This window comes from Sminthopsis crassicaudata, chromosome 2, assembly GCF_048593235.1.
Source record: "Sminthopsis crassicaudata isolate SCR6 chromosome 2, ASM4859323v1, whole genome shotgun sequence".
NCBI classification, from domain to species: domain Eukaryota; kingdom Metazoa; phylum Chordata; class Mammalia; order Dasyuromorphia; family Dasyuridae; genus Sminthopsis; species Sminthopsis crassicaudata.
The window spans coordinates 629,889,009-629,961,097 of NC_133618.1; the positions used below are offsets into that span (position 1 = coordinate 629,889,009).

General features: G+C 35.4%; 1 protein-coding gene across 13 annotated transcripts; it reads right to left on the reverse strand.

Moving 5' to 3' along the window:
- Positions 1 to 2,626: 2,626 nt before the first annotated feature.
- Positions 2,627 to 41,152, reverse strand: MORF4L1 (mortality factor 4 like 1). 13 transcript variants are annotated; one of them, XM_074296433.1, is made up of 14 exons: positions 40,985 to 41,121; positions 35,989 to 36,035; positions 30,568 to 30,635; positions 25,582 to 25,698; positions 24,285 to 24,371; positions 23,134 to 23,214; positions 20,993 to 21,049; positions 14,973 to 14,998; positions 12,301 to 12,389; positions 11,102 to 11,203; positions 6,334 to 6,422; positions 4,598 to 4,770; positions 4,174 to 4,258; positions 2,627 to 3,349 (listed from the first exon to the last, which is right to left on the reverse strand). In XM_074296433.1, exons 1-14 carry the CDS (start codon positions 41,022 to 41,024, stop codon positions 3,265 to 3,267), a joined length of 1,146 nt encoding a protein of 381 aa, XP_074152534.1. In that variant the 5' UTR covers positions 41,025 to 41,121; the 3' UTR covers positions 2,627 to 3,264. The 13 variants fall into 13 exon arrangements, with proteins under 13 accessions (XP_074152534.1, XP_074152533.1, XP_074152539.1 ...); XM_074296432.1 differs by having other exon boundaries at positions 4,598 to 4,788; XM_074296438.1 differs by lacking the exon at positions 40,985 to 41,121 and adding an exon at positions 40,470 to 40,751.
- Positions 41,153 to 72,089: the final 30,937 nt, after the last annotated feature.

Here is a 72,089-nt window from a genome sequence, read left to right on the forward strand (position 1 = left end):
CAGAAGCAAATTACAGTCTATAACTGGCTATCTTAAAAGGTGGCTTGAGGCACAGGTTCATTAAATCCCTTAGCCCCAGGTCACATGGTTAGTGTAGAAGCACTGTATAAACCCAGATCTGGCCTAACTTCAGAGAGCAATTTATCAGGATGTTAGAAACAAAAATGAGCATCAGGTAAATTAATCCAAAAGGAGAAAGCTGACGGAAAATTGTGCTCCAAGGTAAGAAGGAATGATTGGAGTATAAAATGCTTACTATGCAGAAAGAAATGTGCTAAGCAAGCAGGGGGATATAAACAGAGAAGCACTGAACTCAAGGACTTTGCATTCTAGCACACAGAGGTTATGAGTTGCATGCCAGAAAGGATCTCCCAATGTGTAAGATGTGGAAATGCTTCTGCTGACTCTATGACAGGAAGACCGCGCCTTGGGGGGCCTTCTCCCTTGGCACCTCTCCCTCTGAGCAGCTCCCCATTTCCTAGTCTGCCTTGCCTGTGGCTAGCACGCCCCCTTCTCAGATTACATCCCATTCATACTGTATATATCATGTACACACAACTGTATGTATGTCATCTCCCCTCAAGGCAGGGACTATGTTTTTACCTTTCTCTGTATGCCCAGTGCCTGGAACATAGGCAATGTGTGTCAATGCTTGTCGACTGTTCTCCACCTTAATGGGTCCAGTTCCTCCACTTGATCCTCAGGAGGTCCCTTCCAGTTCTACCTCAATGACCTTAGGCCTACCCCCCCACCCCAACATATACACCCAAAGAACATAGATCAAGAGCTCTAAGGAACCCAAAGATTAAATGGGCCAACTTAATCATCTTACAGATGAGGAAACAGAGGTCCAGTGAAGCACCCATCCAAGTTTACACGAGCTCCGTTTGCCCTCTTCTGGGGCAAACGTTCCAAGGATCATATCCAATACACCAGCTATGACTTTACTGGCTAAGGGCATGGTAGGTTCACCACCTCACTATTTCTGGACACTCTTACCATGCAAGTCCCATCGATATTTTTGGCTATTGGCTTTATTTCAATGGGGGATTTACACTGGGCTTATAGCTAAAATCTCTAGATCTTCCACCAAAAAATTGCGTATGCTTCTTCCATCCTATACTTTTAGGAAGGCAATTTTTTTGAACCCAAAAAGATTTTTCATTTATGAACAGCTAGGATACATATAGCCCTTTTAAGATTTGCAGAATTCTTTAAAGAGATTATTTCATTTGCTCTTCACAACACCCCTAGGAGGCAGGTGTTATGAGACTAAGTCTGTACTCCATCCACTTTACTACTTAACCACCATCAGTCACTATGAAATGCTATTGTGTTAGAGAAGCATGCTAAGGAAGGAACAGCTAATAGGCTCTTCAAGAAGAGATATTCTGAAGGACCAAAAACCTCATGTCCTCCAAGCAACATGGGGCCACAGGAGCAGTTTACCGAGACACCATCCAATTATCTGAGAGGAAGAGATGACTCAGTTAAGTGTAGAACAAAGTGCTACAGGGAGGGCTTATTTCCAACTGGTAGAAATCAGGAAAAGCTCCATGGCATCTAAGACATTTGTTCAAGATCTTGAAGGATGGGGATGTTTTCTAGTGGGCAAAATTTGGGCCAGATTCTACTCACTTTTGAAAATATAAGGGTAGTTTTTATGCATCATTTAACTAATATGTACCTAACATTTTGTGAATAGTGTTTTGTTTGATCTTAAGACCGACTCTGTGAATTATGTACTACAGGAATTTGCACCAAGAAAATATTTTAACAAATGCTTTCTTGTTCTTGTGCACAACAGAACCTAACCCTCATACCTTTTAAATTAACCTCTAATTTACCAGTGCCAATCTGCGTATCATCAGACAGTAAATAGCTACTGATTTTTCTTCAAATTCAAATCCCTCTTCAGGTTTATCTATGTTTAACTTTGTAAAAAATTGTCTTTATTACTCATTTAAGGAGAGGGAATTTTTGATAGAGGAGCACCCAAGACTAACTCCTATGTTAATATCAACCTAATTACTGAAGATTAAAACAATGCAAGGTAAGCTTGACTTTAATAAATATTAACTGCTAGGAAAGCAATTCTCAAACCATGTAATCTCTCCCGTCTCCTGTAGTTTAAATATTATGATCCTATAAAAAGGACATCTGGAAAGTAGCTAACCTCATTAGAATTGGTCCAGCTTATTTTGGTGTTGTGTCACCAATAAACTTGGTTTCCTTCTAAGCCAGATGGACTCTCAAATCAAAGCTGCTTTCCAGAGCACTCAGTATGCATAGCAACCCAAAGAGACCCAATTTAGCTGTCTTGACCCTTGCAACAAAAATTTTAGTGGAGTGTTTGTTTCAAAAATGAACAATATGTGATTGTCAGAAATGTGCCACTGAACAAGTGAAAGTCAACAAATTTAAAATAAACAGATGAGTAGATCCTATAGAATATAAAGGTAATTGCTGTGATAGGACAGCTTTTGCAAGGATAACTAGGAAGGCAAATGTAGATTTTTGCTAGAATTTGAAGCAAAGCTTTTACAGACACTGAATCAGGAACTATTTATAACAGAGTACACAAAGTAAATTATTATATTTGAAACACTACACAAGCACAAAACTATTTTTAAATAAAAAAAGATTTATTTCCAAGACTTGTAAAACAGCTCCTGAAAGATCAACTTTTCCAGAAAATCATAGATACACAATAATGCTTTTTTCCTATTGTTAGAATGTGCATTAGAATCAAAATACGAAAGTGGTAACACAAATCACCAGTCTTCAACAATGTGAGCAAGGAGAAAAAAGGCTGAGGAACAGCATGTTTACTTCAAGCACTAAGAAGAAAGATGAGCACAAATGAATAAGTCATGAGCTATATGTGAATTAAACCTTTGGCACTAGGAATCAGGGTGTTTTATCACTTAGCATTCACGGGGGATCATCAAAGTGCTTAGTGTCAAAGGAATGAAACCACCAGAACTCAAGCAGCTTTGTCAAATATACACTGAAACATCCTATATACAGCATATCACTCTCAGTGTCCGTTCTTGCACACACTGGCAGCAACTCTGAAAGGGAAGGAAGAGCTGAAGCACCCCACCTTTACACTTTCTATTTCAAACAAAACAGACTATCTAAACATCAGTCCTGTTTTACATAAACACAATTTTAAAGTACGGTATTTGTGCAAGAGAGGGACTAATAGAACATATAGATAGGTTAACAGAGACCCAAAGAAAACAAAAAGCATCTGACTCCTTAGACAGCTTTCCGATGATATTCAGGAGGGGCAACCTCATAGTCACTGGCACTAAATAGTGCTGAAGAATTCTTCGCCAAATATCTAGACAAAGAGAAGAATTTATAGTTAAAGACTACTTATAATCTTAATCTACTCTCAGAAACAAGCAAAACCTACTACTCCCAACCCTGTTCCCACTAATGCCTAGCATAAATATTCTTATTATACATGATATATTCCCCTTTAAAGAGCTCCTTAAAAAGCCTTGTTCAAAGTATCTGAGTTTAACCATCAAAGATTAAATGCCTGAAAAGATACTCTTTGATCATTTTGTCTCTACCTGGTCTACTCAATAATTTTTTTCAAATTACTCTAACCTTCATTAACTTTAAAATTTGGAAGCACAATTCAGATAGACTACCAAAAATGGGTCTACAAAACTGAATAAAAAACAATCATCAGAAGATATGAGTGGATTTAGTTCCTATCAAGCCTGACCACATACAGACTTGTATAGCATGATAATACCTAAGGTGAAATCTCCCAGTGTTTTAAAAAACAAATTATGAAGTTATATACACTTTAGAAATTAAGATCTGAAATAAGGATAGATCCTGTAACTCATTTCACTAATGCAAAGGACTCCCCTCTAACAACATAGGTCAACTCTTTTGCAACAACTAGTCTTTCTATCTCCTAAAGTCCCTAAAATTGAGGCTTAGGGGTGGACATAATTTTGGAGGAAAATCTGATCTAAGCCCACCATTTTACAAATGAAGACAACTGGGTCAAGAAGGGCAGGCCCTGCCCAAGGTAAACCTGTCAGTGGCCCAGCCAACATTAGTGGCCAGGTATGCCTCCCGTCTTAGCAACCTCTGTATTCCAGACCCACCCTTACTTCCTTGAAGCGCACCCACCATACTTACTTTAAGAAATCATGCAAATAGTTCAGCAATAAAGCCAAACTCTTCTCATCAAGGGGTGTATAGGCCAGCATTGCTCCAATTCTCACTATTTGAAACAAAAGAACAGCATTAGCATCCACATCTCCACTGAAAGCAATAATATCCTATCATGTTTGAAAATAAATTCAAGCAGGCATAAGTACATCAAATTCTATTAAGTCTGGATTTAGAAAACCAGCATCTCTGACTTTTACAGGCTATGACTACTAATACTTTAGAGATCTAGATCAGAATGCTATCACCCATTTTAGATAATTGCTTCACATTTATCATTACGTCTCAATCAAACAAGCAAGCATTGCTTAAGTGTCTACGATGGGCCAGAGGGAGTGGGACTACAAATACAAGAGGTCGGGCTGAGAAGCAAAGGAAGGAGGCCACATACCGAATAACCGTAGCAGGTGTGGTGCCCCATAGACCTGCGACATTGGTGCATCAGGGTGATCGGCGAGGATTTCCGCGTACTGAGGCCTCTCAAATTTGTAGAGCAGCTGAGTGCCCAACATGACGTTGAAGTATTCTTTGATTCCCGCCACCACTTCATTCACAGCGTACTCCCTGCAAACAGAAGCCACCCTGAGCATGAGTGGATGCAGAGACCAGCGTCATAATGAAGAAAAAATGTGAGAAACGGAGCTTCCAATGTGGGTCAGCCCTAGGCAGCCCGTCAAATGCAGCTTCATTCAAATGGTCATTCACTTTCATTTTATTTCTCTGTGAACCATCTTTCTAATTAGACTACCAGAGCATTACCAGTGCATCCCCAGACTGCCCTAAAAAGAAGAGCTGCCAATCATGTTTTTTTGTTTTTGTTCCCCCCCCCCCCCATCAAACTGACAAAACTAGAAGGGAACTTCTCAAAATAATTCAGAAATTTCTCTCCAAAATCTAGATAGGTGAGAACTGTCTTCAGCTATTTAAGACTTAACTAGAATGTCTATTTTACAACATTAAAACCAACACTGATGAATTCATTTTTTAAAACCAACACTGATGAATTCATTTTTTAGTTCATTCATCAAGATAAGTAAGATGGTTTCAGACATAAGCATGAAAGACTAAACTGAAAATTGTTAGATAACTCTCCAGGAACTTTCTTCAGAATTTAAAGGCAGAATTTAAAAGCTAAAGAAATAAGAACATAAAGTTTCCAGTGAGCCCTTAGATCAAAGATCAGACAGCATGATAATCTTTCTTCTCTTACTAAGGAGCTCACAGATAGTTTTTCCAACACTAATACTTAATTGTCTATCCTGGGACTGACATTTCCTGGGGCTAGAAATCAAAGGAGATAACCTGTAAAGCACTTTGCAAACCTATAAACATGTTCACTCTTGCTGTTGTTCTTACATGGTCACTGCTACAACAAGTCAAAGCCACAAGTTGAATTATCCACAGCTTTTATTTGGCCATTTAGACCAATAACCTCTTTTCAGGACAACCTGAAGCCAAGGGTGAAGTCGGTGACTATGGAACAACAATACAGCCAAGCTGAAAAAAAGCCAGACTTTGTCTCTCTACTTCTTAAGCAGGTAGGTTCTGATAAAATTCAGTAGCAAGCAAATCAATCTCTACAAATTCAGATCAAAAGACAGAACAACGATTTGGAGATGTTTTTCTAGAGACACTTCATGAAAATCTGGTATTTAGATAATACTAGCTAGACATCCTAACATCTACGTCAGCCCCCAATTCCATTAATTTCCGATTTCAATACTTCACTGAGTGTTTCTAGTTTGGACAGTGACTATAGAACATATAAGCAAGTAATTTTATACAGCTGGTGGATTAGATATTTAAATGGAATGTTAGAGTACGGCCACAGGCTACTCCCTTTTAAAGGGAATTCTATTACTAGAACAGGCGTTAGGAAAGAATGTGAATAGAGGAGCATACTAAAAAAGGAAAGCCCAGCTCAATTTTAAATATAGGTCATACTAAATGGCTAGCCTCTGATGATAAATACTTTTAAGCTAAATAAAAACTCCAAGTGACCCATCTAAATGAGAAAAATAAGTCAAAGCTATATTTAGTCCATAAAAGCTTTACTTAGCACTTCTAAAAGGAGATTCTTTTTGTTTAAAGTTATTTTAATCTTTTAAGAAAATACAACATGCTTACTTGTTATCTGTGTTTCCACGAGATTTCTTGTAACTTGCATAATCTTCCAGAATTGAGTCCACATTCTTTTTGGCAGGAAGATAAAAAAGCTACGAAAACAAAAATGTAGTTTAATACTAACACTCTTAGTAACTAAAAAAAGAAAAAGCCAAAAAACCACTATGGTAGCTTTAAGGCATTAAACTCAAATAAATAAAGGTCATTACAAGGCAAAAATAGGAAAATTTTTTAAAAACATTCATATATTCCGCTGATTAAACCTCTGTATAGACTATAGTGGCAAAGATAACAATACACTGATGGCCTATTCTGTTCCCCAGTTTTAGAAGGTCCTAGTCGTAATATATGCAAAATTTCTATTCTGTACCAAGGAATAAGTAAATTAAATAAATCTAATAAAAAAATTTTCTCATAAAAACCTCCATATTAAGCTCCACTCAACGTATAATACCAAGACAATAATACTGTTCTCCTATACTCCAGAAAACACTGGATTGAGTGAGGTAAGAAAAGTTTTTTTTCAAAACACAAAAGCCCTTTATTTATACATAAAAAGCAGTAACTCCTAAAAGATTTAGGAAAAGTTTCCTAAAATACAATTATAAAAAAGTGAAACCAAAAGAATTACTGCCCTGCCATTAAAACAAAATTGTGTACAAAGTTATAATAATCAAATACATCATTTACCAGTTTTTCAGTATTCAAAACTTTATCTACTTAATCTTAAATTCACTACCTGCATTTCTTTCAGGTCTGCCATTTGAAAGTACTCTTCAATAATGCATTTTTAACACAAATATAAGAATTCCATTACAAATGATTTATGATATTCCTTTTATTAACATGCTGGACCATGCTGGCCAGGACTGAAATGAGGATTTCTGTCCTGCCTGACACAAACCTGCCATGAAATTCTTGGGGAGTCGCCAGTTTCTGAACTATACAGGTTCACTCATTTGGACTGGGAGTGTTCCACATTAGGAGCTCCATACACCAATGAAATCATAGGAAGAGCCACCTCTCATGTCTCCAAAACTATTCTCTGGGCTATATGAGTCAGTTCCCCTTCAACCATTAATCAAAAGAGCATGAATTTGAGTTTAACATATTATAAGCCTACTATTATGGCTGCTCCTATCCCAACATGAGTATGTAAAGGATTCAATATGTGAAATTGACAAATCAACTCTTTGGATCCAAAAAGTGCTCCAACAGACAGATCTGTGATTTTCTTGTACCCTGTTGTCCTCCCCTCAAAAGGTGCCCTATTTTCTGGCACTCTTTAATTCTTCCAAGTGCTTTACTCATTTCATTCACACCAACAATGTGCCTCTGGTTCCCTGAGACACTAATTCCTTGGAGACTTGCTGACTCCTATGATTCACTATCACACAATACCCTAAGAATTTCATTGTTAAAAAGATTTTTGTTTCTGGGGGAAGTCTGAGGCCCTAAATTTTAAAAAATTCTGGAATTTCCTGAATGCACTGATTCACTTGTGACCCATTACTACTGCCTATCCATGACATTTATACCGAGAGAGAGAGAGACAGAGACAGAGACAGAGAGAGGGGAAAGGGGAGAGGAAAGAGAGGAGAGGGGAAAGGGGAGAGAGAGAGAGCTCTTCAGGTTCTCTCCAGCTTTTGCTGTGTGACTGGTTAAGTGAAGGTTTTTTGGGGGTTTTTTAGGAGTTCCAGATCTCTTTCAGGAGGCAAAGTTCAGGGGTTTGATAGAACCATCATGTACCATTCACAAAGAGAAGTTCTCTTTATTTTGGGCTTATGCTAAATTTCCTCTTGGAAAGTTACACAAGCATCTGGTGAATAAGTGAGACTTCCTGTATTATTTCTAAACTGATCTTTATGATCAAAAGGCCATAACTAAGTTCACTGGGTTTTGCTTTTCAAGAAATCTTGAACAATTTTTATGTATAAATATCACAAGTAATCCTTTAAGGTAGTGTTTTGCTCTACACCAAATCAAAAGGTCATTTTTTTATGACCAATAACAAGCAGAAAAGAATTGTATACTCTCTACCTCTTTTTAATCAATTACATGATGCAAGCCATAGTCTACTGTGAATAAATATTTGTGAAGGCCTGACTCCTTCCCTACTAATGCTCTCACTGAGGAAGCCCCCAGAGGATGTGTGTAGATGACTCTCAGAAATTCTGGGGTGATGGCCAAGCAGGCATACACATCAGCAGGTGTTGGGGTTTTTATTAGCTTTCTACCAGGCCTTTCATTTCCATCTTCATCAGCCTGGTGGTGGCTGGCCTATCCTCCTGCATTTTTTTCACTGAAATCAAGTCCCTTCTGAAGGCCAGGAGAAAGCTAGCCGAGCACCGGTGAAGGAGACAATAAAGACTTTTGGACTTTTAATACCTGACTATTCTTGTGGTGATTACTGAAAAGAAGGCTGCCTCAGAGACCTCCAGAAAACCAAACTAAGAACATTACAGAAATTGACAAATCCCAGGAAAGTAAGACACTTGAAGAGTTTTTTGATTGAAGATAATTTTCTCTTGGAGAGCCAGCTGAACTAAGACCCTTTGTCCCCTTTTAGATAGCTAAAATGAGGATTCTGGCATATTTCTCCTCAAAAACGTGAAGAAAAAAAAAAAAAAAACAGCCAAGGAAAGATGGGTTGGCTACATGGAAGCGCCTTATGTGGGCTCCCTATAACTGCCTGACCCTAGTGCCAGCTCTTTCAGGAAAGCCTAAGGCAGGAGTCCTCAAACTTTTTAAATAGAGGGCCAGTTCACTGTTCCTCAGACTGTGGGAGGGCCAGATTATAGTAAAAACAAAAACTCACACTCTGTCTCCGCCCCTCAGCCCGGAGGGCAACATAAAAGTCCTCAGCGGGCCGCATGTGGCCCGCGGGCTGCAGTTTGATTAGCCCTGGCCTAAGATCTTGTCTTTTGGATAGAATCTCACTTTAATGAAATTGAGCTTTAGTCTGGGTCTTCTCTGCCAAATCAGCATAAAGTCTTGAACAAATCAAAAAGTGAAGTGTCAGATTAAGACTAGGCTTTTCAAATAAATATAGCCATCCACAAAAAAGAAGGGATGATGGAAAGATGTAGTGCTTATCATTCAGTAATTTTCAGTCATATTTGTCTCTTCATAATATCATTTGGGGTTTTCTTGGCATAGATTCCTTCTCCAGCTCTTTTTACAGATGAGAAAACTGAGACAAACAGGATTAAAGTGTGAGGCCATATTGGAACTCAGGAAGAGAAGTCTTTCTGACTTCAGGCCCAGTCCTCTACCCACAGCCATCTAGCCTTCCTAGGAGAAAAAGTACACTCACTATTTTAGTGACAACAGAAATGATGCTCTTTTCTGTAAGGAAAAAATATGGATGGACAAAATGACTGATAGCCTATTGGAAATGTCCCTCAGGATATCTAGGACTAGAACAATAAAGACTTGCCACATCTAATTTTAGGAGACTTCCTAAAAATTCTAGTAAATTTGACTTTTTTTTCCCCCCACAAGTTCCTTTAGAGCAAGAGGAATAAGATTTTCCAAGGATCAGGAAATTCTAAGTACAGGACCTCAGAATAACAAGTCATATGATGAGTCGCTGAAATAGAAGGGAATGGGCTTGCAGGAGGAGGCATAGCATCACAACAAATTTATAAGGGGCTGCCAGATATATGGTATGCTCATAGCTGGATAAATTTTATAGAATTGCTTTCTTTTGTTTACATTTCAGTATAAGGGATGGCTCTAATATGGAAAGAGGAAGGAATAAATTTAAAAATTAGTGTTATATAAAAACCAAAAAAAAAAAAAATAGTTAAAACAACAAATTATGTCATTAATGTAAACACTATTAAAGTTAAGGATGGATTATAAATTTCTCTGGTATATACTAATTGTATAACCTCAAGTGAGTCACTTAAATCTTTAGTGCTTTATACCAATGGCACGCACCACCAATGAAATCAGGTGTACATAATATATAAGAATGCTTGTTAGCCACATACCAACCTAGAAAAATCACATCATAATCTTCTGTTCTATTGTTTTTTCTTTATTTGGTTAATATTTCCCAATTACATGTTAATCTGCTTTAGTCTACACACAGGAAAGTGATCCCATAAGTGTCTTATACCTCTACTTAAGGCAATTCTCTATAAGACGACAAATTGCAAAGAAGCCCATACAGTAGTGGAGAATTTTGTTCATCCTGAAACTGTCCAGACTGGGGGGGAAAAAAAAAATCACAAGACCACTTCCTCTTCTCTATCCTTAATTACTTTTTACTATATCTAACATACAGATGGCTTAAATACCAATGGAATCTAAAAGAAAGTCAAGTTTTCTTAAGTCAGCTATATTAAATAATGAACTATAGTATAAAAGGAAAAATCAGAAGGCCCATATGCTACTTATTTGTCTATAAATGTTATATGTTAATTTTATTATTATTAACAAATAAATGGTACCAGTTCACCTATGAAAAGTTAATTCTAAAGGGCCAAGTCCTAACAAGATGCCAAAATGTACATTCTATAGCTAAATGGCTATTCTCACTGCCACCCTCTTAATTGATTAAGTAGTTAATATTGGACAAGAAAACCAAAACAAGCTACAACAATGTTTTCCCACTGAATGATAGAGTTGCTCCTACTATTTAAAAATACCCTCCTTATTTCTATGCATAATAACATTTGCCACTAACCCATTTTGAGATAAAAATAAGTTAATTTATATTACCTCTAAAAGATGAGCTTTCTTAACACAAAACAAAAATTACCTGTTTTTGTCTGGTAATCAAGTCCCAGTCATCAACAAGCCAAGGTTTTAGCTCTTCGGGAATCTTTACTTTAACTTCAACTCTGTTCATAAATGTTTCTTCCTGAGTAACAAATAAAAAAGGATTTTTTTTAATGATGAAAATAAAACCTCTAATAAATATGATTTTTCTAGGCCTTAAAAATGACTGAGTCATACAATACATTTAAATACTTGAATAGCACTATCACTCCAAAAATTTTAAGTGAAATCAAAGAATCCAGCTGTTTTGAGAAATATTTATTTCTGAATCAGAATGAGGGGAAAAAAATCACTTCAAATAAAACTAATTTGTGATATATTATTAAATCTAAAAGTTACTTTAAATATAAACCTGGGGTTTCACATTTGTTGGTGACATTTCAATCAATTAGAAATACCAAGACATTCTTATATACTAAATACAATTTGATTTCTAGATATGATTGGAGTAATTCCTACAAATAGCAATTTCTAGCCTATTTCATGATTTATTTACAATTTCAATTGAAACATGGAAATTATGTTCGTATCATCAAGTTCACAGTGTGTGTCAACCAAAAGCAGTGAAAAAGAGCAATAAAATATATGTATGTATATAAAATAATTTCAAAATATTAATTTAAAAATAACTATGCAAGCTAATGTTTATAACTATAAATAAGATGAACTATTTCACATTTTTTATTATGAATTATTAGCCACTTTAAATATGATCTATCTATTCAGCTTTGTTGTCTATAATCAACTATGAAATATCTTGAGAACAAAGGAAAAGAATACAGGTACAGTCACTTCACAAAAAAAAGTAAAAAAGTAGTGAGATTCAGAGAAATACCATAGCTGTAGAATTTCTGGCAAAGAAGAAGCTTATTAATTAAATTTTCATTTTAAATAGATGCAAAAGTAGTTTTAGGCTTTAAGAAATTCAACCTCGTAACAAATTAGTTATATTAGCCATTTTTGAATTAAAAAGTAACATGATGTTAAGTGTGTCAAATATGACTGCACATAGAAAGAAGCATGAGATACTTGATTTTCAAATACTAACTACATAATGAATCTATATTTTGATGCTGTCAAGAAAAAATTTTTTGTGTTTTAGAATTCTGCATTCTAAATACACACCATGAAGAGATACCAATTTTTATTTATATGTAATTTAAAAATCAAAGGACATACACTTTCAACTGTTGGATCCACTCGAGCCCTTTTTTTCCGAGGTGGTTGAGGTGTCTCACTGGTACTACTACCCTCTCCAATTCCAGGAGCTTAAAAAAAATTGAACAACATAAAGTGATTTTAACAAATATTTTGCTAATAAGATGTTTAACATGTTAAAAAGAATGTCATTCAATTAACAGATTGTTTTCCATTTTCTAATCATTTAATATTATGTCCATTATCTAGAGATTACTCAAATTAAATTAACACACTGCAATTTATCTCTTCTCCTATTCAGCTAATACAGACAAAATGTAATAATATTAACATCTTGTATTTATATATTTACCATTATGGGACTCATTAAATCTCTTTGACAAAAATCATTAATCCCCATTAACAGATATGAAATCCAACAACACAAAATAGCTAGCTTATAAAAGTCCCATTTTCAGCAGTGTCAACAAGTAATTTTTAATCACTGTGCTAGACAGATCAGGGAAAGATCTGCTCTAAATAGTTCCCTATCCTCATATTTAAGGATGAAAGACAATTAAGGTAGGAAGATGAATTAACTACAACAACAAATATTGGCTAGATATAAATTAGATAACATCCCAAATTTGTGGCAGTGGGGCTAGAGAGCAAGGTACAGATGGTAGATGGTGGGAGATAAAACTTTTGACAACTGATTACTGACATAGGAGAGAAGAAGGAAATGACAATGATAATACTAAAGTTTAAAACATGATGACTGGCTGAAAATTAGAAGGTTAAAATTAACTTTTGACACAAAGTTGTCCAGTTGGGACATGTGGAATTTTTCATACTGATTGAACAGCCAGTAATAAATAACCTACAATGAGCCTGACATGCAAATCTGAAGTCCCAGAAAAGTTATGACTAGAGATGCTAATCTGGGAATCATCTGCATGCAAACCAAAGCAATGGGAGTTACATTATCACAAAAGCAAAGCAGGTGAAGGACAAACATTTGGGAATAACAATATTAAGGGCTAGAACCTTTCCCAATAAGAGTCAACCAGGGAAAGTGACAGAAAAGTAATGTTTTAGTTTCCAAACTTCTTCCAAAGAAATATTCTTCATAATTCATTAGAAAAATGCCTTGCAAGGTAATAATCAATATTTATAACGTACTAGGTTAACTAAGTGGTATAGTAGATGGAATGCAGGACCTAAAGTCAGCCTCAGACACTTTCTATCTGTGTGATCCTGAGCAAGTCACTTAACCTATCTCAGTTCCCTTATTTGTAAAAAGGGAATAGCAGCATCTATATCAGGATTGTTGTGAGGGGTAAATCAGGTAACTATAAAGTGCTTAGCATAGTGCCTGACAACATACAGAGTAGGTACAAAATTAATGTTAGCTATTATCATAGTAAGCAGTGTTTCCACTCACTTGAGTCACTCCAACTTGACATCCTAGTACTTTCTAAACTTGGTTTTGTAATGTTGATAGAGGAGGAGAAAAATGGAAGGGGAGATATCACCAATTAAGGAGTGTTCTCTCCAAAAACAAAGTTGTTTAACAATTTTAATACACATCTGCAAAATAATTCCTTTAAGGTGAAATAAAGTCACATTGTGACAAACATAAGGGAGTTATCAAACTAAAATAGATGAAAATCAACGCCCAACTTGATTTCAGTGCTTGATGTATTCAGTACAGGGCCCTAAAATACTTATCAAGTACCATAACCTAAAGAACGACAAGCACTATATATTAAACTTAAAAATACCTTAAGTAAGTGTTTTCTAAAGAAAGCAATTCAACTTTGTTTTGATTACCATGTACATATTAAAGAGAAAATGTTTAACTCAAAACAGAACATTTGCAACCATATATACCTTGCATTTCTTTTAAAGAAACAATTATGTGACATTATGGAATACAGTATCTCCATTAGAAATAAACAATTTAAAAGTTGGGTTTTTTTTAAACATAAAAAATAAATTAGAACATACTTTTCTAAAGCAGCATCAAAAAGAAAAAGGTCAAATTTTTAAAAAATATTTATCCATTATGAAGTATGTTTTACTTTCGTTAACACATGGATATTTTTCCCCTAAAACCATGCACTGGCAGGGATAAATTTTTACTAAATATACCTAAGAAGATGGAACAAATATGTTCTCTGACTCAAAACATTTAAATGGGAAATAAGCAAAGCAAGAAGGGGGGTGGGGGAGACATAAAGCTGACCTAAATTTCATAAAAACAGCATAAAGGATGGACATGTTCCTGTCTTGGACTCTATAGTTGACTTGTATTCTTCACAGTTGAAATGAGTTGGAGCAAAGACAAGAAAAAGATACTTTGCAAAAGGGTCAAAGAAAGAAAACTAAGATAACCCTTCTCACTTAAACAACATACCAGGCAAATTAAGAAGTAACACATAAAATTATGAGTGTCCAAGTCTTATACTAATGAAGTTTTATGAACATTACTGTTCAAAACTTGGCACATTATACTGAAATGACATTTATTAAAATGTTAAAGATACCTTTCAAATAAAATTTCCTACCGCATGTAAAATGTGCCATTATTTACAATGAACATTATTATTCCATTATAATAACTTAATGACAAATTCAATTGCAACAATGAATTTAAATTTTGGATCTCTAAATGAAAATAAAATTTTAAGGAAGAAAATTAATGTCCTTACTTTTCTGTTTGTTCTTTTTGGTTTTCCTAGAGGGCAGGGAAGAAAAGAGTGGAAGAAAAGAAACAAAAAATTAATTTAAGCAAAATGCTATTTCCTAATTTAAAAAAAAAAAAATGCCATTCCCTTCGCTTTATTCAATCTCGATCAGTTTGTACAGCAATGACAGTATCTGTAAAGGACACAGGAGTGTAAATATGTTCTCCTGTTTAGACTTAAAAAGCTACACAAACAACTGGATGAATTCATAACATCATCCAAAAGATGAAAAAGAAAATATTCAAGACCACTAGAGGCACCGCCATGTGGCCACCATCATGGCTGCCATAAAAATACCTAGCTTTTCTTCCATGGGAGTCATTATTTAACATGAATATTTCAAGATTCAATCATTAAAACCAGCTGTTTTATGTAAGTACATCTAAAACAAAAAAGGAAAGCAACCATTACAGTAAGCTTTTCCAGTGAAAATAGACTGGTTTCATGCTAACCTAAGTGATGCTCTAATGGTCCAAATGTAAATTGAGTTCTAATTCTAAATTAAAGGCTTTTAACATGTAGGTGGCCAAACAAATAAATAAATAAAAGATTTTAAATCATGTAAATAAAGCAGCATCAAGGGTTTCATTTTATCTGCTTCTCACTACACTCCTCTAAGCCAAAGCTCCTTTGGTTTCATTGGCTCTATAGGGGATAGATGCCCTGGAGATCAATATCACGATGCATAATTTTCTGTGTAGCCCCAGTTCAGACAGAATACATCACAAGTTAACTTCCCCTTCATTATTGTGTTTAGAAGCATATTTAATCTATAGTTCCATTCATACAAAAGTAGAATGGGTACCTGATTTTTCTGTGGCACTTGATGGGTACTAGACTTGACTTGGAATCTGACACCTACCAGCTGGATAACATTTAACCTAAGTCTCAGTTTTCTCATCTATAAAATAGAGATAATAACCTCCCTCATAGGGTTATTGTGAGGACTGAATGAGATATACATTCATAAAGCACTTTGTGATCCTTAAACCATTACATAAATGTTATTTTTAAGACTGTCTATAGAAACCCCTTGTAAATTACTGGTATTAACCAAAACTTCTTTCCAACAAATTACCCTGGTTTCTGAAAGGCTACATCAGGGGTATGGTTTCATCTACTCCAGAAAACTTAAAGCATATGGCTCTGTCACCAGAGAACAATAAACAAAGAAAGCTATAGGCAGGAAGAATTCTTGCTAGAATGCAGAATGTATTCTCAATGCCAATACCTAAAGGGACAGTAAAAATGTGGGGTCTGCCTTTTCTGTTTTGTACGTAATGGGAGTCAAGAATAAATCCTGGGTCCCTGAAGTCCTGAAATGTTAAGAAAAAGACCCATATATCAGAATATCCCAAGATGTAAAATGGACTTAATTTTTATTAGTTTTCATCAAACTAGAAGGAATGTGGAAATGAGTTCTTTTTTGTGTTATGAACTTCTCTTAACAGTCCACTTAGAAAATAGGGATTCCTTCTCAGAATGTTTTTTAAAGTATAAAAAAAGGATTATAATGGAAACCAATTATAACAAAATATAGTTATCAAAAAATTTGTAAAAATAAGTTCCCAGACTACAGATCAAGAACCCCTGACATAGAAAATGTTCAATTAACAAATGTTAACTGACACAGAAAATACAATGATAGTATGATTACTGTTAACAATTCAAATTTATTTGTTCCAAGTGCCTATTTGTACAGTTTCAAAGCTTATTATTAAATAGGGTCTTTAAAGAATAAAAAATATACTTTTTAGGAACTCAGCTTCTACAGTTGGAAGGAACTTCAAAAGTCATGCATATCAATTCCATAGTAATTTAAGAGTAATTTGTAGAATGACCTATTTGTAATAAACATTCAGGTCTTATGACTGGCCAAATAACGGATTTTTTTTTAACTATTGCATGAAAGAAGTCTTTGAAAACCAAATTTCAAATATGAAAATCTCATTCATAAGCGTTTGTGTGTGTGTGTGTGTGTGTGTATTTAATTCCACTCCTACAATCAGCAGGGACACAGTGGAAAGAACACAAGATTTGGAATATTAAAACTTGGATTTATTCCCAGTTCTGTCATGTGTTAAGAGAGCAAGTCACTTAACCTAAACATCTATTTACTCCTTCTCTCTGTCCTTATGTGGTAGGGCTGTGAGAAGTAAGAATGTACCTTGTGATTATCAAAAGTTCTAGATTGGCAGGCTATTACTGTAACTGAAACTTTAAAACTTCATCAAATTGCTCTATCAGCACTTCAGTATTTTCATACATAAAATAAAATGGAGTAGAGTCTCACTCTCTGTGTTGGGTCAAACATGAACTTCTTTGGTATTTTTTCCCAGGGTCTATGAAGAAAAGATGCAGTATAATAGAAAAGCTCTTTTCCATTGGACATCAATCACTATTCACCTCATAGAAACCATGAAGGTCCAGCTGAGAAATCATGTGCTCATTTCAAGGATCAAGGGCCTAGAAATAGCCTATAAATTTGCCTTTCCCATCATTCCCAAGCTCAGGCACACCAACCATGTGTAGTCACTAACTATTAAGGCAACCTTAATAACATCATATACCTTTTTTCTTTGTTGACAATGAAGAGTATATGCTAATTTCTAGGAATAGGCAAGTGGTTCTACAAACTAATTATTTGGATAATTACTCTATGCCTCTTTTGTTCATTGTTTCTATTTTAAATTCTCTATTCCACTAAAGAAAATAGAAAATGGGGATACCACAAATGTTAACCCAGATAGTGCCACACAACATCACCCAGACTCAGTAGGAGGGAAATTATTACTAGACAATAAGCAGTTGGAATCTGAGATGGCTATTTTAAACAGGGTGCTACACTGAGGAGTCTGGAGAGGCATGAGCACCAATTCTACCACCTCTGACAATACCCAGCTGTATGACTTTTGAGTTCAATTTCCTCATCTGTAAATAATACCTGTGGCCACTACCTCATAAGGCTATTGTGAAAAACTAAAGAGACTGGGAATATATAGCATTTTGTAAACCTTAAAACACTTTGTCAGCTATTCTCACTAATGAGCAGCCAATATAGAATATTTTATGAGACAGTGTTAAAAACTACAAAGCAGTGTGGCCTGGATTCTGAGACCAAGCACTATTCAAATGACACACCCTTGACGACATGTTGGCCCTGGGGAGCCACTTAAGTCTCTGTAGGCCCTGGCTTTCTCATCTGTAAAACACAGGAACTGAACCAGATACCCTTGGCTTTAATCTACTGTGCTCTGATTATATGCATCTGTATTCAGATCAGCAATAAGATTGCCATGTTTTGCAGCAGAAAGTGAATCTAAACTCTTAACCACCTGTGAGCCTAACAAATCCTGTCAAATCGTAAAAATGTAGTCTGAATTACTGATTACGACTATCTTCAAGAATAGCCTAGTTAATCCATGGAGAAAAGGAGAGAAAAATAATTTTAAATCATTCTAATTTGAATAGCAATGTGAGAATCTTCTACATAAGGTACAGAATAAACATGTAATCCTGTTTCCTAATAGAATGGAAAAGTTTATTACTTAATTCTTCTTTTCTCTATTTTTTCTATACAATACTCTAAAAACTTCAAGCATTAAAAAACTTCTAATATGAGAAATGATATGTTTCATTATGCTACCCAAAGAATTCATTCCACATGTTAGGCTTTTAGGAGATGTTTTTGTTCTTTGTTAAGCTACAAAAAAGGAAGGCCTCAATTCTTCCAGTAAAAAAAAATTTACAGTGATGCTCTAATTTCAGCTAAACTGGAATATACTGTTGTAAAGTATGAAAGATTTCCAGAGAAAGTTTCTATTCATCCTAGTTATCAAAACAAATCCCCAAACCCTCCAAAGTTATTGCAAATTTATCAGTTTGTACATAGCACTTTCAAGTTGAAAAAGTATTCATGGCTATTTTTAAAATTAACATATGCTTAAAAAACTAGGGATCCCAAAATTTAATTCAAGGTATCCTAAACATGTATATGTCCCCCAAGTCTTTAGTCAGAACACCTGATTCCTGGTTGTTTTCTCCATACTTTTTTTATACTTTTTTTAGGTCCAATCTTAGATGGGCTCTGGGGGATAATAATTTTTTTCCCCAATCCTAGAACTGGGGCCTCTACGAGAGTAAAAAGGTAGGACAAGAATTATCAGTGTCTCAAAAATTCCAAGAAAGTACTAGGAATCATATATTCAAGCTGCCATGAGGTCGTCTTATGTCAAACAATTAACACAAGAGATAAAGCTGCAGAAACTCATTCCTTTGTCTCTATACCCACCTGTTTCTTCCCTATATTACATCCCCTGACTTTAAAAATCTTCAATCATCACACATTTCAAAACTCCCACCTAGAGTACCATGGAAAAATCCTGTGATCTTGGTTAAGTAATAACCTCTCTGGGCCTGTTTCCTCAAATGTTAAGATGAGAAGCTTGGACTAGAAGATCTCTAGTGTCCCTGAAAATTCTAAAATATTGTAATTGTTTAAAAAAAAAAAAAAAGAAAAAAGAAAAAGTTAATGATGACAGGTGAATGAACACAATGAAGAGAGTTAGTTGGAAAATGGGATGTCACTTTAATATAAAGAACAGGAATAACTAGAAAAGTATAGAACTTGTTGAGATAATTCAGTAAGATCCTTTTGGCCAGATTAGGTAGGAAACATTTAAAAAAAAAAAAAAAAAAGAATTCAATAAATAAAGTCAGATATAAACAATTATTGAAAATTGAACCAGAAAGAAAGGAAGGCACCAAGAAAATATTGAGGCAAAAATTATGTAGTTCTAACAAGCGCCCAGGTACTAAAGACATAAACTATAAGGAAAACTGTGGCTATGAAGCCCATGAGGCATACCACCTAAAGATATTTTAAAATGTTTTACGTGAGTGTTCATAAAAGTAATGTAATAAAATAAGACAATTACTAAATGCCCCATGTCCCTTATAGTTTACATAACTTTTCTTATGGACAGTAAAAAACTATGTAAACATCCTACTGTACTAAACAGACTGAAAATATTTTAAACTTATTTTTTAGAACAAAAAGCCTTTAACTTTAAAATGCCATAGAGGGCAAAATTATCAATAAAAAAAAATGGTAAACTATTAAAGTGCTATGTAAACATAAATTATTATATAATAAGCAAAAAAAAAAAAAAAAAAAAAATCCAAACCCAGGTTTACTAAACTTGTTTTAATACTGTAAATATGATGTCTTCTGAAAATGTAAAGTTCACTGGAAAAGAAAGATCTTTATTGAAAAGTCAGCATTATGGACTTGCTTTTTTGATTCTCTAGTTCAAGACCCAGAGCATGCATTTATTAATATTAAATTCACAAGAAGTTTTGGACGTAACTAATAGAGTCCAAATAATAATTTACTCAAATGATGGTATATCCTGATGTTTTAAAAATTATACTGATTCAAAATTGAATTCAACATAGTCAAATTATGAATCAGATTACCCTCAGTTTGCTACTTAAAATAAGGACCCAACTCTTATGCAAAAAAGAGACTACATATATACCTTTTGACTACAGAAAACGTTGGTCATTATGACTTAATTTTTAACTGAAACTAAGTATGAGTGAAATTTTAGTAAGATTTTTATGGCAGTGCTGCTGTAACATTTTTAACTTTATTTTGATCTTTTGGGGAGCTACACAATCAAAATATGTATGAATCACTCACAATTTAGTTTACTATTACATTTATATTGAAAAAGAGAAGAAAATTTCTCAAAACTGAGCAAACAATACTCAGTAAAACTAATTATTTCCTAAATTAAAAAAAAACAAAAAACTTAGTACTAATACACCCAACTGAAGAAAGTTATCAATGATATAATCCAAATCGAAGCCTAAAAGACTACAATTATACATGATTAAAAATACTCTTATCAAACCTACAACAACAAGGGAACATGGATATCAGGATGAAAATCTGGTATGACAATCCATCCTTAACTCACCGCATTGATATTGCAGAGGTCTCCAAACAGCGAGTGATCCATCTGTTCTGAAAAAGTCTAGGCACAATGGGTTATGGTAAGGACAGAGTGTCAGACCTGATGTATAGTCTTCAAAGAAATGAACCTTACTTTCCAAAATAAATCAAAACTTTTCTTAAATGGAAACTATTTCCATATGACCTCCATGAAAGAACTTAAATGTATCTGAGTGTGTGTCTTCAAATTAGCTTTTTTACAGTGAAACTTCATTATAATGTACTCCATTCCTTATATTTCACAACACTTATTTCTAATAGTCTCAGCAAAGGGTTCCTAAAACAACATAAGCCTTAAAGCATTTACCCCCATGTGCAAGCTTCAACAACTCAAACTCTTCCCCCAACGTATTATAAGGAAGCTTCACTTTGTATATCTTAATAATGATCCTGAGACTCCACCAAATAGTGTATATACTAATATTAGAATACATATCAGAGTAAGCACTTCAATTTGGTTATTATATAATAATCCCAGGAATAAAATGTGGTATCGCTAAATTCCCAAGTCCTTATTTAATAAAGATATTTTTCTTGAATTTCTTTACATTTTTATCCCAGGTTTAACATAAAGTTCTTAAAGAACTTGATGTAAATCAAAATATTATTTTAATATTGCATTTCTATAGTTTCAGAAGTTTACTGCATTTTAAAATCTCATTTGCTATCAATCTTATTACATGCTACTACATTGACTAATTTCCCAAAGAACCAAATCACTAAAATATTAATAACATGCAACAAAGGAAACCTATTAAATACCAACTTAACAGTACAGTAGTTAAGAATACCTAGTGACTTATGACCACCAGTTAACACTCCTATTTTAAGGAAAACAAAAAATATCACAACTTATCTTCTTACAAATAAAAAATAAATCTTGTCAAAATGTCAAAATATAAAACTAGTTGTATATATCATTCATAATTTCAAAATGAACCAAATTAAATGAAAAGCTTTAACATGCATCAATTGCATTTTCAATTTTAATTCTGTAACTCTTTTAAGTAGAAGTAGAATCAATAGCATATGATGAACTATCCCATCAATTCTTTTAATTTTAAAAATATTGCACTAATTTCTCTAGGAAAAGGCATACCTTAAAGCATACAGTCTGGCTTTTTAATAAGTATGGCAGGAAAATAATTACATACTGGCCTTATTAAAATAAAATCACCTTTTAAAATTCAACCCTCCCCCCCAAAAAAAATGGCAAACACATCAATTGTGCATGTCTGAAAAACTGAGAATTGGGAGTTACATGAAAAACTTACAATGAATTTTGAAATGGCTTACAAGCATGAATTGTGGATATTAATGGTCACTTTAGGTTTTGTCTACACAGAACTCAAAAGAAATGGTTTGCAAACACTGTAACATAAGAATGAAATTAATTCGATCATCTATTCCAAGAAGTCTGTGCTTAATAACCCCTCATTCATAAATAACTATATTTACTAAATTTCTTTTTTCTATCCTCTTATATGTACATATACAAAGCCACATGTGACATTTGCATATAAATAGGAGTCATGTTAATATCTATCTTTACTCTCTTAATGAAACTAGAGTCACAATTCTAATCCCTAGACTAGTCTTTTGCTTTCCAAAGAAAAGCTTTTGCTTTTTTCTGAACTCCAATCTCCAGCCAGCCACCTCCCAAATTCATGCCACTAGTTACAAAGGGACTTTGGTAAGACTGTAGATGGCTCAGACACTGTCCCTACTAAATAAGCAACGGAAAGGCTCATCCCTAACAAGTGTTAGGGGAACGGTTTTACTTCTGTATGAATATCACATGTATGTGTATATATATATATGTATGCATACCCTATTAAAAAGCAGGGGAGAGAAAAAAAGCCAAGAAAAAACTGATGGAAAATTAGCTTAGCATCAGTCACATTCAATAATTCCATTAATAATGCACATAAGAATTTATTCTTACTGGCATTATCACTGTTCCAAAACACAGTTTTAGTTGTATAAAATCTAACTTAAATAATAAAAAGTTTAAACAAAAAGTCTGAATGTGTCTATATCTATTTTTAAAAAAAGCTATATAAAATTCTAAGCTCCTCACACTAAGTAAAAGATAAAGCTTCTTACGCTTCAACATTTTTCTGCTGTAGACCAGAAGTCTTCTTTCCTGGAGCTGCCCCTCTCATCTTCCCTTCTGCATACTGCTCCCTTTAAAAAAGAAATTCAATTAAAAATTTTATCTTAAAATAAAAAGCATGCCAAGAAAAAGGAAGTAGGTTGGTTTAATTACTTCCAAGACATCTATAACATTCAAATAGGAAAAAGAAAACTTCAGCTGTCCTCTATGAATTTCCACAAGGAAGCTTCTTCAAAACTACAAATAGTATAGTATCAAAATTAGAAGATGGAGTTTAGCATAAAGAGACAGGCTACCTAACCTATAATTTTATATCCATAAAAAGTCTATTATTAAGAGAAAAGGAAGGATTAAAAGCTTTATTAAGATAAAATAGAGACTATAGAAATTTATTTCTTGTTTATTTGAGAAATAGTTCCATTTTATTCTCAAAAGACACAAAGTCCTAAGACTACTCAAAGGAGTTTTACTCCTAATGTCATTTTATTATATAAAATGTGTTTCAACTCTAAGGAGGAAAAAAAAAAACTTCAGGGGAAAAAAAGTGAAATATTAAAACTATAACTTATATCAGACTCCCTTTAGAAAAAAATTTAAAAGCATAAAATGTAAGGGTGGTGAGGATAGGGGGTAGCTTGGGAGAATTATTCTGCAGTCCTTTAAAATCTTCCAAGGACTTTCTGCTCCTGAAGGATAAAGATCACAGTGGTACAACACTAGGATATAAACTTTAGATAGTACTGAATCATGCATGACTCACCTTACCACACCCCCTGCCACTCCTTACTCCACTACTTTATGTGAAACTTTCAGGAGCTAAATGTTTTGGTATACAATCTTCTCCCAAGCCACCCAAGAAAATGAACTATAAAAATTCCACCTACACTGCAGTTAATGGTTCTGCCTCCTCTGTTTCTAGCCTGGTTCTGATGACAAAAGATTCAAGCAGGAACAAGCACTGAATGCTTGGAGAAATACCTCCCTCCATTTCCTTAGCAGAGAGTAAAAGTCTTGCCTGTACACTCTCAGCTACAATCCAATAGGTTTAACATGGACTCCAAGTTGAAAGCTCCTTCCAACCAAGTGTCCAAGAATTTTAAGGTATTACTAACCTTATATCTATTTTGCAAAATAAACTTACTGATTGGCTTTCTGAAGTTCTCTTTGTTTCTGAAGATTTGTGTCCACGTATTTGAGTACTCTGCTTTCTGGAACCCATTCATCCCAGCTGGGGGTAGAAAAAAGTTAAGTTAAAAGATCAGTCAACAATTAATATCATTACTTAGTCTGTTCCCAATCATTACTTGAGAGACCCAGGCAGATAAGATTATTCTGAATTAAATTCGATGAACTGGCACTACATGTTGGGGAGCAGCTAAAAATATACTCCCCAACTGGAGTGCTTTTCCAGCAGAGACCAAAAAGCTTGTCAGTCTCTCCCAAGAAATCTTGTAATTCTAACATTTCTAAGCATGATTCTAAAAACAAAGTTTTAAAACAATTATTTTGGAATTGTTGTCAAGAAGTATTTAATGTGTATAATTACATATTATATTTTTTAAATTACACCTTTACAAGATTCACAGAAGCAAAACTCAACACTATGCAAAACATGAATCCAAACTTTAAAATGTCATAATGAAGCATAACAGTCTACAAATTGATTCTGTTAAAGATTAAGTTGATTAGCTTTCTCTGATTATTAACAATTTCAACATGTGGGCTTATGGATGCATTTCTAAAGCAATCTAGACATTATTCAGTCTGTTTTCATATGAATGACAGTTATAAAATGTTTTCTGAGCACTCTCCCCCCCCCTCTAGAATTCTTGAGTCAGCTTAAATTACCTTTTGCATTGTCTACAGCTAAAACTTATAGAGAGCTATACTATTTCAATCATTAGTTCACTACATAAAAATATCCTTCATCGTATGTTACTGCAGGCAATACAATTCCCTCACCTGCCTTGTTGCTGCTAAGATATTTTGTAATGCCATTTGGTGGAATACACCAACCACCCCCAAATCTAAAGCTCCTTCCAATCAAGAAGTTCTAGAGTGACATTGCAAAGAAAAAAGAGGAAAAAAAAAAAAAAAAAAAAAAAAAAAAAAGCTAACCCAAATTAAAAAAACAAATTAAGAAGAAAACCCTAGTGAAAGGTTGCAGTCTTTTGGGGTATCAAAGTTAGTAAAAAGCCTTTTCTCCTGCTGATGGAGCTCCTTTAGTAACACAGTTCTCTGTGTCCTCAAAGCAAAGAGGAAAAATTTGGTTGACTAATTCCCCACTTCTTTGACCTCCTATTTAAAATTAACAAAAAGAAAAAGAAAGGAAAAAACATACTTTCTATCTTAAAAAAAAAAAAAAGAAAAAAAGAGGGAGGGCACCCCCATAATCCTCAATATGATTTCCTAAAGAAAACTTTAAAACATGCATTTACCTAGAGGTCAGGAAGGGGTGGTGTACTGAGGGAGCTCCTTCAGGAACAGGAAAAAGGGCTACAATATCCTCACGTGTCTTCAAAGTTTTTTCAGAGCGCCTGGGCCTCACAGCACTTCTGATGTAGACAGCATAGTACAAAGTAATCTCAGTAACTATGTGCAGAATTTAGCTTAAGCTTTATTTAGATTTATTTACAAATGGAGTATTTAAATGGCTGTATCAATCATTTCTAAAAGGTTCGGAGACCATAGATTAGAACAAGTATCTTAGCATAAAGGGTTGGCAGAACTATTGTACTTTTTAAAAAATAAATTACACATTAATTTGTTTGAAAGGAAATTCAAACTTTTGGTTTGGGGTTTTGTTCTGTTTCTTCTTAAAGAAAACATTCTATCCCCATTTTTATGAATTAGTTCAAAACAAGTTATAAATCAAAGGCATGACTTTCCCACTAATTATTTTCCATCAGCCTTTCAACTATTGATAACTTCCCCATTAGCCCTCAAAATTACATTAAAATACAAGAAACAATATTAGCAGGCTTAATAAACTGATTCTCTTTTTGATAATATAATAGTGGCTTGTCTCCTATCAGCCTGCCAATATGTGTTCACTTAATTTTGACATCAAGAAGCTTTAAGAAAAATTTTAAGCCCTTCTGTTACCCCTTCCCCAAAGGATAATTAAAGTCTTACAAAGTATTTATTTTGGCTGATGTTACTGTATAGTTATCAATTTATAATGTGTTTAATACTTTAATTTATACAGGAAGTACAACTGGCTAACACTAACCTAAAATTTTATTAAGTTAATTTAGTAGCTTAAATACATAAATGTTACATTGTCTCTCTAATTAAATTAACACCTTTCCTAAGGTGTTTATTCAACTTCAAACTTCAACCAAAAATAAGGTTACTGCTATACTTTCCTTGATTTTGTTTGTATTAAATGATTTTATTGAATTATTAGGAAATATGCACTCATAAATCAAATATTCTTTGTTCTGATATTACTATTAAGGTAGCTTAGCTAATTACTAATGACTAAAATGTGAAAAATAAAAGTTACACACATGACTTATAATAAAACTATCAAGTGGTCAAATTAATCAAAGTCAAAATCTCATTTTCTAAAGTGACAAACAGCTGACATGATTAATAAATAATAAAACCCCAAAAGCTATCTAATCCTTCCTACAGATAAAAATATAACATTCAGGACATTACTGCTGGGCTGGAAATTGTCAAATCAGTTTTAATTCAGAAATCCCCAGTATAGCTAAAATCTAGGACTAATTTGCTAAAATTATTTATCCTCCCATTTCTCTCCTAAGTCACTGACAGAAAATGAAAAATGATTTTTTTTTCCAGATGTATTTGCTTTTCCATCCATGTACATAAAAAGATTTTAGGGCTAAGTAAAAATTATTTTTAATATCTAACTTTTTTTGAAGGAAAGGTTAGAAAAAAGCAATTAAAATTGGCTTTTTAGCTTGCAACTTGCTCAGAATGCTACAATATTAATTCCAAATCTAAATAGTCCCTATTAGAGCTTATTGAGTTTGGGAGCCAACAAAATATAAGCAGCTACTCTTTGCTTTACTAACTTAAAATAAAACTACAAATTTGATAAAAATAAACCCAGAATTATATTTTTTTACATGAAATACATATATTTTAAAATATTATTTCAGTTAGCCACATCTGCTGCCCTAATTTTTCTAGGTAGTTTGGACTTCACTAATCATTATTGTGCAATCTTCCCTAAGGATTTTCCAAGACCCAGACATGATCTCACTGCACAGTTCCTGATCCCCTTTTCCTCCCATGTGGCTTTGGGTTGTACAACACTTAACAGACTGTATTTTATGTGTCTGTCATGTGTCAAAAGCTCATAAGCAAGGAAAAGTACAGAGCTTCCTAGATGATTACCACAAGTGAATTTGGTGCTGACAACCTTCTTCACAAAAACTTACAATTACCAGAGTCTCCAAATTTATGCCAGGGAGCTAAAAATCTGGAAATATTTTCTTATGTTCATACCTCTAAAGAGGCAGAAGATCTAACTCTTAAATAATTAATCTTACAAGGTACAGGAAGTAAATCAAAATCATGAATGTATTACTCATTCTTCCCTAGTTTCTTTTAAACATTTTATGCAGAAGTAATGCTGTTTTTCTAAAGAGATTCTCAACCTCACTGCAGCAGTTCATGTTGATCTGAAGCATTCTTGACTTTTTGAATGCTAATGGACTTTCACAACAACACTTTTAATCTGGATAAAGAGTAACACCTACATATCAATAGAAAACCACATACTATATGAGACAATATACCAGGGTTTAACAAGATAAAAAATTAACAAATGAATTCTGCCATATAATGGAATAAATGGAATATGTTTTTATTGACACGAAACTTTTAACTCTAACAATCCAAAAAATTGAAGCTCCTAATTACTGAAGGCTCAGTTTTGCTGGCAGGACTTTATTTTTAATGGATTAATTTAGGAGAAATTACTATTGGGCAATAATCACATTACCAACAAATCAGCTGCAAGACCTACACTGATGAAGGGAGGTTCCACACCAGAAATCACCATACTGATAAAATTTAAGGTGTAAGCAAAAACAAACAAACAAACAAAAAAACCACACTAATTTTAACACCAATTAAAGAAATAAGTAGAGATTTAATTAGACATTAGACATCTCAAGTAGTAACCACAAGCTAATTCGAAAACATGTACACTAGTACTTTTATCTATTGGAATGATAAAAATATTACTTTAGGACTGGCTTCATAAAGACAAGAATGAAAAGTTAGCCTAATCAACATTATATGAATATACACCAAAGCTGTCAAAAGTCTAAAAAAAAAAAAAAAAGCAGCAATATGATTCTGAAAGGTGCTAGACCTTAACCCTAAAAGAAGCAAAGTAACAGCTGAAGGGAAAGTTGTTTTGGGAAGCAGACACAGGGGTGGAGACCAACAAAGAGATTACAAAGCACAAACCTAAAATTTAGATGGTAATGTAACTGGGAGCAGGTCACAGCTAGGAAACCTTTTTTGTACTACAGGCAACAATTATACATCTTAAAACAAAAATCCCCCTTTTTCTTTCTATGGCATTAACAGAAACTAAAGTCTTAACAAGTCCCTTTAGAAGCTCCAAAAAAATTTAGTAATGGGATAGAAGATTTAAGAATGAGACTGCTTGCCAAATTATCACTATGCTAAGAAAATAATTCTATCACTTCTACCAAAACAAACCTATTTGGCCCAAATAGTCGTTTTCACCTGGTAATCCTAACATCAAATGATACAATAGGATAAAGAAAAATAAAATCAAAAGGCAGAAAAAAGTAAACTACTTTGTGCCTAGGAAATTTCCATGCTGACTACTAGCCAGTCTATGCCCACTTCCTAGATATCATATGCATCTAACAAGGTCAAGTTTCTACATCAAGAATCCCACAAGCCAGGCAAATTCATAGGGAAACAATTATTTGCAGTAGTACACACACAACCCAGACAGATAGACTACAAATGCATGATGCAGGAAACAGTAGGAAACAGAATGTGAAAGGCCAGAGCTATCAACACTACAGAAAAACAACTCCAAACAAATGCCTTACTGAAAAGGATCTATCTATAACTGAAGAAGAAAACCCTGATGAAATTAAAAATGATCAATCTTATAACAAAAAAGAAAATGAAAAAAGAAATTACAAGTGGCTCCATCATCTTGGAGAGCTAAAAATAACATCTGGATAATTCTGGAACCTGGTAAGAAAAGTCCAAAATTGCTGAGATGTTTGACTTGGAGATCCATGGGCACATGCATTCATCACGACCCAAATCCCAGCAGAACAGACCAATTCTCAAGATGAGAAAGAGCCCTTGTGACTTAAGATTCCACACTTTGTTTGTAAATGCTTTGTGCAGAAAGGTGTCAAATTTGAAATCATGTTTTGAAAATGTCTGATAGTAGCATTATGAATTTGGATTTATTTAATTCTTTTTTTATGTTAAGGTCATCCCCATGAGAAATAATCACCCTTCATAACACTACACACCTACTAATAACTTAAAAAAAAAAAAAAAAAAAAAGGCTTACATTAGTATTTCAAAGTACAGGAAATTAATAACATACAATAAATTATCTCTGGGGACATCATAAATATACACTATGGAGCAAAAACTATGCCTACACAGAAACAAATGCAGAGCTGAACTGAAAGCTGGTTTGTTTTTTTGTTTTGTTTTGTTTTGTTTACATTTTAGCTGCCTCATCAGTACAGGGTTGTTTATCCCAATGTAGCACAGGACTTTCAGTCACCTGAAAAAGGCAACTGTTAGCATATTCCTGATATAAAAAAGAAATGCTCTTCTGGAGTCTTTAAGAGTTCTAAATCCATTTTGAAGTAGCTGTGTACTAACATGGCAGCCAAAAAAGGAGAAACTAGAGCTTATGTTTCCAAATCATTCACTCTGCATAAGATAAAGTTATGTGCCCAATTTTCATATTCTTCCTGTTCATATACAGTATACTTGTCATAAGACTCAAATCTGACACAGAACAGAACAAGCTAAGATTACTGTTACTAAATCATATCTCCAAGGATTTTTTAATACACAAACACTTACTCCCAAATCAAGCAATTCTTTTTTGATAAGTAAATTGTTGCCAACCAAGCAATCTAGGTTCTTATTTTAGCAAACATTTAATTCATGCATCAAAGAATTAAATATATTCCAAATAAATGGAAATGGTTAAAAGGATGTTATTTGCTTTTTATTAATTTCTTTCATCACATTATAGTTTATCTCTGAAGTATAAAACAGTATAACTTAAAAATCACTTGTAAAAACATAAAGTTGCTAGAAACTCAAGTTTATGCCAGTTCATGATCTGAACTCTTTTGTGACTTTATTCTGGTTTAAAAAAAGACAAAACTTGTGGGTAGAGCTCCAATACTCACTTTTTATTCCAACCACTGTAATGTATAAAGTATTTCACTTGCTTGTCCTTTATGGCAACTTTTACACACTGAAACAAAGAAGAAAACAAGTGACTCAGAAACATCACTTTTTAAAAGTCTGTAAATTATTTAAAAGGCTTTAGTCTTTAAAAGAGAGACTGCCAATTAAAAATTAACTGTAGGCTAACTTAACCCACCTAAACATTAAAAGTATGGATAACCACAACAACTAGTCATATTTAAGTAGAGTAATGAGAAATCAGTCTTACTTAAAATCATATGATGAAAGGGAAAAAAAAAAAATCAAAATTATTTTAGAATTATTAACTGAATAAAAAGTCATAAGCTGACTTCCTAAAACAGCATATTCACTTTTAAAAACTGTTTCTTAATGAGGAATTAAAGTGTAATAGTAAACATTAATTTAAAAGAAAACATTCTATCAAGACAACTAGCCACAAAATTTGAATAACTAGGGAAAGGAAAAGAGCTATCCAAAAAGGGTGATTTTTTTTTAAAGAATTAGTTTTATACCCAAAAGAAGTACTCACTGCAGAAATATCGAGTTAATAGAAAGATGAGTTACAAAAAACACAGGACAATCAAAGAGGCAAATGTGAAGCTAAGTAAGAGGGGGGAAAAATGGTAAAGATGTCAAGATTGCCAACGACATTTTAAGAATTAAAAGTGTCATACTATTGTGTATTCAGGGAACAAATTCAGGTGTGGAGTGGCTCATTTAGATAAAGAGCCAATAAAAACTAAGGAGAGGGAAGCAAGGAAGGGAAAGGATAGCAGAGACATCAAGATAAAATTTATACTGACATTTTTTCAAGAGGCATAAAAGTAAACATCTAATAATGAGTTAAGTAAATGTCTTTTTAGTAAAGATTACAACACTTTCAGGCCTACAAATTTGCAAAATGACTCAGCAGTTATATTTTGGGTTCTTCCCCCCCAACCCCAATTTTATTGAGAAAAAAATAATTAACTTTCCATGGCCTTATTGAGAATAAGTTTCACCTACAATTTACCACTATTTAGGAAATCTATAGGATATGGACAATATATGGTGGCAATCTCAAACTGGTAGTGTCCCCAGTCTTAAGTTTTAAGTTACTAAAGCTTCAAAAGCTTAAAACTCCATTAAGACTTTGGAGATACTTTAAACTATTTCTTAGTTTAAAAAGTTTTTAAATTGTTTTTTAAAAGGCTACTGTTTTTTTTTTCAATTAAGACATTCAGCATAGTCAGCAATCAAATTGTGAGTTTTGCAAAAAACAGCAGCAACTTTTATTTATAATTTTACCAACTGTGGTAGATTTTTAAAAATACATCTTTAATCTTGAGAGTCCCTATTGGAGAAATAAGTTCTCATCTTGGGATGCTTATATTTGACAATGTTTTAGTCATATTCAGATGAAGAAGTTCTTCGAATAAAAATAGGTTCAGTGGTTCAAGTAACCATTTGAAACATATTCCTATTAAAGGACTGTCATTTAAAAATTTTAGCTTTTTGCTGTGACAATTAAAACTTTGACAATTTAGTATGAATCTGACAAAATATTAAAGGAATCCACAGCTCACATATACTTCTTAACTTTCTAAGTCTCACTAAGATTCATTATTTGTACATAGAACATATACAAACAAAAAAAAAAAATTTTTTTAACTTACAAACCCAAAGGTTCTAATGTTTTAATTACAATAATTTCAGAATTCTAACAGTGCCTTCAAGTGTACACATATTAGGTATTAGGTACTACATAATAAACTTTTAAAAAATCATTATCATGCTATTTATGTGAGAATTTACTAACACAGAAAGATTATTTTTACACATAAAACAACAAATGAATTAATATGATGTAAACTGTCTGTCACCAAAGCCACACATCTTTAAAAGGCAAAATCATAATATTATTGTTAAAAATCAAGGCCACTTTAAATATCTATATTAATCAAGGGAAGAGGGAACATAAAACCCAACATTCCTTCTACTTTGCTTTTTTAGAGGGAATGATATTGGGAAAGAGGAGAAATAGAGGACATCACTTGCCTTCCTAATGTTGTTTCTCTCTCTTTGCTAAAATACTTAACAAGATTTATTTAACTTTACTTCCACTGTGAGGCCTTCATCTATTCTCTTATTTCCTTGAGCTGGGCTCCTACTACTTCTTCACTTCCACTGGACTTCACTCAAAGAGCAGGACAGTGACACCTTAAGATTCTCACCACTGCTGACCATTGGTCTATCTTCAAAGTCCTAAACTCTGAAATGTTCCTCCTAAATTGAAGCTCACCTTCACCTCTTCTCTCTCTGGCCCCTCACTTACTCAAGCCCTTTCTGTTCTTCAGCATCATTGCTTCCTACTATCTCAGATTTACATTACTCAATTATACTTCACAGATACAATCTTCCAATCAAGCCAGACATACTCACTTTGACCCTGTCCTAATCCAAGCCTCTCTATTCTGCTACCTTTATCCTGCACCATTCCCCATACCTAGAATGTGCTTCCCTCCCAGCCCCTCATCTCTGAAATCCCCTGCAACTCAGGTATTCCTACCCTCTAGTCTTTCCTGGACTCCTGACCCTAAAAGAAAACTAACAATCTCTGCTCATCTCTCTCTATCTCCTCTTCTTTCTTTATGTGTCTCTTTCTTCCGCCCCCCTTTTCCGTTTCTTCAATTTTCTTATAACACTTTACATGTATCTCCCTTTTGTGATTATTACTCCTTTTCATCATTTATTTCTGAGTATAGACTTCTTAATGAGAAAAGGGCATATATCCCTTCAAGACACAATAAAATGCTTTATAGAAAGCAAGCAAGTAATCCATGATTTATGTTGTTAAGTAATAAAGCTTAAACACAATAACCAAGGATACCATCACCTTAGAAATTATGTTCATCTGCAAAACACCAGGAAAGATAAACAAGAGGGAACAGAAAGAAGAGTGAGGGTGAGAAAACTCAGGATGATGCCCAACTGAATCTGATGATCCTGGAAGCACTAGGGGCAATAAACTGAGTGAAATGTGGCAGATCTCTCAAATATTTTTACATGACTTCTCACTATAAATGACAGGATCCCAAAGAATGGCTAACATTAATACATGGTGGGGGAGAGCAGGGGAAGCAAGAAAGCATAATCAACCCCATCCTGTGCTCATCTACGTAATCTTTATAAGAATGATCTATGTGTGTATCAAGAATATCCTTGATGACTGATGCTGAGTGAAACGAGCAGAACTAGGAGATCATTATATACTTCAACAACGATACTGTATGAGGATGTATTCTGACTGAAGTGGATATCTTCAACATAGAGAAGAGCTAATTCAGTTCTAGTTGATCAATGATGGACAGAATCAGCTACACCCAGAGAAGGAACACTGGGAATTGAGTATAAACTGTTTGTACTATTGTCTTTCTACCTAGGTTACTTTTACGTTCTGAATCCAATTCTTACCGTGCAACAAGAAACTCGATTTTACACACATATATTGTATCTAGGATATACTGTAACACATGTAACATGTATGGGATTGCCTGTCATCTAGGGGAGGGGGTGGAGGGAGGGAGGGGAAAATTAGGAAAAGAAGTGAGTACAAGGGATAATGCTGTAAAAAAATTACCCATGCATATGTAATGTCAAAAAAATTAAAATTATAAAATTAATTAAAAAAAAAAAAAAAAAAAAAAAGAATATCCTTGATGAAAACTTTTGCAGATGACTATGGCAGATCACATAGTCACAAACTGGGGAGATCACACCACAAGGTTTTCTTCCTATCCATATGTGAGCAACCTGACAGTACAAAAGCATCTTAAAAGCTTATCACCAATAAGGTCTCTATCACAAACATAATGTTCACACATCTATTCTCTGAAAGGATGTATACACAAAGACATCTGTTAAAAAATCCAGTTCATAAACATTAAGGGAAACGTAAAACAGGAAACAATAAGTTTATTAGCAATAGCAAAGACTATCATGGAATGTGTGGTTTTATGGGTGGTGAGCTCTCTCAGTCTTCTGATGACCTCATGCTATATATATAGCCCATGAAGAGGCTCCAACTTCACGAAATCCAGAACCATTCAAGAGACTGGCTGCCCAAGCAAGCTACACAGGAAAAACCAAATGTTGTTTGCAAAACACCCATTGTCCATATAATGACAGTGTTGACAGTCCATATTCTGAACAAGAACTACAGATGGGCAACAATCCAGGACACAGAGCTGAATAGTAGAAAGAGATTGATTTCATTCAGGAAAATGCAAAATCCCTTCAATAAACCTCAATTATGCCATTCACCAAAAATCAACTTAACTATACTAATATTCTCCTGGCAATGTTACAAAAGAATAAACCACAGAACAGTATAATCCCAGAAGAATAACTACTGCTGGTGACTCAAAAGGCAAAGAAGAAATAAGCTGGTGAATATAATTGGGCTATAATACTATCAATGATGATTTGCAAATGATACGATAACATTTGTGACTTGAAAGGAAAAGATGTTTCAAGAGTAAGATACAATATATGAACAGTCAAGGAGCACTGTTTTCCAAAGAGATTAAAATATCAGGAAAGACTTCAAATCAGGTCCACTTTCCTTTTTTCGGTAGGTCTTCTAAAGAAGCTTTATGGAAATATGTGGACAAAATTTATAGAATGCATAGTCATACATAACTCACTATATATATATATATATATATATATATATATATATATATATATATATATATATATATATATATATATATATGCTATTTGAAGGGAATAAATATGCAGATGAGATTCACTCAAGTTTACTAGTAAAATTAGTTGTTTCCACTGAGCATGAAGTGTCAGCTGCAAAATAAAGGAAAAACAGATATGAAATTGGAACTTGGGCAAAGATAATTCATAAGATGGGTAATTCTATACATGTAAAAATTAAAAGTCAAACATGCTGCTTTAACTAGTTTTTCAATGTCAGTCTTTATATTTAACTTGGAATAATGAAATGCTTACCAAATATCAACTTATATAATAAATAGCATGACTTTTATGTAGCTAAAATCTAAACCCAGTCTCATAATCTGAAAAAGCACATCTTTCATTAACAGTTCATGTGCTTTTTCTGCACACTAAAATACCAAATCTTTGTTGCCTCTACCTTATAACTCCTGTAGTTTTTTCTAATACTGCTCCTTCAGCAGCCTGGCAGGGCCAATGATTAAGGAGAAATCATACACTGGAAGAAAAGAAGTTAAGCAAATGTATGGAAACAAGGGGGGAAAAAAAATGAAAAATCAAGTATCCTACCAAAGCAAGAGGTAAAGAGAGAATTCAAAAGAAAAATCTAGTTAAGAAAACTAATCAGAAGTAGCTCTCAGGAACCTGGTAAAAGAAAAGAGTTTTCATACCTTTGCTTCATAAAGGAGTGGTCCATGAAAACATAACACGCGTTCACCTGTAAAATATTTCAAAGAATTCAATTAGTTCATAATTGTTTAGGTTCAAGATAAGGGACAATAAAATAAAATATAAATTCATCCATGCCTTTTGTATCTCCAGCAACACTAAGTGAAGCTATGGGGAACATTAACATTTCAGGTCAAATTTCAAACCTATCTACAAATGAGTAAGTTACTGTTACAAGAACTTGAAACATACAGCAGTCAATGAAATAAAGTAGGTACAATGTATATGCCTGAAATTGTTAGTTTTTAACATGAGCAGAGACAATGCCTTTAGTATGACCATCACCTGATGTGTAACAATATAATGTGTAACAATATAATGTGTAACAATAAAAGCTATATATTGAAACATTAACATCTTTCTTCTAGGGACCATTCAACTTACAGAGTTTCATTTTTTTTCTTTTTTTTGAATGTCATGTTTTTCACGGGTACCCCATTCCATATGAATCCACATGATAGTTTTTTTAAAAGCTAAACAGTTATAGAAGGACTAGATGAGACCTGAAAGCCTAAAATCTGCTGGAGATTAGAAATGAATCTTACATTTCCAACCCTAATCTGTGTATTCTAGATTCAGTCTTTGTTCCTAAATTCCCTGGTAGATCAAGAAAAAAGAATCCCTGCAGGTCCTTCAGGCTTAAAAGGTGAGGATAGCTCTGTTACTCCTAAATTACTTAGTCCAGACAGACTCAACAATTAGGTCAACAAGTCTTCAATGAAATCAAAAAGAATACCAAAAAGTCCAGACCATCAAGCTCCACAAAGTTATTATAGGTTAAAAAAGAATCTTAGTAATTCAAATAGGCACTCTAATCTTGAACCAAAAATAAAGTCTAAAAACACAAGTTTCCACAAATTTTGGGGTAGTTTCTGCTTTTAAAGGGGGGATTCAAAAGCCAATCACACTTTGGCACAAAGGAGCAATAATTAAATGATCATAGGCAAATTGGACCATTGTCCTTTGTGTAAAAATAGAGACACTTTTAAAATAAAGTACTAAGACGTTATAAAAAGTTTACTTATTAGTTTTAAAATATCACCCACCTGACCTTTTAGAATAGAGATTCTTAAACTGGGATTCAAGGATCCCAACCCCCAAAGTATATCAAGATTTTCAGATCTGAGAACTTAGAGGGGAAAAAAAATTACATCTTTTTCATCGGTTTATTTTATAGTCCTACATATTTCATTTTATACATTAAAACTATTCTAAAACTTATTCTAAGAAGGGCTCACAATTTTCACCAAACTGCCAAAAGGACTCAAAAAAAAGGGGGGGGGGGAATTCAGGTTTTAAAGTAAAGTGTTCAGTTAAAATACACAAGAGCATTAGGAATGATTTCATTATAGCACTATTGTTTTCTGACTCTTTGTGACCTCTTTTGGAGTTTTCTTGGCAAAGATACTAGAGCTTATTTTACAGATGAGAAAACAGATGGTTAAGTGACTTGTCTAGAGTCATAGCTATTAAATGTCTGAGACTGAATTTGAACTAAGGTCTTCCTGATTCCAGGCCTGCCATGATATCTACTGCACCACCTAGCTGCTCTCATAGCACTAACAACTAATAGGAATAATGAAAATTATTCTTCTCTATAATAAATAATCTTCACTGTAATGAAGCACAAAGTAATGAAGACCATTTAACAAAAACTATTTGACAAGTCTAAAGATGCTGAATTTCCACAGTAGAAACAGATTCATAAATTTAGAGTGAGAAGAGAACATTAAGAGTCAACTCAGCTAACTTTACATATGAGGAAACTAAGACTCTGAGAGGTCAACTAATTTGTGCAAAATCGCACATATTCTAGGTTAAAGATAGAAACACCACCCACACACTAATTTGGTCTGGCAAATCCTGTCTCAGGTGAAGCTATTCTGCTGAACCCTCCTTACTAGCCTTATACAACCCTCACTTGCATTTTATCCTCTTGACTACTTGAGAATCACTGGAATAAATGATCTATGGAATTCTCTTTCAAACATGGAATATGCTGGCATTAGACTGTTTCTAGAAAACCTGCTTCTATTCTGAATGCCCTTTGTTTTATGCATTTCCCAAATCAGTATGATATGCACTGTACCAAAGGCAAGTTACTAACATTTTTAAATGGACAATACTTTTGAGATAAAATATAATTTTTAATATTACTAGTTCTTTAAAAGATACAATTTTTTAAACTTGATAATTATGAAAATTTATAAATCCCCAGCTTTAAGAAAATTGGTTTTTGTTAGTCATATATTATCCATGTATTATTATGGTCCAAGATATCAAAGTTCTAACTAACATTAAAAGATCCTACTTTCCCTCAAGTTATTCTTATAAATTATCATGCTGTAAACTAATTAGTCAAATTTTCTCAAAAAATCTGACCTGAGATTCAACAACAAACCTTAACCATTCTGCCTGACTTTCAAACTTTTTTAGAAGATGGTCCTGATGCTTGCTTGAATACTGATGTAATGCGACAATTGCATTTAAAATATTTAATTCAAATTAAAATGCATTTAATTCAAATATCTATATTCTACAATTCTATTGTAAAATGTTGACCTGAATCCAGTATCTATAACATGCAAACCCAGTGATGCATTAAGATTCATTCAACTCAATGCCCACACTCCCATCACCTGTATCTTAAACAGACTAATACTGTCCTAACACACAAAACAGAAGTAGTACAATGTAATTTAAGAGTTTGAACCCTGACTCCCTCATTTTTAGCTGTGTGACCATAGATAGACTAGTCACTTCCTTTCTCCGAGTGTCAATGATAAACAAAATACTTAAGATAAAACTTAACAAGTTGACAAGGAATATCTATCTTAACCTGAGAGGTAAACAAAAACCCAGACCTTCCAGTCAGCAAAGTCACCCTCTAGGCAAGGTCTAAAACAATAGACATATTCTAATCACCAAGAAAAAGGGATACAAAGAACAAAACAATGAAACTTTAAAGAAGTTTCGGTTCTAATGAATGTAATACAAAAGTGCTAAGATAAATCTTACAAACAAAACACAGGGTGGTAAAGAGAAAACTGGTCCAGGCTAAGGAAGACCTAGATTTTGGAGAAGTCCTACCTCAGACACATGCTAGCTAGCTAACTCTTTAAAAAAAGTCATTTAATCTCTCAGTGTACCACAACACCCTAAAAACAGAAGCTGCAGCCACAAGACAAGACTTAAAATTGGTAGTGGGAGTTTCTTTCCTTATCTCTTCAATCCTAATACCAATTAAATTTTAATTCCACTCCTCAAGCCTCATCTAATTCATGAGTAGCCCTGTGGAACAAAATAGCAAAGCCTACTGCCAGTTCTTCATCCTCCATAGACCCTTCCCTCCTTAACCACTCCTAACCTCAGATCCAACCTCACACTACCCTTCTGATACATATGGAGCATTTACTCTGTAAACTAAATCCTAGTCTCCTTTTCCCAACTAGCTTAAAAACTTCTCCACAGCAAAGACCTCCCTTATATTACTTTTATTACCTGCCTATGGATTTAAGGCCCACAGTTTTAAGCTGAATTCCACTACATGAACAAATGTCTGCTGAGAGAGGAAAAGTTCCTTAAGATAACATATAAAAATTAATTCTGCTAAGGAAACAGGGTTGTCTAGGATCAAATATTACATTGAAGTAAAATAAAATCTGTCATAGATAATAAAAAAATTTAATGTACGTGTAGTAGTCTAATATATTTTCAAGAATAGGATACAACAAAAGGGTAAAATTATGTGTTGCATCACAATGGTTTACATTATAGAGAACAAATGTTTCCAAGCTTTTACAATAAAATGTACTGTACTGAAAATTCAGCATCGTGCTCTCAAACAATGCAAAGCAAAATATTTAATGGGAGATTAAGATGAAAGTCTCTTCGGTCTCTTTCTCTCCATCCTCCCAGCACAATGAAGCCTGGTTTTAAAAATGCTGCATCAGCCCTAACAATTCCTCCGCCATCAGGCTCAAGGTGTGTCTCGGGCAGCCATGTTAGGAAGCAGCTTAACGCGGGGAAGAAAGCACAGGCCCTTCCCAGAAGCTCGGTCTCCTCCGACAGACGAGATGAAATCTATTTAACCCCAGGCTGACCCCTCCGGGCTGGAAGATGCTCACAGGGTTAGAGAACTCCAGCCAATCAAGCTGCTGGACTGGGCTGATTGCAAACCCCCTCCCCCAAACGTCCAGTCTCTGCCTGCCTCCGGGGCCTTCCTTCACCCTCCCCCTCTTCGCCTACAAAACCCTCCTCCTTTTCGCCTACAAAACCCTCCCCTCCTTCGGAAGTCCCCCAAAATTAGGGGGGGGAGGGGAGAGGGCAACGCTGGAGGGGTCGCTGGCCCGCAACTCCCAGGTCCAAGGCTCTCCCTCCACCTACCAGGGAGGCCCTGGAGAATCACGCTCCATTTCCTCACCTGTCAAATAAGGGGGGCTGGCCCGGGCAACCTGTCGGGACCCCCAACCCCTAACCCCCACCACGCTGTGACCTCTGACGATGACAGAAGGGCACAGCAAGAGCGCAGCGGGGCAGGACCCCCGGGAGAAGCGGGATCGTCGCTCGCCCTCTCGGGCCTCAGTTTCCCTCTCAGTCAGAGATGGGGCCGGCCGTCGGGAGGCCCGCAGTACCTCCGCCGCAATCGCGCTTCCTAACTGCAGATTGCGACGGCAGGTCAAGGTTAGTAACAGGGACAAAGAGGGCGGCGCCGTCCGTGCGGCGCCGGGACACAGAGCGGCCCCGCCGCAGGGGTGGGCCTCCGGGCCCCAAGGGCAGCCCCCGGCCCCTCCCCCGGCCGGGCCTCGGCTTCTCTCGGCAGAAAGCGCACCAAAGCCTTTGGGCGGCCTTCCAGCCTCGGCTCTCTCGGTGACGGGGCCTCCTAGCCTTCCCCAGCCTTCCCGCCCCCGGGGCCCCGAGGCCGCGTCCCGCACTCACCCTCCTGGAATTTGGGCTTCGGGTCCTGCTTCGGCGCCATTTATGAACGACTCTCCGCCTCCGCCTCCTGCTTCTCCGCCTCCTCCCTCCGTCGTAGTCGTCGTCGTCGTCGCCGCCGCCGCCGCCGTCGCCGCCGCCGCCGCCCCGCACCACGCCCAGCCGCGCGTCACGCCTGGCACCGCCCCCGGCCCGAATCTCCAGCCGCCCTCGCGCCCCTGGCCGAGGAATGCAGTGCCCGAGCGAGCACCCGCACGTCTCGGTTCTTGCGCATCCCCGCCCCCGACTCGTTCGAGGCATGCTGGGAGAAAATTGGCTTGTTTTTATTTCCACTACGTCAATCAGTCTAGGAGAGAGCAAGAGCATTTAGTGAGCGCCTAGTGTGTGCCACAGGCAGGGCGTAAAACTCTCCCTTCCCCGGAGGAGCTCACAAACTGATGGGGATAATTTCGTTCATTTAAATTTTTTTATTTTTTTTTTTAATTTTGAGCTCAATTCTCTCCACCCTATTGAGAAGGCAAACTTACCTGTCCATGTGAAGTCGCGAAAAACCTATTTCCACATTGGCCAGCAACCACAGGAAGGGTAGATTGTATATAATCCCTGAGTCAAGACACATTTATGAATCACCTACTGTGTACGAGGCCCTGTGCTAATCCCTGGGAAAATTAATGCTCTCTTAAGAGCTCTCAGCTTAAATGGGGAACAGCCACCAGGAGGACACTGAAGGTAATCTCGAAGTCAGCCAGCACTTATTAATCGCTTACTATCTTCCAGGCACTCCTTAAAGAACTTCCAATCTAATGAGAAAATAACATCAATAACTATGACTAACTAGTTTTAGTTTGTCAATACTTATGATGGGAGAGGGGAAGCATTTCTTCTCTTATCCCCAGTGCTTAGTAGGGTGTTTGGTACATAGTACCAAACTAGGAGACTGGACGAAAACATCCAGTATATTCAGAGTAGATGTCATCTCAGAAGAGATGTGCCACATGAATCTAGAAGATAGCCAGGAGGGAGAACTGAAAAGAGAACATAATGCAACTTTTTCAATCTCAGAGGAGGTCACACTGCTAATATGTAACAAGAATAGGATTTAAACTAAGATCCTTTGTTTCCCACTGCAATGATTTTATCTGTTGAACCAAGCTGTGCAGAGAACTCTGTACTGGAAGGAGAAGGTGAAGGTGTAGCGGTGTGAGTTTGACAAGTGGAAAGACACCATTATGGTAGACTAATTTCCTAATGAACTAGTCATTGTGATGCTTAGTACACAAGCTAACCCTAAAAGGAGTTAGCAAAGAAGTGGGTACCAGTAGATTATTTCTTAGAAGAAAAGTAACTTTGGAGGTTGATATTATAACTTGGCCTTCTGATTAGATACTAATTAGATTCTGATTAGATACTAGTAAACTTGGGGCCCTGGTAATTTTGGTAATACAAGGAATTTGACAAATTCAACAAGGGTATGTTGCAATAAAGGTCTACTTAAGGATAATGAAAGGCCCACTAAAGGATGGGATAGCTTGGACAGCAAATCAGACTCTCTTCTGTTAATACCCTCCCTATGAACTACCCAGCTACTTAAGACCGGGTCTTTGTTGGGGGACTTATTCACTCCATCAATGCCAAGGAAAGAAGGAATGCCCTTTCCACAAAAAAATATCTCACATTGCTCAAGCACTTTGCTTCCAATAATTTTGCAAGACATTGCCATTTTATAACTAAAGAATTCCCAAGCTTAATCTTGGAATGGAGAATGACTTGATCAAAGGAAGGATATGAGAAGATAAGGAGACAGAATCGAGTCATTGGGGGGGGGGGGATTGGAGCAACTGAATCAAGTGAGATAATATTAGAAATAAAACCAGCATAAAAACATCATGACACCAGATTCAGAAGTTTATATTCCATAGGAAACAAGAAGCCAAACAAAGTTTTTAAATAGTGGAGTATCACAAGGAAACAATCATTTATTAAGCACCTACTATGTGCCAGGCACTGGGTAAGTATTTCTTACAAGTGTCTCATTTTACCCTGGAAACAATCTTGGGAGTTTAGTGCAATTTTTATCCCCCCTTTACAGTTGAGAAAACGGAGGCAATCTCATAATAAGTGACTTGCCCAGATCCGGAGCTGGATTTGAACATAGATTTCCATGCTTCTGGTTTCCATGCTCAGTGCTTTTATCTACTGTGCTACCACCTACCTGAAATAATCAAACACTGTTCACTGCCCTTGGTAAGAATTAAGTATCTTGCTATAATTGGCAAATAGGAAGAATGATACTTTCCCTTCAAAGGGTTGGAACTGCACAGTTGTCAAGCAGCACAGTCAGTAGTCACAAATAGCCAGTTGGTAAATGATTGAGAAACAGTAGTGGATTCTTTCCAGCCAAAAGGGGGTAACTAAAAATAGTAGTCAAAAGTTCAAATTAAATAATAAAGTATCTGTAGTCAACACCCAGGGACACCCTTACCCAAATCTATATCAGATTTTGAAAAAAATCCCATGTTTGGCCTGAGAAATGATTTATCACACCCACACACTAATTTTTTTTAAAGAAACTTTGTAACAGGTGTTTATTGTCATAATTCACAGAGTTAAGAAAAAAATCCTTTTGGCAAATGCTTCTCTATTTCTCTCAGTGTCTTGTAACTTTTTCTTGGGGGAAAAAATGTAAACTTTTCTGAATAGTTCTCTAAGTCTTCCAAAAAACCTTCCCTTTTTCTCTGTGTTTCTAAGCTCTGGCCAAGTTTTGAGAGTGCAAAGAGAAGACAGGAAGAAAAGGGAATAATTTCCCTTAGACTAAATGGTATTATGACATCATAAGCTAATTAGAAACTGAATTTATGACTAAAATGTTAGTTTTCCACTGTGAATTTTCACATTGCAGTTTGAATTATTTTTATAGATGCTAAAATTTTCTAGTACAATTGGGATTAACATTCTTTAGAATTTGTTTTAAGGAAATTAAGAACATAATTGTGAAAGTTACATAGACTTTATTTCTATTCTCCAGAAGAATGACAGATTTACTGTTTTACGGCTAAGAGAGGAAAGTCATTTTGTTTATTAAAAAGAAGCTAGTTTGAGAACAATATCAGTGACTTTTTATTATTTTATTTTAATGGTATATTATTTTTCCAATTACAAGTAAAAATGGTTTGCAGCATTCATTTTTGTTAAGACTGCCAAATTTTTTCTCCCTCTCTTCCTAACCTCTCCATTCTCCAAAATAGCAAAATAATGATATAGGTTTGCTTCCACAATCATTTTTTAACATTTCCATATGAGTCATGTTTGGAAAGAAAAAAGAAAAAAACTATGAGAAAGAAAATAAAAAAGGTAAAAAATAGTATGTGCCAATCCTTATTCAATTTCATTAGTGCTTGCTCTAGATGCAGATGTCATTTTCCATCCAAACTCTGTTGGAATTGTCTTGGATTACTGTGTTGCTGAGAAGAGTTAAATCTATCACAATTGATCATCATACAATATTGCTGTGTTTTTCTTATTCTACTTACTTCATTCAGCATCAGTTCATATAAGTCTTGCCAAGCTTCTCTGCATTCAGCCTGTTCATCATTTCTTATAGAACAATAGTATTATATTAAATTCATATGCTATAACTTATTCAGTCACTCCCTATTTGATGGGCATTCACTCAATTTCCAATTTCTTGCTACCACAAAAAGAGCTGCTGCAAACATTTTTGCACATATGGATCTTTTTCCTTGCTTTATGATCTCTTTGGGATGCAGACCCAGTAATGGTACTGCTGGGTCAAATAGTATGCAGTTTTATAGCCATTTGGATATAATTCCAAATTGCTTTTCCAGCGAAGTTTCAAAGCAAAGAGGGACAAAAAGTTTACAATTTGAAATGGTATATTTAAGTTTCTGCTCTATGTAGCACAAGATGGCTATGAGCAAACTCAGGAGCATAGATATATATGGGAGAAAAAAAAAAAAAAAAAAAAAAAAGAAGGAAAAATCTGAACCAAAAACTCCACCCTGATCCCCAGAGTGGGTTATACCATTGCAGCTTAAAGAAGGGGAAAGTTATTTTGGGCCAATTTCAAAGGCAGTTTACAATGTGAATTTTAAGAACAGTAATGATTTTTACTTACCAAAAAATAAGCTTATTTGAGAGAGCAAGTGAAATTTAATTTGGCAAAATGCTTTATGTGGTTTTTATGAATATTAGAACAGAATTTAATTGTTTGTATAAATTAGAAATGTCACCAAAAAGTATTTAAAAGGAGGATATGAAAAACACCTTGTGGTTATTCTGTATGATATAGACATTATAATAACATTTTTTCTAACATGGAGTTACTTGGAGATAGTATACTAAGTTTCTGTCCTTGAAGGAGCATTAGTTATGTAAAGAATGTAAAATTCTCTACTCAGTTTACTTGTAATGCCCACTTCTGAGATCAAGTATATGATAAGTACAATATAAATGTTTATTATTATTTTTTACTTGAATACAATTGCTTCATACCAGATAACTCTGTACAGAGTTTTAGACATAAATAATATACACTGCCCAACATGAAATATGAATAATTTTCTATGTAAGATAATTTGGAAATGCATTCATCTGATGTAATAAGTTTTGTTTCATATTTTAAATTCGTGATATTGTATTATTGTTCTATAGAAAAGGTGATCAGGATGCTCTCAGAAAAAAAAAAAAAAAAAACTTGGAAAGTCCTCCATGAACTCAAACGAAGTGAAATGTACTATATACAAAATAATAGCAATGTTCTGGGATGACCAGCTAAAAATGGTTTTGCTATTCTCAGTAGTACAATGATCCAAGACTACTCTGAAGGACTCATAATGAAAAATCCTCAATGAAGTAACTGTGTCTAACTACAGATTGAAACATTCTTTGTCTCTATCTCTAAATCTATCGCTGTTTCTCTCTCACTATTTTTCTTGAGGGTTTCTCTTTCACTATTTTTCTTGAGGGATTTTTTTTTTCACGAGGGTGGGAGATCTATGATTTCTTTCACAATATGACTTTTATGGAAATGTTTTACATAACTTCACTTGTGGTTTTTTAATAGGGGATGAAGGTGGGGATAAGGGACAGAACTTGGAACTTAAAAGTTTTAAAAATAACTGTTTAAAATGTTTTAAATATAATGAGAAAATATTAAATCAATAAGCAAAAACATTAAATAAATTCATAATATTGTGAATGTTATTATATTTCTAAATTTTCTAGTGTTGTAAATTTTTAAAAAACCATTATAATAAATAGAAGAATGATGAAATTGTGTCCTTGGAAAATTTAACTGTTTTCAATTTGGATAATATGAAATTATTAGTTAGTTTAGTGGATTTTGTCGTGATGTTAAAATCTATTAAGTATTTAATGAGGTCCAGTTTAAAAGGGAAGAATAAGAATTACTATATTGGTTTAAATAAAAAAGAAAAGAAAAGAATTCATTTTTTAAGACCTGGTAACTTTTTTATTGTTAACTTATTGCAACAACATGAGTGTGATAACTATACCCAGACTTAAATTATGATTAGTGAAACTTTACTGTTTGAAGTGAAAAGTCATGAGACCTGATATTGTTTTGACTTTTGAATTTAGGTATATCAGAATGATAGTAATGTATCATTTGAGGAAATGCCATTAGCTGATCAAAGGGAGTCTGATCTGAAAATTAGTATAGGTAGTAATTTTTTCTGTCTCAGTCTGTGCCTCAGAAAGTCCTTGCTGTGGACTAAGTAAGGCAGGAGCCTCTTGACTCCATTCAGATACAGTGGCATTTTGGCTGTTTCAAATATTAAATTAATTGAAACCAAACAGAAGTAAGGATGCTTAGTTCTATTCTATCTTTATTGTATCATCCATTGTTCTTAGATAAGAGTAGGAGGACTAGTTTTGATGTAGTTCTAACCACATCCCTTTTTCTTCCTTTCATAGCAAATCTCTCTAACCAGGGTAGGTAAAACTATGATTTTTTTTTTTTAAATAAAGATTCTTGTTATTGCAATGCTTCAGGACCTCTGCACTACTACAACAGGAGGCAAGGTCCCTTGAAATATCTCAGAATGATATGAGAGGTTTGTGTGTGTGGTATCTCAAAGATATCTATTAATTGGTGAGGTTAAAATCGGAAACATGTTCTATTTGGTTATAAGGAAAAGAATTTACATGCAACCAGTTATCATAGAGGACTGTAACTTATGAATTATCTTATATTACTTCAAAGGGAAATGCAATTTTACTTAGATTTATCATCAATTTGGGATTAACACCTGTGTGTAGAGCATGTCTTAAAAGTGCTGGCAATTTACATGTAAATAGCTCCTTTGAGATAACTGCTCTCTTTATACCATCTGAGATTAAGTACTTAGTATATTTACACATTCTATCCCAGTCTTTTGTCATCTGTTACAAAAGAAGCTAAATAAGTGTATTTTATGCAAGTCCATTTGTGTGGCTAATGAACCTAGGGATTAAAATTATCTTCTTACAAGAGCTGTTAACTATGTTGTCATATTTTGTATTATATCCCCAAAGTGTCTCATCCTCCTAAGCAAGGAATTAACTAGAATGGAAAATTTTGAGAAAGAAACAAGACCAAACAATCACACACACATATGTATGTATGTTTGTGTGTGTGTATTTATATATATATATATATATAGTATGTGTATATGTATAGTATGTGTATATGTATTTATATCATAGGTAAATAATTCTAATGGAATATAAGAATCATGAGCATGTTCAAATAAGTTCTAAAAATTGGGTTCAAGACTTTGTATATAAAATTATATTGTTCACTCTGCACAGGGCTCTTTATTAATGCTTACTTTATAAAGTATCAAGAGTGATGCCTTCTCTGGTTTTAAAAATGTTTAGTTTCCGATTTCTTTGCAAGTGAATATGAGATCCTATTTATTGACAAATCCATGCCTTACTAATAAATTGGTTGTCACTTTTTTCTTATTTTGACCATAATGTGTCACAACAATAAGAATTTAGGAATGAATATTAGGAATACTAGTCTTGCATTGAATATGTCCCCTCAACATTGGAAAAATCAGAGATAGGAAAAACTTAGCATCAGGGAATTTGGGGTATTATTCTAGGTAACACTAAATAGACAATGGAGGGGTCTATGGGGTACTCAAAAGGATTAACCTCTTTTGTGAGGTCTGCCAAGCCTCTTTTAGGGCTGTTTATCCATCTTTGATGTCCACAATCCAATTCTTATCTTGACTCTAAGAAGCTCCATGGCCACACCCTAGTAAAACCAGGTTGACAGACAGGCTAACAAGGTTGAGAGAACTGACAGACCTGAATTAGGGAAATGTCTACCTCAAGCATGTGAAGAATTCCCCTCTAGGAGTGGGCAGAGGAGAACAATTTGTTCCAATGGCTATGATGACAACTGAAGCCAGTGATATTGAACACTTGAAGCTTGGTCAGATATCAGAAATGTCAAGGTCATCTACTGCAGACCAAGCCATTGCCAATCATCCTGACTTTTGTTACTGAGCATTGATGACTTAGGAAGAGCAAGTCAAGTTAGAGACTCTGTGCACCTCTGCCTCACCTAAACCCAAATCCTGCAAGTCAAGCCATTAGCCATGATGTCACTGATGATCCTCAAAAATGAAGGATAATTTTGGAGAACAATTTGGAACTGTGTCCAAAGGATTGTCAAATTGTGCATATCCTTTGATCTAGCAGTGTTTCTATTGGGCTTATATCCCAATGAGATCTTAAAGAAGGAAAAGGGACCCACATGTGCAAAAATGTTTGTGGCAGCCCTTTTTGTAGTGGCAAGAAACTGGAAACTGAGTGGATGCCCATCAGTTGGAGAATGGCCAAATAAGTTATTATGGTATATGAATGTTATGAAATATTATTTTTCTATAAAAAATAATCAGCAGGATGATTTCAGAGAGGCCTGGAGAGACTTATATGAACTGATGCAGAATGAAATGACTAGGAGATCATTATGCACAGCAACAGCAAGATGATATGATGATCAGTTCTGATGGATGTGGCTCTCTTCAACAATTAGATGATTCAGGCCAGTTCCAATGGTTTTGTGATAAAGAGAACCATCTACACCGAGAGAGAAGACTGTGGGAACTGAGAATGGATCACAACATATTGTTTTCACTCTTTTTTGTTCTTGTTTGCTTACATTTTATTGTCTTTCTCATTTTTTTTCCTTTTTGATCTGATTTTTCTGGTGCAGCATGGTATTTATGAAAATATGTATAGAAGAATTGCCCATCCTTAACATATATTGGAGTACTTGCCATGTAAGGGAGGGAGTAAGGAGAAAAGGAGGGAAAAATTTTGGAACACAAGGTTTTGCAAGGGTGAATGTTGGAAATTATCCTTGCATATATGTTGAAAATAAAAAGCTTTAATTTTTAAAATGAAAGATTAAGAACAAGCAGGCAGTCATTAAGAGAGGAGTTCATTCATTTGACACATTTATTAAGAGGGTACTAGGGGCAGCTAGGTGGCGAAGTGGATAGAGCACCAGCCTTGAATTCAGGAGCACCTGAGTTCAAATCTGGTCTCAGACACTTAACACTTCCTAGCTATATGACTCTGGGCAAGTCACTTAACCCCAGCTTCAGGAAAAAAAAAAAAAAAAAAGAGGGTACTAAATATAAGAACTGAATTTAAAATGTCTTACAGTCTGGAAACCAAGTAGTTTGGCTTTCTTCCTCTATAAAAGACATCTACCTAGTTTCCTTGCCCAAAAAGGAATCCTTCTAAGAGCCTCTCAGAGATTTTATTTGTACACTGCTAAGAACAAGAAACTTACTATCTCTCAAGATCTTCTGTTCAGAAACCATTCTCATTCTTACAAAAATCTTTCATATTGTGCTTCTTTGTAACTTTATCCAATCAGTCAATGAGCAAATATTTATTTGATGCTTGCTATATGCTAGATTCTATACAAAATACCAAGGGTACAAAGCAAGGCAAGGAAGGAAGGAAAGGAGGAAGGGAGAGAGGGAGGAAAAAAAGAAAAAGAAAAGAAAAGAAAAAAGAAAAACTACTACAACAAACTTATTCCCTGACCTCAAGGAGCTTCATTCTAATAGAAGAGACAAGAAAATTTCTATGTACATGCAAGATATACATAATCTAGGTTCTGCACTCTGGCTATACAGAATAAGCTGTACCCCTCTTTTTCACTCATAACAGCCTTTCAAACATTTGAAGACAGAAATCATACCTCCATTAAATCTCATTTTTCCAGATCAAATGTCTCTACTTCCTCTTCTTCATGTATCATGGTTTCCAGATCACTCAACATCCCGGTTCTGTTATATTTGAGCACAAGTGAACATCTAAAATTTGTTTTGCTTGAATTATATATACTTGTTACAAGGGTTTTCTTTTTCCAGTGGAAAAAGGAGAATAGGCAAGGCAAAGAAATTGATTTTTGTTAATTGAAGAGAAAATTAGTTTAATAAAAAAATTATAACAAGATGATCATTTAGCTGGAGCACAAAAAAAGAGAAAGTATACTCCTAAGACAAGGTTGATGGTAGAACACTTTTTTTGTTCTTTAACTGAATTAATTTTAATTAAACGGAGTCAGGCAAGTTTAAGGGCTCTAATTTAAGGGAAAATATCTCTAAAGACAAAAACCTATAGTGTCATGGAATATAGAATTTATAGACTGCCTAGTCTATTTCATAAGTACAGAAATTGAGATCCAAACATGATTTGTCCAATGTCACAAAAGTTTTAAAAATAATAGTATTATAAAAACCTTAGGACTAAAGGCCTACCCTTAATACCTATCTAGAATATGGCAATTTGGATCCTGGACTCTAAAAGACTGTCAGCAAAACATGAGCTCTTGCAGATTTTTCAAAGATAATATAGAGTCCTTAAATTCCAAGAAGATCATAGTCTGAGGTTTGGAGAATAGGTGGTGAATTGTATCAGCCATGGCAACTCAGAGACAATATCTATAAGAAATGGTAGCAATCTGTGTGAGCAGAGACAAGAAAACTGATGAAAGTCATGGATCCCTGAAATACAGAAGCAAATTGCCATCTGCTTCTGGTGTTTAACTAAGAAGTCTGTTTAATTGGCCAGTTCTTCCATCTGCTCTTCCAGCATCTGTCTATATCTGTTCTGAATCTCTACACAAGTGTAAAGGATTGCCCTACAGAGCTAGAGGGATTTCAGACACCATCCACAAGGAACTTTAAGTACCTAAAAGGATCTTCATTCTCCTACATATCCAGCATTTTTCTGCCATCATTGACCTCAACTATATATTCATTTCTTCTCTCTACTTATAATTTCCATATTTTATTTTTTCCTCTCCCTCAGGCTTTAACCCACAAGCTCAACTGCTTATTTAGCATTTCCCCTTGGAAGCTACCATCCTGAATCCAGTATGCCAAAGAGTACTGGACTTGGAGTAAAAGGAACTGGGTTCAAATCCTGCCTCTGTCACTTAGGCTCTTCATGTGACCTTCGCCTTGACACTCAAGTTACTTGGCACATATTAGACACTTAGTATCTATTAACTAACTCCTTCTGGACTTAAGTTTTTTCCATCTATAAAATGATTGAGTTGGATTAGATAGCCTTTCTGGGACAATTCTGGCTTTAAATCAATGATCTCCATGAACTAATCAGTTATGCGCCCATCTCCATCCACATTTCTCTGTCAATTTCCCTATCTCTGCCAAAGTATCATTTCCCCAGTTACTTAAAATATAAAATTTCAGTTATCTTTCCTTTCCTCCCTGTCCCTATCTAATCAGTCACTAACAGTATAAGATTGTATAAATAATCATTATTGCTAGCATTCCTCTGTGGAGCTGTTCAAATTGATAAGACTATAGATCCATTTTAGGATAATTATAGTTCTATTTATGTAGCATTTCATGGTTTACAAAGCATTATGAACAACCTTGTGAGGAAGGTAGTCAAAGTATTGTTAGCCCATTTTATAGGTGAAGAAATTATAACTCAGAAAGACAATGGAAATTGTGAATAGTTCTAGGTTTGATACTGCATGGAGCTGGGACATAAATCCTAACCTCTTTATTCAAGATCCATTACTTTTGAGTTTACAATATGGATAATTCTTTCCTCTTAAATTTATAACCTACTTCAGAAATGAAAGCAAACATAAAAAGATATGTTATAAATTGTGGTTATGGAATAATGCAAGTTGAGATTTTGCCTCAGGCCTCATTTCTTAAGGATCAGATGTTACTGGCTTTCTTGTTTTTAATTAGGGACACAGCTTTCTTGTTTTTAATTAGGGACAAGGAGTCCAACTATTGGCATACCATCCATTGTCAGTTTGGAGCAGGAGTAGGATTCTTCTCAGAAAGTCAACATGGCCTAGTAGAGAAAAGGACGACTTTGCTATCAGTAATGACTTGATTTCAAGTGTTATCTCTGATACGAACTAGGTGACCCTGGGCAAGTGACCGCTGGTCAGCCACCCAGGCAATTCTCTGAGGCTATAAATTACAAACTGATAAGGTCAATGAAAAGAGTTTCCACTCTATTAGTTTCCCCCACATTAATGAAATCATCCATTAAGAAAAATACAAAATCAGAGTGGCAAGGTAAATATTATTTTACTTTATATGTTTTTGCATTTACATAAATTTGTTTTAATTTCATTTTTTTTAAAATAAAGCCTGGGACAAATGGGAAAATAAGCCCTCTTAGATGATTCAATCATTCTTTCGTTGTTTATTAATCACTTATGAAGTGCCAGTTATATACAGTGTGGTTAGGAGCTGAAGTGAATAAAGAACTTTAAAGGAGAAATTTGCTAAAGTCCCAGTCCTCAAAGAGCTTACAGTAAATCTTGAGATTCCAGAATCATGTCCTTTCTGTTTTCTTTATTTGGGAGTTTTGAGGGGAAGGAAACTATGGACTAAAACCCTCACAACTCGGGAAATGGCAACTGACATGATTTAGGGTTTGCAAAATGCTTTGCATAGTCAATCCTAGGAATAATCCTATGAAGTAGTTGCTATTTGGGAGGTTGGGGAAGGATGGTTGGAACTGTGGTTTTCACTCATGTAAGCAAGCACCTTCTGGGGAAATGCTCTCAACCAGAGCAGATCAGCAACTGTTTTTCAATTTAAAGTCTTAGAACACAGAGTTTTAGCAACTTGATCAGGGTCACAAAGCCATGGATCTATGGATATATGACTGGATTCCAGTGGATCCAGTTCTTTCTCACTCTAGGTCCAGCACTCTATCCTCCAAACCCCACCAAACTCAGAGGGAAGATAGAAGATCAAAAATAAATCGACAACTTGGCCATAGCTATTTGTTTTCCTTTCAAAATGGGTATTTGTTATTTGTTACTTTCTGGACACATTTCTTGTCAATTTCCACCTTCCTTTTTGTGAAACCTAATTTAGCTTTTCTTGGGAAAATATTTCCTCCACGGGGAGAATTGCTCCTCTTCTATGATAGTGGGATGTTTGGAGTTTTTCATTATTTCTAAGGGCTCAGGTCAAGCTGTTGAAATTTGCCAGTTTTTGTTAAGAAACCGCAGCACAATTTGTCAAGGCCCAGAAACTTAAAATGGTTTCCATTGTAAATTAAATATTAGCTTTGAGAGAAACTCATCAGAAGAAATATCTGAGCATTGCCAGAAAGCATCAACAAATACAGGTCAGGGCTCTAGCATCTGGAGTTGGCAAGATGAGAGCCAAGTCCTGCCTTGGGAAATGGTTTGAAATGGATTGTGGGGAGCTGTTGTTTGTCTCAGGACCACGACCTCAGGGAGGTGATGCTGTGCCCTGCAAATGAATTGTATTGAAGTGAGAGAGTGAAGCCTCACTTTCTCCTCTGGAGCCATCTGAGTCCAATAGCAAAATATAGATCACTATGACTGACGATGGCCCTGGATAGAGGGGGAGGCCTGGACTTTTAAAAATTAAGGTCTTTGAAAAAATGTTAATTTGACTGAGGCAACTGCCAGTCAGTGATTAGGAAGAGGTAAGAAAAGAAACAAGAGAATTCCTTCTTTTACCTAGTCCGTCCCCCAAAAAAATCGGTTTGGGAGGTTAAGACCCTCAGGGGTCCAAAGCAAAAATAATTCCTATTTATCCTGAGCTAATGGGACTGAACCCATGACCAAGTGAGGCTTGATTTGGGCTCAACTTTGGCCAGTAAATGAGAGCCAGAGTGATTTGGGTTTATGGAATAATCCTGAAGAAAAAAATCTCAATAATTTCTAGATGTCTTGGAGAGGAGGGAAAGGAAGAGAAGGGAAAGAAGAAAAGAAGTTAAGGAAAGGACCTGTGTTACCCTAGTGGGGCAACTCCTACTACTCACAGAAGTTGTTTGTCCTCCCTTCTTTGAAGAGGACCGTGATGTTGGGGAGATCATGCAGTGACATGCAACTGAATCGGACTGAAGTGAGAAACCTAGGCAAAGTCACCAGCTTCATGGTCTCCACGGGAGCCATTTAGGTTTAGCAATCTGGACGACAGGAGTTTGGGGGCGGGGGGAAGGGGCGAATATCGAGGAAAACAGGTTTGGTTCTCAGTGCATTTGGAACTCTTCAGAAAGCGAGAAGACTTCTGTCCGACTCTAAGGACACAGAGTGACCAGAGAAGGACAAGAAAAAATGGGGTGGGAGGGTAATAGGAAATCTATGTTCACCCTAGAAACTTACAGCTGTTCTTAACTTCCGGCCGAGTCCTTTTTAGCTAAAAGCCTGCTGGGGATGTTGGACCTGCCCTCTCCTACCGAGGTTCAGGAAGCAAAGGGGGATAAGGGAAGCAGTGAGTGGAAAGAGGGTGAATTATTTTTTTTTTTTTACAGTTTTTTTAATTAATTTTTAATTATAACTTTTTTTGACAGTACATATGCATGGGTAATTTTTTTTTTTTTTACAGCATTATTCCTTGCACTCACATCTATTCCAAATTTTCTCTCCTTCCCTCCACCCCGTCTCCTAGATGGCAAGCAGTCCCATATATGTTAAATGTGTTCTAGTATAGAGGAGGGTGAATTAAAAGAGCTTCTCAATCGGGGTAAGATTACTCAGTGAGTTATCTGCAAGATTTTGTATTAATCTATCAATCGATTAATATTTATCAGGGGGGTTATTTAGTTCCAGATACTGTGCTGGGGGTACAGAAAGAAGGAAAAGAGTTCTTGTTCCTTAGGAGCTTACTTTCTAATGGAGGAGACATGTCAACAAATACATAAAAAGTGATTAACACAGCAAGAGAAGTTGGGAAAGGCTTCCCGTAGAAGGTGGGATCTTCGGTAGGACTTAAAGGAAGCCAGGGAGGTCAGCAGTCAGAGCGGAGGAGAGGCAGCGTTCCAGGCCTGGGGGAGGCCAGAGAGAATGGCCCGAGAGCAGAGAAGGGGGTCTTGCCGGTGGGACAGCACGGGCCAGCGTGGCGGGGAGTTGGCGGGCATGGGGGATGATGAATTCTTTAGAAGCCCTGGTCGGGCCAAGAGGGAGTGAGCCTCCGATCACTTTCCATGTACCTTGGGGGTTTTCTCTCCTCTCGGTTCAGGATGTTGTCCGTGGCCTCTGGGGGAAGGAACCGCTAAACTGGCGACGCCCGATCCGGCTGGGGCCCGAGGGAGAGCAGTGACGTAGCGCGCCAGAGTACTTCCCGCGTCTGTCCGTCGTTCTGCCCCAGATCCATTGTAACCTTCTGGTGCCACTTTCCCCGCAGATACAGATAAACTCCGAAACAGAGCAATTGAGTTGTTCACTTTTTTTTAAATTTTATTTCTTTTAACCCGAGTCTAAAATAGGACCAGAGAAAAAGTAACCGTCGCCCAACGTGGGGCTCGAACCCACGACCCTGGATTAAGAGTCCCATGCTCTACCGACTGAGCTAGCCGGGCAGGTCGGAATTTTGGGCTTTTCCCTGTCCCTTCATAGATTAGATGCAGCACTTCCTTTTAAGGAGAGTGATGAAGTGCTGTCTGAGCGGGACGCTTCCCCGACCACTTTTTGCTTCAGGAAACTTTTCTCGCCGCCTCCTTCGACTTCGGACTGAACTTTTGATTCTCCGATTCTGGGGAGGGCGCTTCTAAGACCCGCTCCAGGGCTACTATTCCACAAGAGTGTCACCGCCCCCTAGTGGTGAGCACCCCTTCCCCCATTTCAATCCTGCAACCGCTCTGCTCCTAAGTAAATCTAATTAGTTACGCTCGCCTTGGGTCGCAGATCGCCCGGAAAACCCCTGGCTACATCATAGACCCCAGACTCGAGATTGTAGCTACGAGGAAGGAAATGAAAATGCCGGAGAATAAGACAGTTTTGTGCTTTTGTGATTCCCCAAATCAGGGAGCGTGGGGGTTAAGGGGATGGCTTCTTCAGGGGAACCTTCACAGACTGCTTAATGTTGGAGAGATCATGGCCGACATTTAGTCCAGCTGGCTCACTTTACAAACGAGGAAGCCCAGAGTTTCTGGGGTTCATATGGCAGGACTTTGATCTTTGAGTATATTGTGTGTATAATTTTCAGCTTCCATGTTTTCTCCCCTATAGAATGTAAATTCCTAGAAGGCAAAGGCCACTTCATTCTGTCTTAACCTTCCCAGGGTCTAGAATGATGCCTGGAGCATAAATTCTTACTGAGCCAAAGCCAGGAACTACATGAGCACAATTATAAACCACTTTCCACACAAATAAAGTTACATCTAAACAACTGAAAGAATATCATGTGCTCATGGGTAGGCCGAGCTAATATAAAAATGACCATTCCATCTAAATTAATTCAGTGCCATGGCACTCAAACTGCCAAGAAATTACAGGGTTGGAAAAATAATCACAAAACTCATCTGGGAGAACAAAAGGTCAAGAATTTCAAGGAAATTAATGCAAAAAAAAAAAAAATGCAAAAGAAGGTGGCTTAGCTGTACCAGACCTAAAACAAAGCAGCAGTCATGAAAACCATTTGGTACAGGCTAAGAAATGGAGTAGTCGATCAGTGGAATAGGTTAGGTTCACAAGATATAATAGTCCATGACTATAGTAATCTAGTGTTTGATAAATCAAAAAAAAATTAATTTTTTCTTCTGGGATAAGAAGTCATTATTTGAAAAAAAAATTGCAGGGAAAATTGGAAACTAGCATTGAAACTAATATCCCCATGGGATGGGGAGAAGGGAGGGAGAAAAAAAATTGTAATACAAGGTTTGCAAGGGTGAATACTGAAAATTATCTTTCCATATATTTTGAAAATAAAAAGTTATTAAAATTTAAAAAATACTGTTGTTTATCCTTTGTTTTCAAAGAGAATAATAATGACATTCATATTTGAGGCAACTAGGTGCTGTAAATAAATCGCTAGATCTGGAGTCAAGAAAATCTAAGTTCAGTTTTGATTCCCCACACTTATTAGCTATGTGATCTTGAATAAGTCATTTGACCTCTGAATGCCTCAGTTTCCTCATCTCTAAAATGGGAATAATGCTAAACACCTTCCCTTGAGGGTTGTGAGGAACAAATGAGAAAATCCTTGTAAAGCACTTCTCATGGTAGTGGTGGGAACAAAATAAGTATTATATAAATATTAGTTATTATTATTATTATATGGAGGGACAAAAATTTTAAGGCAACTACTGGAAAAAAGTAGGAACAAAGGAACCCTAAAGGCATATTATCAAATGAGATGGCAAATCAGTAATTCTTAACATATTTTAGTAATAGTTAAAAAATAGGGAGATCAGTGAGAGAAATTAGTTATAAATCATGCAGAAGAAGCAAAAGTATCTTTTACCTTCTTAGTATTTAATAAACACAAAGACCCCAGCTATTGGAACGAGGACTTACTATCTGACAAAAACTGCTAGGAAAATTGGGTAGTAATATGGAAGAAATTAGATTTATTTACAACATCTAGATCTTTATATCAAGATAAACTCCAAATGGTTATATGACGCAGATAGAAGGTCACATCTGTGGCTCTGAATCCAACTTGACCTATCACAAACAAATTAGGGGAACATGAAGAAAAAAATCCAATCAGATCAGTGGAGAGGAGAAAAGTTCATGACCAAATAAGTGATTGAGAGGCTTATAGAAGATAAAATAAATATTTTTGATTATATGAAATGAAAGGTTTTGCACAAATCCAATAAAACTAAGGCTAAAAAGAAAAACAACTGTTGCCAAAAAAAAATCTTTGCTGCAAGTTTCTCTGATAATTTCTCATTTCCAATACACATAAAGAACTGATTGAAATGAATAAGAGTAAGAGTCATTCCCCAAGTATTAAATAGTTTCAAGATATGAATAGATAATTCTCAGAGGAAGAAGCCCAGGCTATGTATCCCCATAAGAAAAAATGCTCCCAAATCACTAACTAAAAATAAAAAACTTAAAACAATTCTGAGATTTCTCTTCATACCTATCAGATTGGCAAAAGGTAAATGATAAATATTGGAGAGACTGAGAAAATAGGCATATTAATGTATTGTTGATGGATCTGTGAATGGCTACAATTATTCTGGTAATCATTTTGGAACAATACACAGTTACTAAAGATATTAAATAGTACAAACTTCTTGGCCCAGCTACTTCATTGCTAAGGCTATAGATACTCAGTTACTAAAAGTATTAAACTGTACAAACTCTTTGATACAGCTACTCCATTGCTAAGCCTATACCCCATAGACATCAAAGAAATGGGAAAAGGTTTTATATATGCAAGAATATTTACAGCTTTCATATGGGAAAAGAGGTGAGAAAAAAAACCTGGAAACTAAAGGGATGTCTAGCAATTAAGATATGAATAGATAATCTCAAAGGAAGAAGCCTAGCTATGTATCATCACATGAAAAAAATGCTCCCAAATCACTAGTAACTAAAGATAAGAAAATTAAAGCAATTCTGATATTCTGCCTCATACCTATTAGATTGGCAAAAGGTAAATGATAAATGTTGGAGAGACTGAGAAAATAGACATTGTGATTGGGGAATGTGATGGAGTACTTGTAAGAAAGGAGAAAAGAGATGATTTCAAAAAGACTTGAAAAGATTTATATACTGATGCAGAATGATGTAAGCAGAATGAGAACAATTTACAGTGTAACATCAATATAATGAAAATGAACAATTTTGAGAATTTTTGTAAGCTGAAGAAGGATGAAATCAACAGAACTCAGGAAAGGAATTTATACAATAACCACAACATTGCAAACCAAACAACTTTGAAAGTTGTAAGAATTGTGATCAATAAAATAATCAATCATGATCTCAGGAGACCAAGGATGAAACATGGTCATTTATAACCTGACAGGGAGGTAATGAATTTAGTTTGTGGAATGAGACAATTGTAAATATATATTTTTATTTTGACTATTTAATAAAGGAGATTTACTCTGCCCTAACAGAAGCAAAAATATGGGATAAGGAAACAATGCCACCAGGATTCTCTGGACATGTCCTGCCCTATTTCCATCTGGAAATGCATCTGGTCAGTGAATCATCAGGGTTTGGTGACTCATATAATCTTAGGCACATACCAAATCTGAGAGACCAACATTTATATTTTTGTGTGTTGCTGATAAGGAAATTTGTTTTGCTTGACTACGCATATTAGTTACAAGGAATTTGTTTTTATTTTTCTTATTTTTTCCCCTAGTGAGGTGGGATATAGAGTAGGAGGGAGATAAACTACATTTCTGTTCATAAAAAAGCAGTTTTTAAAATTGAGTTTATACCCTATCAAATGAGATCAGTGTGTTGTTAGTTTTGCTTAAATGTTTTGCTACATGAGATCTCTCAAGGAGTGAGGATAAAATGTAAAAGTAATGTAATATAAAAAAATAAATAAAAGTTAAAAAAAAAAAGGTTTGTCCCCATTACTGTGTGACTTAATTTTGTTCCATTTTTTTGGACTTCAGTTTTCTAATCTGTAAAATTGTGAAGGGGGAAAGTGGCAGGGAGTGAATTAGATCACATCTAAAGCCATTTCCATCTCTCAGTCTAAGAGTCCATAATGGTAACCATATCAGCCAAAAGACAAAGAGAGGTAAAAGGAGAGATGGGGATTTACTAATGATATCTTAGGTTGCAGTCAGAAAAATGAAGGCAATTAGAGTTTCATTATATCCACATCTTATTTTTTTTTCTGAATTGACAAAGAAGAAAGAACCCTGCCATTGAAACATATCATGGGAATAGGGAAGACTGGGGTTCATCTTCAGAGGAGGACATTTAATAAAAAGAAAAAAAAACTTTGACTCCAAAGAGTAATATGAAATGGCTTCTCACCTAGAGAGAATTTATAGAACTCAAAAAAGAACTTTAAAATCAAATGAGAGACATTGAGGAAAAAGTGGGGAGGGGGGAACCAACCATCCAAGAAAAACAAGAAGGTTATGGGAAAAATGTTATCCAACTAGAAAAATTGGATACAACAAAAAGTTGGATAAAAAAGGAGGTACAGAGTCTCAAAGATGAAAATAATTCTTTGAAAATTAGAATTGGGCAAAAGAAAGCCAGTGAAGCTATGAGAGACCAAGAAATAACAAAACAAATTATAAAGAATTAGAAAATAGAATAGAATGTGAAACATCAGAAAAAAATGACAGATCTGGAGAATAAATCAAGAACAGAAAATCTAAAAATAACCAGACTACTGGAAAGTTGTGACCAAAAAAAAAAAAAAAAAAAAAAAAAAGGACCTTGACATAATAATGCAGGAAATAATCCAAGAAAATTGTCCTGGAGCAATAGAGCATGAGGGGAAAGCAGAAATAGAAAATATCCACCAATCACCACCTCAAAGAGATCTTTTGTGGAAAACACAAAGGGATATTATTGCCTGTTGCCAGTGGCTGCTGGAGGTCTAACTCAGACCTGTAAAATGGATCTCTTCATGTGAGAGGATGATGATGATACAAGGAGACTAAGAGGCAATTGCATTCTCTGACCTCTCCACTGAGAGACAGTTGTGTTGTCTGACCTCTATCTTCTTCCCTCTACCTTCAATTTATCTCATTCCACATCCACAACCAACACCTGTATCAGTAAAGGCTGTTTTGTCCTTCAAGTTTATGATTCACAACTGTGGAGGCTCTCAGAGAATTTATCTGCCCCTTCACCTAAGCATGGTCCTTAACAATTGCCAAATTTCAAAATCCCGAAATTAAAGAGAAAATTTTGCAAGAAACAAGAAAAAAGCCATTTCAATATGTGGGAGCTACATTTAGAATTACAAAAGACTTATCAGCAGTTACAAAAAAAGACCGCAAGTCCTGGAATCATATCTACCAACAATCAAAAGAACTAGGCCTGTGGCCAAAAAATATCATATCCAGCAAAAATTATCTATAATTTTAAATGAGAAAAAATGGACATTCAATAAACTTGCAGATTTTCAGGACTTTATATCAACCAAAACTGAACTTAACAGAAACTTAACATGTAATAGCTAATATCAAAGATCATTTTTAAGGAACTCAACATAGACAGACTGTTTAAACATGGACAACTTTTCTTTTTTACATAGGAAAATGTATACTATATGTTTAAGATTAACATCAACAATAGGCTAGCTCATAAGAAAGGTCCGCAGAGTTAAGGTAATAAATAGTAATCATATTACACAAATGAGATTCAGAGGAAGAATAGGCATAGAACCATTAGAGGGGGAAGAGGGATCATAGTTCTGAAAATCTATTCACAGCAGAAATGGATTCAATAGACAACACTACATATATACCATGAAGGGTATACCACTCTCTAAAATCTATGAAGAAAAAAAGGGGGTGAGATGGGCAGATGGGGAAGCAAAGAATGAGGGAACAAGAGGGGGAATCCTTGGATGGGAGGAAGTTAAGTAACAGCAAGGCAAGTTATGGAGCAGAATTTAATTAAGAGTTAGCAGGGATAGGAAAGACGTGTGTGTGTGTGTGTGTGTGTGTGTGTGTGTGTGTGTGTGTGTGTATCTACATATATATAAATAAATCTATCTTAACTGTAACTTGCTTAGGGATGGTGGAGGGGATGAAAGGGGAGAAAATTAATAAAGTAAATAAGGTATGCAGCAGAAAAACTAAAGAATGATTTACAAGGAAGTAAAGAAAAAATGCATATTCATGAATATAATTTCTTCTATTAATATATACACTTTCTTGATCTGGTAATTTGTTTTAATATATTTTGAATCCTCTCTGATGTTCTGCTAGACAGATGACAATGTTCTCTTTTGGTTTGTTATATTTATTTTGTATTCCTTTTTTGTTTTTCTGGTTTTTTTTTTTTTTTGTCCTACTTTTGTTTTTTCAAAAAACAAAAAACAAAAAGAAAACAAACAAACAAACAAAAAAGAACTGCCTTCCATGTTTGAATGACAAAGGATGGGGTTGGGCTTTTTCAGCATGGCCCTAAAGATCAGGGATGGCTGGAAGTTTCAGAGAACAAATTTATTCTTAGCAAGGAAACAACAAAGATAGAATGAGCTGTCTTAGCAGGTGGTCTTCAGGAAGCCTTGAGGATTCCTGTACAAGTTCATATTTGGCCCCCTGATCTCCAAGATCCCTTTTGAAAGTTTGAAGCTTTTAATTCTGTGCTACTTTGCTGCATCTGAGTATTTGCATGCCTTGCATGTAGGGCAACCTGAATATCTCGGTTGCTTTTTCCCATTAGTGGGATCTGAGGATTTTTTGGGTTATTTCTGATAAATAAATTCCTCTGTTGCCAATATATGATCTTTGTTCCATTCTCTCGGTGTTCTATTTTTACAGCTGTCAAACTGATTCTGCTGAGCCTTTAATAAGCTTTATTCATTTCAGCTCTTTCTTCTTATTTTTCCTCCCCAGGGCTAAGAAGAGTCTGTATCCATTAAGGATGTTCATTTTTTAGTATACAAACAGATATATGAATCTAGTAGCCTTTTTCATAATTCCTACTCTGTGTTTTTGCAGCTTCCAATGCTGTTCACTTCTTCCCTAATAGAAGGCCATCTATTAAGAGCTCCTGCTCTCCCTCTTGTTCCATTGCTCAGAATCTATGTTTTTCTAGGTTTTGTATAGTGGAAATAGCAACGATTTGGAATCAGAAAGTTATTTATGTTATAAATTGAAGCAAATTGTTTCTACTCTCTCTGAAGCTCAGTCCTCCTATTTGTGGAATGAGGGGGGTTGACCTAGATTACCCTTAAAAGAGTCATCAAGTCTTTCCTTCTAGTATCAGATATATGAATCTACCTCATCCTGTTTCCTCTAGGAATTTGTACCATCCAGTGTCCCCATTCTCTCTCCTCTTCAACTTCTCCCCTTCTACCAACTCTTCTTCTTTCTACAAATATTTTTATGTCTCTATGTGATCTAACTTAGATCTCCATCATTCTACTGAAACTAATTTTTTAAAAATCACTAATAACTTCCTAATAGTTAAGTCCAATGGCATCTTCCCACACCTCTTCCTGACTTTTCCACAGCCTTTGTCACTACTGAGCATCCTCTCTGCAACATGTTTCCTATTCTTAACTAGTTCTCTGTCCCTCCACCTTTCTGAAAACTCCTTCTTAGTCTCCTGATGATTTTCTTCTTCCTCCTACATTTAAGTATGAGTATTTCAGAGGTTTGATCCTCCAGCCTTTTTCTCCCTTCTTTCCTACTCTTATCCATTCCCACATCTTTTATTATCTTTTTAAAATAGATTCCCAAATTTACACTCTTAATCTTGATTTCCCACTACTTGCAAATGTTCTGACTAAGTTTGAAACATCTCAACATGAACAACCCTTTAGCATCTCAAACTCAATATGCTCAAAAATGACCTTACATTGTCCTCCATAGTTTACTGTGCATTTTGAATCAGTGCTCACAGTGTGTGTGAATGAGTTACTGGATGGGATTGGTTTGCAGCCCATGTGGAACCCATTGGTCTGAAAAATCCATGAAGAGGAGGTTTGTAGCTGGATTTTAGCAGTATAGATATGAGATCAGAGCTGGTGTTCTCCATTGGCACTTTGAATCCTGGGACTGTCTGTGGTTTGGGACTATTTTGCGGCAACCCAGTGATATCAACATTAAGAAATCAATATAGAGATTATGTTAGCAAAAAGCTAATTGCCAATAGGCTCCACATGAGAAAAGGGAATATTCAGCAAGAAGTTAACAGAGCCAAAGTCTAGATATGAATGTGTGTGTGTACATTTGTGTGTGTAAAACTGAAAAACTACCACTTCGCTTTTGTTTTTTTTTTTTTGAAATCCTACCCACTCATCAAGATTCACTTCAAATGTCACCTCCCTAGGAAGCCTTCTCTGGTTGGAAGTGTCTTTCCTCCTCCCATCTCATTTAGGATTTGGTACCTGTTTCATACTCCTCTATTCAATTCTTCATTATATTTCTCCAACAGGAAGGGCATGATATGTGGTTTGGTTGGTACAGGCAAATTCCTCTTCCACTAGTCTCACTCTCTGCAACTTATAGAGATAAGTTAATTGAGGCACAAAGAATTTAATGGTCTGATATGTGTGGCAGAAAGTAGGACTTGAATCCAAATTTTCTTAAATTGGAGTTGGCCTTCTCTATTACTCCAGGATGCATTTCATAGTGATTATTTAATATTTGAATGGATAAATCGAAGGGAGGAAGGAAGGAAGGAAGGAAGGAAGGAAGGAAGGAAGGAAGGAAGGAAGGAAGGAAGGAAGGAAGGAAGGAAGGAAGGAAGAAAGAAAGGAAGGAAGGAAGGAAAGAATAGAAGAAGGGAGGAAGGAAAGAAAGAGAGGAAGGAAAGAAAGAAAGGAAGAAAGAAAGAGAGAGAGAGAAAGAAAAAGAGAGAAAGAGAAAGAAAAAAGAAAGAGAAAGAAACGAAGAAATAAAAAGAAAAAAGGAAGGAGGGAGGGAGGCAAGAGAGAGAAGGAAGGAAGAAAAAATGAAGGAAATAAGAATTTATTAAGTATTATGTGTCCACACTGTGTCACATTCTAGGGATATGTAACCATCAAAAAAAAAAAAAAAAAAGACAATCCCTGCCCAGCCAGCTTGATCCTCCCATAAGACTTAGCCCCAGAAGAAACTCACAAATAGAGAAGGGGTCAGGCTTTTCAGAGACATGTTCTGGGCTATAAAGTTGACCAGGGAAACTTGGATGCTCCAAGATGAAGAGACTCTGAGTATTAAGGGAAGTTGCAGGATGGAAAGTGGAAGAAACATGGCTTTGATGTATATTTGCTGACACAGTCTCACAGTAAGGCCTGGAAGGGCTCCTAGAGCTAATACAATCCTCTCATTTTATAGTGGGGGAAACTGAGGCTCCAAAAGGTAAAATTACTCATCCAAGTTTTGACAGGTGATATTCCAACCCAGGCTTTCTGATTCTGACTATGTTTTGCATCCCTTCTTGCCAGAGTGATTAAGAGCAGAAAACAGATTTTAATCACCTTGATCTCTTACCTCTGGCATCATTCCCTGCACACAATAGTTGTTTATGTTCCCCATCATTGGAGGTTTTCCTGCAAAAACTGGTTGATCCTTTATTTATGTGTAGAACTTTAGATTCTTTTCCATGTACAGGCTGGATTAAATAGGTACAGCTGTCTCTTTTAATTCTGAATTTTTTGTGATTCAAGCTGACAAAGTCATCTCAAACCTTTTTTTTTATTTTACCAATTCCTTGCTTCTTCTTAGAATAGATGCTTCTTGAAATGAGCCCAGATTTGTTTTCAGCCTATCCTTACTTTTTTTTTCCAATCAAGAGCTTCAAGTGTCTGCTAAGTACCAAAGTCTGAGACTATAGACACAAAAACTTTACATCCTTTTGGGAGAAGCAGCAATTATTTACATGTAGAACACCATCCTGGGCAAATTCCCAACTTCCATTTATATCGACAACCAGGTGGGTAACCTGGAGTAAGCTAGAGAGGTTAAGAAATTGTAGTACTATTACTCACGAATCCCCATATGGTAAGCCCCATCATATTGATTACATAATCAATATCATTTCAGTTTTACAAAAGGATATTTATTAAGAAAGTATAGCATAAGCAGGAGACATTTAAATAGACATCTTCCAAATGGGGAGTATGCTCTCTTCTGTGTGGTCAAGATATTAGGAGGCATACTGTTTTCCCTAGCTAAAGTCCAGCAAGCCTAACTTCTAAGCTTGGCATAACAACAATCCTTTGCTTCAGCCTCTGGATGATCTCAGCCTCAGCAAAATTTCAAAATTGTTTCCTAGAATTATCTTATTGCTTTGACCTAAACTAGGACAAGCACCTGCTGTGTCCATGTTCTGGTCATGCAGCCTTGTCATATTGTTGCTGTTACCTCTTATTATCAGTGCTACATTCACTGTTCAGACACTGGTATAAGTATTGAGGTTGGGTCAGATTAAAGTGGGTCCCCCCATTAGGGGCAGGTCTCTGCCGGTAATCTCCCTCCTTACTTGCAAGCCTTGTCTCTAACTAGGAAACTAAACTTTAATTTCTGACCTCCTTCTCTAGCTTGCTTTGTTTAGCACTAGCCACACATGGGTAAGAGGCCAATTTCATCCAGTTGACATTAATCGGTGTCAGAAGTGGGATTGAACACAGAGTTGAGCCATTGAGCTCTCTGGTACTGGTGGGAATGGATTTCTTCCACCAGTGATTTATTTCCGCAGACTTTGATGCCTTCCTTCTCCTCCTCCTATGCTTTGTCTGGTGAGTCCTTTGCCCTTGTCCCTGCTCCAATTCTCCAAGCTCCTGCTTTGGTTGAGCTTATTATTATTTGTGAGGAAAACCCAGGGCTCTTTTGATTACCCAATCTGTCTGGGGTCTCTCTGGTAAGGAAATCCTTTCTTCACACTCTGTTCTCCTAACAAACTGTTCCTGCCTCCAGATTCCAGCCTTCATAGATCAGGAGGGTGACCTTGGACCCCTCTAAAAGCTAAGAAAGTGGTTAGCTCCATGCTTCTGTTAAATTGGTGCATGCCTGGCCAAGGACTGTCACTTAAGGCTTTATTAGAGCTGTTTGTGTCTGTCATTTTGTTTGTATTTGTGTCTTTGTAAAATGTAAAATGTTTGTGTTATGTTTGTATTATGAGCTAAATTCTGTATCTTGACTTAGAATTCAGCCAGCCAGGAAAAACTCCTAAAGACGTAGCTAAAGAGTTTAGAACACTGGGAAAGATCAATGAACTTTCATAGTTGAAACAATTGTCCCAGTAAGCAAGACTGATTCTCACTTTAGACTTTCTGAGGGAGATTAGATTATAAGAGGAAAAGAAAAAAAATTACAAAACACTTTTGTCTGTAAGTTCAGCTTTAACATGTTGGAATTGGAGAAATAAAGTCAGATAATCAAAGTTTGTGCAAAGACTAAAATGTCTTGATGTAGATTAAGGAGTTTAGAAATTTATTATTTTTAAGATCGCAATGCCTAGAACCTTGGGGTAATTCCAGGAACTCACATCATTCTGAAACAGCTTAGTAAGTTGGTTTTTTTTGGGGGGAGAGGGAGCGAGAATGGGTAAACTGTACCTTATAGCAATGTCATATTCTTTTCTTTTCTTTTCTTTTCTTTTCTTTCTTTTTTTTTTTTTTTTTTTTTTTTTTTTTTTTTTTGCTGAGGCAATTGGGGTTAATTGACTTGCCCAGGGTCACACAGCTAAGAAGTGTTAAGTGTCTGAGATCAAATTTGAACTCAGGTCCTCCTGCTCCACTATCCACTTCGCCACTATCCACTGTGCCACCTAGTCACCCCATAGCAATTTTATATTTTTCCTTGATATAAAAAGACAAAAGATTATTTAAACACAAGAGACTCCTGTCACTCCTCCATATCTCTCCCTGTTAACCTATATCATCTCAGATCAGATTCCCATATTCAGATGTTGAAAAAAAATGCTTGGAAAATGTAAGGAAACAAATTATATTCCATTTGCAGAAATTTATTATCTGTGTAATCTTAGACAAGTTATCTTATCTCCCCATTTGCCCCAGTTTCCTGATCTGAAAAAAATCCCCCATCTCAGGATTGTTGTGAAGTTCAAAATAAAATAAGGAGAGTAAAGTACTTAACATAGTGACTGGCATATGCTAAGCACTACATTATTATTTTTTCTTTAATCGAATGTAACTATTCCATAGTTGATAATTCAAAAAAAGATTTTAAAATGCCAAAGGTAATAAGATCAATGATTTTTATATTTGATAATTTGAAAATGAAAGTTATATAATCTGAAATTTATTGGTTGTGTTCTTACTATATTCTTAAATTTGGAGACTTAAGAGACCATTATTCAAAAGTGCTGTTAGACAAAACAGCTTTTTAATCTGGATGTTGTTATACATGAGTTGGGCTTTTAAAAAGATGTGATTAAAAACAGACGTTTGAAAATTGTTAAATATTTAATGAAGTGTATTTTGTTAAAAAAAAAAAAACAGATCCTAATAATAATACGTAATAGCAATTTTTGAAAATTTTAGATATTATGAAAATATATGGGGCGATTTAAAGATGTAGCTTCAACACATTAATGATGTCAGCTATTAGTTATTTGCTGTATATATGTCTGAAGCCCTAAAATAGGAGTAGTTTTAATTTATAAATAAAGAGAAAAAGAAAAGTTAACTGTTAGGGAAACATCAGGAAAGATATTCAAGCTTGGTTGTTAAAATTGTTAAAATTTTACCACTTAAGGTAAAATTCTTGGGACTGAAATTTATTATTATTTTGAACTTTGATTGCAAGGATAGTTGTCTGAATTGCCATGAGGCACTAGAAGAAAATGGTATATGCTACAGTCTGGGAACTGCTAAAGGTGGATTTCTGTACCTGGAAAAAATTTAGGGGACAATCTCAGTGTAGCCCAGTAGGATCCTCCTGATTCTATTTCCCAGTTGTATTTTTCCTTTCTGAAAAAGAAATTTCCCCACATGGTTAATCCTGAGCCTTGTTTTTGATACCCTGTGACTACATGATTGGCAGTCAGATGACTCATGCCTGGAATCAAATAGAGCAAAGAAATTTTTTTTCTCTCCTGTTATGGTATATGACATTGTTGTAACCATGTCTCACTCTTTCCTTTTACAACACATTTCTGTAATCAAGAAATTTTGTAAGTACAATAATATATTGATACTAGAACATCCCTGAGTTACTATAATAGGATGCAAGCGTGAATATATTACAATTTTAATCAGTATCTGTGGTCAAATTATTACATAGGGATGATATTCTCTTTAGGGCAAAATGGTTAAGCAAAGTAATAAGACAATGGTGTAATGTAAAAATTTTTTCTAAATAAATGGAATAGTAAATTTTGAGAAAACCAACATGGTTTGACTGTTTTCTCTAAGAAGTATGTATAACTTCAACATATTTAACATGTATTGGTCAACCTGCCATTTTTGGTGAGGGGGGGAGGATGGGAAAAATTAGAACAAAAGATTTGGCAATTGTCAATGCTGTAAAATTACCCATACATATATCTGGTAAATAAAAACTATAATAAAACATAAAATAGAAAAGAAGTATGCTTAAATGTATCGGATTGTTTTTCAAAATATCTCTTGTAGAAATTCAGGCATGGTGTGTTTAATGATAAGTTCTCAAATTGGATCACAATTTTGCAGCTAAATTGTGTTGATAATGATAAAGAAAGTGAAATTATTTCCTCATTTTAAGGGATCCATTTGATGATTTTTAAAGAGCAGAAGAATTCATTTTGGACTCATACAATTTTAAAAGATTCTTGTATTAAGTATACAGGTAAGGAATTAAACAGCAAATTGGATGTAAACTGAATGTGTCTAAAGTTGCAAAATTCAAGAAGCAAATTAAAATGGTATTTGTAGCAAAATTACCTAGAAACACTGATTTGGAATCAAAAAAGCAGAACCCTTTTTAGAGCTGTCCTCTAAACAAGTATATTGTCCAAGAAAAGATAGGTAGAGACTAGATGACTAAATGAGATAGCAGGAACTCAAAATTTACTAATTAAATGGATAAAGAAAATGGGATCTTTTTAGAGTAGCAAAGAGTGGAAACTAAGTGAATGCCCATCAGCTGGAGAACAGCTGAATAAGATATAGCATATGATTGTAATGGAATATTATTGTTCTATAAGAAACAGTCAGCTTCACAGAAGCCTGGAGAGACTTACCTGAACTGATGCTAGAACCAGGAGAAGAACATTGTAAAAAGCAACAAGAAGATTGTGGATGATCAATTGTGATGGATGTGGCTCTTTTAAACAATGAAGTGATTTAAGGCAGTTCCAATAGACTTGTGATGGAAAAAGCCATTGTGTCCAGAGAGAGAACTATGGAGACCAAATGCAAATCAAAGCATAGTATTTTCATCTGTTGTTTTTATTGTTGTTTGCTTGTTTGCTAGCTTTTTTCTTTTTCTTGTATTTTTTCCCTTTTGGTCTGATTTTTCTTGCATAGCATGAAAAATATGGAAATATATTTAGAAGAATTGCATATATTTAATCTATATTTGATTGTTTGCTATATCTCGGGGAGGGGAAAGAGGGGAGAGGGGGAGAAAAATTTGGAATACAAGGTTTTACAAAGGTAAATGTTGAAAATTATCTTTGTATGTATTTGGAAAAAGAAAATACTATCAAAAAATGGGTTACTAGAATGCAAAAAGACCTGATGTTAGCATTGGAGATATCATGGTTGACATGCCCATTGTCAAAACTAGTCCATTGTGAGTTTGATCTTTACCTGACAATGTAACTATGCAATTATGAGAACTGTGAGAAAAAAACCTATTACATTGTTTGCATGTGTCCTTGTGTGGCTAGGAAATCGAATCATCTCTATGTATTGTTTAGAGACTTTTAATTAACAACTTATGTTATACTGACTAGAAACTGAGATCCAAAGATTGATATAAAGAATTTTCTCTAAGAGCTTCTACCAGTCCTTCTGACTACTTCCACAGCTGCCAGACTTGTGATGTGGACTCCCACATCATCTGACAAAAGCCCCTAGTTTGAGTGATGGTAGAATCCTCAAGGGACCTCAAGGTTCAGCTAATATGGACTCTGAAGCAACTGTCACCCAAACAAGAGAGCTGTTCCAAGATTCCAGATGAGGACTGAGAATATTGTCCTAGTTTTTTTCCTCTTCTCTTTTGTTCTGTGTCCAATCACTAAGGCCCTGATTTAAATGTGTATTAGCACTTCCTTTATAATCTTGTCCCCCTCCTCTCCTTTCTGCTTGCAAGCAAGCAGTGACTAGCAATGATACCCAGACATTCATCCCCAATAAGTCCCCTCAAGTAATGACCTCCTGGGATAAAAAATGCTTGTCCTATCCCAAGTGTCTTCTCTTGGCATATTGTGTGACCCTGGGCCACTCACTTAATTCCAATTACCTCAGCAAAAAAACAAAAACTGAACAACAACAACAACAAAAAGCAATAATTCTTTGTGCTCACCAGCTGGATGATCTCAGCCACAGCAAAATTCCAGAATTGTTTCATAGAATTATTGTATTGCGTTGACCAGTGTTCCCTGAGCTCATACAAGTACCTACTATATCCACATTATGGCAATGAAGTCCTACCATGAATCAAACTTGCCATATTTTTGCTGTTACTCCTCATTGTCAGGGCTACAGTTCACTGTAAACTCATTGGTATAATTGAGGTTTAGCCTCTGTACATTGGGAGCTATTTCCCTCACATTGAAAATAAACTTCTCATTGTTTCCAAACTATCTGTCTCTAGCCTGCTCCATTGGACTCCTGTCACCCACAGATTAGTAGCTGGTTTTCTATGGTTGACACTCCTCACACATTCAATCCTAGGGAAAGAGAACTCAAACTTGAAACACAAAGTACTAAAAACACACATAGGGAACATGTGAGGCAGAGTTAGGTACTTGGGGGATTCTTTTCTCCTTTCAGTGAGATCCCACCAAGTTCACTTCTGGGTGCATCATGGTTGGTGAATCAGTTGCTTCTTTAAAGAACTTCGTGTCCCAAATGACAGGTCCATCTAGCACTTTCAGGTTCACAAAGAACTTTAAGTGCTTTCTCATATGATCATCACAACAACTCTGGGAGGTAAGTGTTTTTAATATACCCATTTTACAGTTGAGGAAATTGAGGGAAATGGTGGCTAAGTGATTTGCCCAGGATCA

Coding starts and splice junctions, on each gene's coding strand:
- MORF4L1 (XM_074296432.1), bottom strand. CDS start 41,024: ATGGCGCCGAAGCAGGACCCGAAGCCCAAATTCCAGGAGG. Junction 30,636..35,988: donor CACTCCTTTATGAAGCAAAG/GTATGAAAACTC, acceptor TCTTTGTTTCAG/TGTGTAAAAGTTGCCATAAA. Junction 3,350..4,173: donor TATTTGCATGATTTCTTAAA/GTAAGTATGGTG, acceptor CTCTTTGTCTAG/ATATTTGGCGAAGAATTCTT.